The sequence below is a fragment of the Carassius gibelio genome, chromosome A25 (genome assembly GCF_023724105.1).
Source record: "Carassius gibelio isolate Cgi1373 ecotype wild population from Czech Republic chromosome A25, carGib1.2-hapl.c, whole genome shotgun sequence".
In the NCBI taxonomy this organism is placed as follows: domain Eukaryota; kingdom Metazoa; phylum Chordata; class Actinopteri; order Cypriniformes; family Cyprinidae; genus Carassius; species Carassius gibelio.
Genome location: NC_068395.1, coordinates 560,439 through 632,527, shown reverse-complemented (window position 1 = coordinate 632,527; position 72,089 = coordinate 560,439). Strand labels below are relative to the sequence as shown.

Here is a 72,089-nt window from a genome sequence, read left to right as displayed (position 1 = left end):
TTTGAGCAGAAGCTGTAGTGTCTGGCAGAGCACAAGAGATACTTAGATTGATCAAACTACGTGAGAAAACACAGTCCACATCACTGTACAGTTGCAAAAATAACTAGAAAAAAAGTTTGTTGAGACAAACTTCAAGTTGGCTTGAGAAAGCCTGACCAGAAAGTTTGAAGAAGTTTAAAGTAGTTCGAAGTTTAGTTTAAAGCTAGATTGATATATTAGTTGAAAGAAAGAAATATTAGTTCAAAAGAGAGAATGATAGATAGATTCATTCAAAAGAAAGAATGATAGATAGATTAGTTTGAAAGAAAGATAGATAGATAGATTAGTTTGAAAAAAAGAATGAAAGAAAGCAGCATGTCGCTAACATGTTTCTAGCATGATTAGCATGCTGCGAGCGTGTTTATAGCATGATTAGCATGTCACTAGCTTGTTTATAGCATGATTAGCATGTTTCTAGCATATTTCTAGCATGATTCGCTTGTTGCTAGCATGTCGCCTGGCATGTTTCTAGCATGATTACCATGTTTCTGACATGTTGCTAACATGTTTCTAACAAGATTAGCATGTTGGTAGCATGTTGCTAGTATGTTTCTAGCATAATTAGCATTTTGCAAGCATGATTAGCATGTTGCTAGCATGTCAATAACATGTTGATAACATGATTAGCATGTTGTGAGCAAGTTGCTAGCAAGATTAACAAGTCGCTAGCATATTGCTAGCATGATTAACATGTTGCTAGCATGTCGTTAGCATGATTAGCATGTTGCTAGCATGTTTCTAGCATGATTAACATGTTGATAGCATGTCGCTACTATGTTTCTAGCATAATTAGCATTTTGATAACATGATTAGCATGTTATTAGCATGTTGCTAGCATGATTAACATGTTGATAGCATGTCGCTACTATGTTTCTAGCATAATTAGCATTTTGATAACATGATTAGCATGTTATTAGCATGTTGCTAGCATGATTAGCATGTTGCTAGCATGTTTCTAAATTTTGGGTCAGAAGAATAATAATAATAAGAATAATAAGTTTAAATAGGATTTCAGTAAGTTGGCTTTCTTAAACCAACGCAATTATCATTTAGATGTTATAGTGGTGCTACAACAATCATATTACTCAAGTTTACAGCTATTAGAATATAGAATAACTGTGAAATTATGAAATGTGACCACTACTAAAAAACAACAACAACAACAACAAAAAAAAAAACAGTATGTTATTTAATATGACATGATATCAGACACTATCAAATAAACTTTAGTAAAGTTTTTAATTTATTTTTAATAAATATGCATATCAACAATTAAGTGTTCATTTTCCTTGAGAAGAAAATTATTGTAATATTAAATACTAAACTGTACAATATATGCACAAAATGTGATCAGTTTGAACAGAATAAAATGTTATTTTACAGAAAACGTGTTTTTAGAAAATTAGACTTAACTATTGTTTATTTACACACATACTGAGCTAAAAATAAACTACATATAAAATCAATTATTTTGTCACATGGACACTGTAAGGCCTATAATGGTCAAATATAGTCAAAATCACTGCCTGCTTTATAGATTTACTTTAAGCTTCTAATATTTACAAAAAATGTGTATTTCCTATTTAAACTGATTTACATATAATATGTTAAAATAGATTTCCAATCTAAAGCTGTAATGCTGCTGGTGTGCATTTACATACTATACATTATCAACAAAATAAATAATACAAGGCTGTCTAAAGGTACTATAATACGACAAAAATCAAATATAATCAGAACAGTTTTAAAAATCATTAAAAATGTGTTGGACACTGGCATTTTCTCTAGTGTGAATCATTATCTTCTCATTGAGAACTACTGAACGTGTTCTAAAAGATGCTGAAATTAGGACTGATTCGAAATCACAGGAATCTTACAGCTTTTTTAATTAAACGTAACAGGTGCACTCACCTTAAACACACACCAGGAGATCATTTGAGTGTTTGAGATCCGTCCACAGTCTCGAAACCAGTTCCAGGAGACTTCAGGACGTCCTGACGAAGGGTTCTTGTGCTGTGGGACAAAGAGAAAGCCGAATCCCACGGTAAACTCCGTGAACTCATCCGTGTGGTGCGTCTCCGCGCGTCCTCGCGCTTCTGTGATTACGCGCGGTCACGCACGAGACGCCTTGCTTTTCTCCTTTAGATTATTTTTAAAGCAACTTGAGGAGTGTCAAAATCACCGACTGGAACTTGATCATGTGAAGTAAGTTTGTATGCGGAACGATCTGGAACGGGAGACGTTTGGAAGTGGACTTTCGCGCCTGTTTGATCCATCAACGCACACTTCCACGAGCCCATCGAGGAAAATCACAGAGGAAAACATGTTTAAGCGTAGCATGTATACACATTGAGAGGAATGTTGTCGTTGTTGTTTGCAGCAGGGAGTGAGTATAAATAACTTTCTAGAAACTCACCTTCATCTCTCCGACGAAATCCTATTAGCCAGAATCTTTCCCGCGCTGAGTATTGCTCTAACGCTTCAAAAATAAAGACAAATATGTGTATGACGTTTATGAACATGTCAAAATGACATTTCTAATTCTGTCAAAGTACTTATTTTTAAAATGATAAATAACAAATAGGTTAATTATCGAATGCAATGATGCTTATATTCTTAAGTAATATATAATTTATATTATGTTAAAAAACATATATATATATATATATATATATATATATATATATATATATATATATATATATATGACGTGTGTCTTTGTTTTATTTATGTTTTGTCTGAGTTTATGAATGATTCTGAAGCATGTATGATGTATAAAAAATGTTGCTTTAATTTATCACAGTAAATTATATAAATAATAAATGTGTGTGTGTGCATTTTAGATTAGGGTTAGGGTTAGATATATCTAAATAGATATATCTATTTGTGACCCAGGAACACAAAACTTCTGAAAGCTGGATAAATCATCTCTCCACTGATGTGTGGTTTGTTAGGAGGACGATATTTGAATTCACTATTTGAAAATCTGGAATCTGAGGGTGCAAAAAAAACTTAATATTGAGAAAATCATCTTTAAAGTTCTTAGCAATGCATATTACTAATCAAAAATTAAGTGTTGATATATTTACGGTGGGAAATTTACAAAATATCTTAATAGAACCTAGAACTTAATAGAACATTTTTACCCATGCAATGTATTGTTGCTACAAATATACCTGCGCTACTGATGGCAATGTTTGCATTTTTTGCTATAGCCTACAAACCTAATACAACAGTGTTTACTTTGCATGCAAAAAAAAAAAAAAAAATTAAAGTCAAAATGTGGAAACCGGTTATCATTATTATTTTACTTTGGCATAAAGTAATCAGGTTAAATATTAAGTGATGTTAATGAGTTCAATAAAGTTATAGAAAAACTTCCCTCAGCCTGTATTTGAGGTTTTATTTGGTTCCAGTTTTAAGAACTCCGACTCAGACTCTGGCTTTTTTTTTTCATGCATGCACTTATTCATTCCATCTGGATGGTAATTATCATTTGAGTATCATGTTGACCTGACAGCACAGCTGTGTTTCCAGTGGATCACAGTCAGACAGGTGATGCGTCCTGTCTGGCTCTTTGGCTGCTCACCAGGTAATGTGATCAATCAGAGGTACTTCAGAAATCCCTCAGTCGCAGGTGTCCCTCATAAACAAACATGCTGCTCCAGCTCGAGTTCACGGAGGGCGTCTGTCCTCGCGCGCCCCTGGGAGCTTTACCCTGCTCGTGTCTTGCATGGCTCTTGTGTTTGGAGACAAAGAGGGAGGATCAGCCCTGGTGACCCAGAAAGACGCACACGGATGGTCCTAATTAGATCAGTCCAGTGTGACGAACGGGAGATGACGTCATGGCTCTGCTGTCCCAGAAAATACTGTCTGAGGTTAATGCTTAAACTGTGTTTGTGCTCTGATCTGGGATCAGATGAAGACTGAAGTGTTACTCAATCAGAAGTTTCATTAGAAAACCAGGCTAAATTATATGCTATTATTTTTTTGTCTGATTTGTATGTATATATATATATATATATATATATATATATATATATATATATATATATATATATATATATATATATATATATATATATATATAAATGTTATTGTATACTTATTTTATAACGTGTTAATTAAATGAATATAAGTACGTTTAACATTGTATTTTTAACCCTTACATTTATACACATAATTTTCTAATTTAAAAAAAATACATGCACATTTATATTTATTCTCCGTGTGGTCTTCTCACAGATCATCTTCCTCACTATACTCTCTCACTCTTTGTTTCTTCTCTCTAAACGCTGTGCTATCAAGTTTCTCCTTTAATCACACGGTCATCCCAGTATAGATGCAACATCTGTATTTGATTGTCACTGGAGTAATGATAAACACACTCTCACAGCTGATCCAAACCCCACATCGCATGGATGGAGGTGAGTGCTGGATATATTACTGGTGAAACACCTTTGAATGTATTTCTTCAGGCCCTTGACTCGCTCTGCAGGATTAAAGAGGATTTTCAAAGCTAGCAGAGACTCTGCGAATGAAACTCCACTAGATCTGTCTGAAGTCACATGTGTTGAATGAACAGAAGAATCCTGTTGTCCATCCTGATTGGTCAGTGTAGGCCATGTGACACTGAAGTCACAAAATGCTTTGCATGAGGAAGAGATACAAATTTGTAAATTTTCCACTGCAGTCAAATCGCATCCACACAGTTCTTCAATTCATGCTGATGAAAAGTATGTATTTCAGTGCTTTTGCATTTGCTGGCAAAACTTTGCAATTGTCATAACGTTCACCTTGGAGATTTAAAATGTTTCTTTTTTGAGACCCCAGGAGCCCAAATTCGGACCTAGAACAATAAAACCCACAGAAGAGGTGGGAGTTCAAATGAGGAATCTTTATATTACCAAACTGAATCATGAAGCGTGAATCATTTGAATCAGTTTGGGAGTTCATAGCGGGTTCACGAAGCATTTGAGTCAGTTCGGGAGTTCGTGGCGGGTTCGCGAATCATTTGAGTCAGTTCGGGGATCGCGAATCATTTGAATCAGTTCGGGGATCGCGAATCATTTGAGTCAGTTTGTGAGTTCGGAGCGGGTTCGCGGATCATTTAAATCAATTCGAGAGTTCGGAACGGGTTCGCGAATCATTTAAATCAGTTCAAGAGTTCGTAGCATGAATCATTTGAGTAAGTTTGGGAGTTCGGAGCATGAATCATTTGAGTAAGTTTGGCAATTCGGAGCGTAAATCATTTGAATCAGTTCGAGAGTTCGGAGCGGGATCGCGAATCATTTGAGTCAGTTTGGGAGTTCGGAGCATGAATCATTTGAGTAAGTTTGGGAGTTCGGAGCATGAATCATTTGAGTAAGTTTGGCAATTCGGAGCGTAAATCATTTGAATCAGTTCGAGAGTTCGGAGCGGGATCGCGAATCATTTGAGTCATTTTGGGTTCGCTAATCATAGCTGTATATGGATAGGCATTTTAAACTACTTTAGTAGCTAGTTCTAATTACGTTTTCCACGCATGTTTAGGTGTGATATGTGAACTCATATTTTTTTGTTTTAATGATGTGCCTTTTAACAGTATCAAGTATATTCAAAAAACTAAACAATGAATATTAAATGACTTTAAACATTTTAAAAGCGTGGCGCGTGTGCATTTTGAGTGTGTTCTTTCACTGCATTATTCTGTGTATTCAAATGCATTTATGAATGCATGTGAATGATCACAAAATTCAAGATATGGGGGTTAGAAAATGTACATATGTATATAATTTTATGTAGTTAATAAATATCACACGAAGAGTGCCATTTCAGTTTTTCTCCAAAAATCAGCATGATTAAAATGTGATATTAAGTTACTACAAACAATAATTTAATTACAAATACAAAATGTTGCAGAATAATGTAATATATGAATGAATAATAGCCTAAAGAACCTTTGTGCCAAAAGGGTTCTTTCTTGTCATTATAGAACCTTTTTAGCATAAAAGTTTCTTTGGAGTTGAGCAAAGAACCCTATGGTTCTATATAGAACCCCAATGAACCCTTTTTTTTTACAAGAGTGCACTCCCTCAAAAAATGTTGCATTCGCTAACAAAAAAATTCTGAATTCCACTGAAAAACTGTCTTTTATACAGTATGTATATTCTCAATCAAAAATAAAATCATATTTCTGAGAAACTTTGCATTTATAGCAACATTTTTGCGATTCATGAGAAACATTGCGTCAGCTAGCAAAACTTATGCTTCTTTGAAAAACTTTGTATTTACGTGCAACAATTTTGTTTTTGGATCTGCTGGCAAAACTTTTGCATCTCCTGGAGAAATTTGCAATTGCTGGCAAAATGCTGGCATTCTCCGCGTTTACCAGAACTTTTGCGTTGCCCTGAAAAACAATGCATTCGCTGCCAAATCTTTTGAATTTCTCAGATAATCTTTCAGTTCGCTCATAAAATGTACACATACCTTGAGAAACTTGACACTTGCAACGAATGCATGTTTTGCCATATAAAACATTTGCAATAGGACATGAAAGCACTGGATGCATTTTTTTAACCTCAATGGGCTCCAACGTTTTCTGCGTGTCTTGAAATTGATTACAGCTTAAGCCTTGAATACTCATATGCATAAATCAGACTTCAGAGCTTCAATGGCCAACTTTCAAATAATGACTGTTGGGCACAAAGCTATGTGTGTCTTTTAAAAACTTGAAATATAGCGCACAAGTGTTTTAATGGTCTTTCAGGAATACTGTAATCTGAAATGTTGTGTTTCACAGGTTTGGATGGACACCAGGGTGAGTAAATGATGACGCATTTTTATTTAGGCCTTTCATTTCAACCAGCAGGTTCCCGGAGTTCTCTCGTGCACCTTCACCGGTGCGTGCAAACCGAAACCGGGCCATCTAATGACTAATGATGTGCAGGTGTTTGCCACCGACTCAGCCGTGTGACTGCGTTTCATTTAGCCGTGCAGCAGCTGGCGAGCGCTCGGGAAGCTGCTCGTGACTCGGTGTGTTTGGCGTGTGGTTTGCGCTGAATGTAATCTGTCTCTGGGGACGAGGGGCCCCGCAGGAACCTGACACGAGACAGAAAACACCGCTCCATACAGCGCTATAATGTGCGTGAGTGCACAGCGCCACCTGCTGGTGGACAGCCACACTGTCAGTCGATCAGCGCCACCAATTTGAAAATAAAGTGCATGATATAAAATATTTCACCAGATACCTTTTACCCCCAGCAGTTTTTTTTAACAGAAACCTTTTTATATATATATATATATATATATATATATATATATATATATATATATATATATAATATTTTTTTCTAGTTTCTAGGAAGTCTTGATATTATTCTATGGATATTATTAATCAGCCTGTATCAAATTGAATTTTAAAGTAATTTAATATTCATAAATTGCATGCAAATTTATTAAAAGGAACTTTGCACGGTATTTATTTGCGTACTATGGTATGTTTTGCACACTGTAGCTTGCATACTGTATTTAAAAAATCTTTAAAATAGGGAACAATGAATTGCATTATTAATATTGAAGCTATATGAAAGAGCAGGTGTTTTGCATGTATTTTTTTTTTTTTTTTAGGAAGAATCGATTTTTATTATCAAGCTAAATGCAAATGCGTTTGCTCATTCACAGCCTGCTTTTTCAATTACGTGCACAAGAACGTGATAAAAAAAAACAAAAAAAACAACAAGAACAAATGAACTTTGCGCTCTGGCGACGTCTAGCGGCAGCGCTGTGTACTGCATCGTTCCAGTGTGAGGCGTGCAGTGAGGATTTATTTTATTACTCCAACAAGCTTGCTTTTCCACATTAACTTTCAAGACATTATTGTAATAAAACATAGTATACTTCTGAGAATAAATAAAGAATTACCTCTAGCTGTGGTTTCTAAAACTACAACAACAACTTTAGTAGGATGATGCTGAATTAGATATTTTTCCATGCATCTCTCAGATTAATAGCGTTTCTCTGTGATTTAACCCTGGAGATGTGTCTGTAATTCCATATGGTTTCCAGGCCTATTAACGCTAAATGCAATTTAAGTTTATTATCTTTTGCATCCTGGGAGAACTGCACAACTCAATTATTAACCAAACTGTCCGACAATTTATAGCAGGATTTAATCAAGTTACCGTAAGTAAAACCGATGATTTTTACTTTCATTGACGGGAAATCTCTCGATGGTCAGGCCTCTGGTCAACAGAATACTTTTTGCAGTCTTCATCCACGTCCCATTGACGGATTCTGACCAAAAGCAAATAAACTGAGAACATTAGAGCAGAAAGCATAGTAAGACCACCAAATGTATTTTTGGTTTATTGTGCATAAATGTGTGTTTTTGTGCTTGTTAGAGTCTGATAGGATCAGTTTAGCAACATGCGAACAGCAAGACTGCACACTATATTAAGAATCATCATCACTAGAGCTATAACTGGCCTGGCGTGGATGCAACACATTATCTATCATTAGCACACATTTCATTAACCATGTGTATATGCTAAGGCTAATTAGCAAGGCTTCAGCAAGTGCAACCATCCAACAAGCACAGTGCGGAGCTACCTCGTGTCAAACTTTAAAAAAAAAAAAAAAAAACATTACAAATTTAGCTTTTTAGATGATACCTTAATTTTTACTTTATGAACAGCAGCATTTATGTTGTTTATTTATTTATTTTAGTTTAACCACAATTTTCATGTGAAGACTGAAAGACATGGGTGATTAAATAATCAGGACATTTTTATTCTGAAGTACATTATTCCTTTGAGATGCTGTTTTAGAAGTTAGCTTCCTAGTTAGTGAGTGAACAGTGGTTTAACTGGTTTAAATTGATCTTGTTTTGTGATTTAGCTGGTGTTTAGCTATAGCTGGCAAACCAGAAAACTTCACTAAAACCATCAAAACAGACTAGCCTAGCCTACCTTTAAAAAAACTCATTTAGCAGGTTAAATACGATTTCGCCAACAGTGCTGGATAAATAAACATTATATTAGGCTAGGCTAACGCTACAGGCTAGGCTAACTTAAGGCGGGGATTGGCCAGGTGAAATGTCATTATCTGAAGAGAGATCGTGTTATTAAGATAAGAACAACTTGATTGATTGCACGAGTCCTTCATGTGATATTGGAAAAGTCACAAGTGATTATATTTTGTTCAACAAGGAGCGCTAGCTTCGATGTCTGAACCAGATGTGCAGATAATACCATAAAGCCACTGAACACATTGCATCGCTGCTTTTCTCGCCTATATTTACTCATGTGACTTTATGAACCTACGTGATTATCATCTGTCCACAAAGTGTGTGTTATTGTTGGGGCATTTGTATGGAATAATAGGAAAACTGTTGAAGCTGCCATCGTAACAAAGGGTAGAAAGCCGACTAAAACATGACGGAGGAATAAACTCACGTAGCCATCGGGTTTCGTTTGACTGGCGTGCACACTCAGGGGCATCATGCAGTCATTTATTAAATTGCAACACCTGAACAGCATAATGAACGAACCACACCCCTTAGACTCACAGTCATAATAAGAGCACATTCAACGTCACCAATGTTCAACAATAATGTTTGTTTATTATTCGACCATTAAATGGGTCATTATACGAAAACGTGCCATTTCCCACTTTTAATGTTTGATTTTCAAATTTCTGTTTTGAAAATCTTTAAGCCCCTTTTTGGATTAAGTAGATCCTTACCTCTCAGGAAAATGTGCCGTGCCATCTCAGGCTATCTTATTTTTTTCATTTTTTTCATTTAACTAATTTAAATGTGTGTTTTTGGTCAACCCTGTTACCAACATATTAATTACTTTTTGAAAAGGTTTTAAATACATGTATAGAACAAATCTGATATACTGTGGAAGATATACTCCCCCTTGTTACATTAAGAGTGTTTGTGAATTGAGAATATTGAAAGTTTTATTTTTTTAAGGGGATGAATACGTTCATTTCCAAATTACACTCTCCCAGCATCTTCTGTTTTAAGAAAAATGTATGGAAACAAAAATTAAACACCTCAATTCAATTTTGAGTGGATTATTAGCCTCTCTTACTAAACATTTACAATTAATTGATTACATTTTTATTTACATTTTTTAAGTTATATTAGAATATTATACAAGTAACAGGGTTGACACATCAGTTACAGGGTTGACAACAGCTACCGTATTGATTATACTGCTTGTTTGAGTTACAATTATGGTTGTAATGGAGTCTTAATTGGACATTAATAAACCTTTAATTCAACATGACTAATCAGCATATTATGTAGATGGCTCTATTGAGATATTTTAGCATAAAAATGATGAAAAACCGAAACTTATCTGTTTGCATGAACTTTAACTTTAAAATGTTTTAACTGTTGCCCCGCCTTCTACTTCTCAAACCTCATACTTTCTATGATATTGTGCTGAGAAAACACAGATTTACCCATTCTGTGTTGGTAGTGGCGTGTACCACAGTTTGCTTTGCCAATTGAGAAACTTGATTGGTAAACGGTTTGCCAGAATATACCCTGACCCAGATCTATCCCGTTAGTGAAGCATTGGTTTCCACACTGGTTTCATTAAATAAATAAATAAAGGAAATTATTATTTTAAAAGATTCACGAATAAGAATCATCTGTTCACGAATTGGATCGTGAACTTGCATTACCGAGCCAAAGATGATACTGAACATTTCGAATGAATAAAGAAGTTAATCTGTAAACCACATAAAGCTATTGTTTGACTTCATAAACCTTTATTTTATGCATGCTTCGTATGGATCTGTTGACTGAATGCATAGTGTGATTTCGTGTCGTTATGTGCTTGTAACGGGAAAAAATCAGTCGCGGTATTGTTTGAAATCCCCAAACTTAAATATTAAATTAATAAATTACATCAAAATAAAAGTAATCACTGGTAATCTAAAATAGTTTTCAGATGTTACTGTAATCTGATTACCCCTTATTTAAAAAGTAATTTTAACGAAATACAGTTTATCATATTTTGTATTTTACATACGTAACGCTGTATTTCGTTACACCCCAGCCCTGATTATTTATGATTGTGTAGCATACTGTAAATGTAAGTAGTTCACATGCCATCAAATAATCATACAAGTCACACAAGCTTGATTTATCTTTTGACAAGAAAACTTTTTCAAACTATTTGGATGGAGTGCATGTATGGAGAGTATCCCAAATGCAAACTGAAAAGCTTGTTAATTTATTGACTTCTCATAATAAAAAAAATAATGACTTTTGATTTATAAAGCACATTTATAAAACCCAATGCACTTGTGTGTATCAGTATAGATCAGTAACCTCAACATATTGTAGCCTATCTATCAGTAGAATAAATAAAAAAACATGATTTTTAGGGATAAAAACTGTAAAAACATGTATATTATGTATACTATTTGTAAGAAAAGTATGTCTGTTAAAATTCTCAGTCATCCAGGTCATAGTTATCCAAGAAGGGTTGGCTCAGGGGTGACAACCCCACAGAGGTTAAATGCCTGGCACTCCCCATCAGTCATTTAGAAATGAAGAAACCCCTTGGATGAGAGGCAATAGCTTCAAATATGGACGTACCTAGTCCAGTTGCCCTTGATTTAACCCTTCTTGTGTATACAACATGGGTAAGACACACAAAAGCGTACTTGGGTCAACCCTCTTACCCTGGAATGGTTACAGGGTTGACGGTAACAGGGTTGACGAAAAAGGTTATTGCCGGCCATTACTAGCCATGAGGTATAGGTAATGACACTACATTACGTGCCTTAATGAGAGGCTTAAATATTATCATATATGTAAATTTTTAAATATGTACAAAAAACTTTTTAACATATGCTTTTCTGGTAACAGGGCTGACACAATGAGCGTGTCCCTGTCTTTCAGACATTACATAACCTCAAAGAAAATTCATTAAAAAGAAGAGAACACTTACTTGTCTTCTACCATCAACTTCATGAAAGTCAGATAATGTCACTTCCTGGAACTGATGCAACTTTTGAAACAGTTCATTATCTTTAAAGAGGTGTTTTTATAAAAAGTAACAGGGTTGACGAGAACCTAGGGACCCGACTAAATTGTGTGTTTTTTTATTTTATTTGACACGTTAAGAATAAAATCCATTTATGACTAATGAACTGACACTTAAGGCTTTATACAAGTATATGTTTTTTTATGATAGTTTGACTTTTTTGGCCTCGATAGCAAGTAGAAGTAGAAAAATCTTACTGAGGGACAGGCCATTTTCAACATTTCTTCAAGATGCTTTGTACAAAAATGTGATTAAAATCCTTTAAAAACCAAAGAAACAGAAAATAATTTATTCTTATATTATGAGACATTATGGAAACTAAAATATAAAATATTCTATTTCTTTTATGTTTTATTAAGATTTACAGAGCTTTTTTTTCCTGAGGGACACAAAATGGCACGTTTTCGTATAATGACCCAAATATATTTAAAAACAGGAAAATTGGAAAAAAATAAAATTCTGCTAGTGGAGTAAGAAAAAATAAACTTAATTCAAAGAAACTATAATTTTGCTGTTTCATTAATTAATTTATATATTTAATTGACAATCAGAATGTCTTAAGATATTAAGTCTCATCTTCTATAACATGTATGAACATTAAAATGCAAGGCAGAAAACCATTTAAACGTATATTGAAAAAAAAAAAAAAAGCTTTTCAGAAAACATACTTTTGAATAAATTAGTTTTTTTTTTCATTTTATTTGCATTTGAATATGGAAATTAAATAAGCAATCTTTGTTAAACATAAATAAATATTAATATTTTAATAAAAATAATATATAGTATTATTTTATAGTAATATAGTATATAGTATTTTATACAATATATAGTAAAAATATATATTGCATTCTACTGAGTGTAGTAAGAAGGTGACGTATTTATACATTGTTACATCAGAGTCCATAATTTCAGTGATAAAATGTATATATTTAAATAACATATTTATCATGTTCACATTAACAGAAAGCACAACCAGTGTTAATATATGGTGCTTGGCAGTGGTCAAAAATACTTACAAAATTACATTTCAGACTGTAATTAGTGATTCAGATAGCAATTAAATAACCACACAACCTTGCTGTTTTTTTTTCAGGTGGTAGAAAAACAAGACATTCTTGATTTTAATAGCAAGAAAACACAGGCTAGCTCTTGTAAATGTTGAAATTATGTTAAAATCCGGATTGTCAGACCATTAATGCGTATTGCATTCTTAGTGTTGCCACCAGGGGTGCTGTTTTCATTTGAATTCCAACTCTAACACACATTAATACACAATCTCTTGGTGCACTGAGACATAAAGCTGCTGTCTGTTTAAGCTTTAGAAAAAGCGAAGTGTAGTGTGTGTGTATGCATGTTTTGGATTTGTAAATGCATGCCACACCCAACGTTTATTAAACCCACTTATTTCAAGTGATAAAAATAACATTGATTTAGGTTTTAGTTAACTATAATTACTCTTGAAATATCAAGACTTGTGCAACTTTATTTTTATTTTTTACCTTTGTTTCAAAAGATTTTGGTTCTTATATACTGTATTTTTGTCTTGTTTTCTAGTATAAATACCGAAATATTCTTAAACCAAGATGAATGTACCTCAGATGCAAAATGACTAGATATTAAGTCTAGTTTTCTGAAAAAAAGAAGTTTTTGCTTAAAACAAGAAAAATATCTGCCAACGGTCTCAGAAAAATACACTTATGTTCCCTGTGATTTGAGTTTTAGATTTTCTTTTAACATACTGTAGAAATATATTTTCTTCTTGTTTTAAATTCACTTTGATACATTTGTCAGAAGATATTTTGCTTCTGAAATAAATTTACCGTAATTTAAAAATGAAGTTGTTCTTTTTTATCATATCTTATAACAATGTATTATAGTCAGATGATCGCATACATTTTTTTCATGCATATCTTGGCATTTCCATTTAGTGTCTTTTATACGATACCTGAAAATGGTATTGTTAGATTGTTGCTAGTTATTATACTAAACTACCCCCGTCACATTAGTTTTTTCATGTGCATTTGAGAAATGTATTCAGTATGTGTTTCCATCATAGTTATGTGCTTGTTATATCAGAAAAAAAAATACATAATATTTTTAATTTGTGTGCATCTTGGCTTTTCCATTCAGAGTTTTTAATTTTATTTTATTTCATGCAACATCCCTGAATGCACATAAAAATAGGTGGATGGAAACAGGTAATGTAGTCCCCAATCAGAAACAAGGCACAGTTTAGGCTTTTGGAGTGACTTGATGCAAAGTGAACCTCATCTCCAAACTGAAAATGAAGGTTTTTCTACATGAGGGGAACATAACTTCTTAATGTCTTCTCTTGGATTCTTATCCAAGCTCTCAAAATGTGGCGTTCAGGCTTTGGCGTCCAGCAGCACAACCTCAAAAAAGGGCTGTGTTCCTCTCCAGACGTGTCCCAGCATCCAGACGCTCAGTAATCACCTGAGAACAGAAGCCGCTGGATCTGCACATGCTCCTGCTCCACCAGTCTTGGACTGAAAATGCTCATGACTCGGCATTCGTTATTATGAATGGCAGTGCATTGGGGATTTACGTCGGTCTAGGTTGCTGTTTTCATGTAAAAAATTACAAATTACAACAAGTGATGCTTGAATTAGCAAATACCAGTTTTAATATGGTACGATTAAACCGAATGAATCAGTTTTTGGTACAGATGTTCGCAGTACTGCTGTGGAAGATCTGTAGGAGCTTGAGCCATGCACAACTACAGGATGTGTGTGTGTGTGTGTGTGTGTGTGTGAATACAGATCTGGCAAACCCAGAATAAGTAAATCTATTTCCCTGTCTATAGGAAAGGGGCTTCCAGCTCAAACACATCAAACACACGGGTTAGTGTAGAAATGTATGCTTTTATTCATGTATTTCCATTGATCATTGAACATAAACAGAGGCTCAAATGTACTTGATTGACACGCGATGCAACAAAACCTCATTGGTTCTTAAAGAAGCTCAAATGTGCTGCGTAACACACAACAATGCATGCTTGAGCTTCTGTTTGTCATAACTGATGCGTGCATGGATTTATGTTTATATGTGGGAAAAAAAAGCCTAACATGCATCACTGTCTTTATATACATTTTTATTTTGAAAATGTACATTTTTGTGCATCATAGTAAAACATGATGAGATAAAAATCACAATTCGTTAGTTGTTTGCAGTTGTTGGAGATTATTTAAATGGATTCGCAGAGTCATACATTTAAATTTTACTGTCAGATCAGATGGACTTCATCGACAAGTTTATCAAAAATTTGCATTTAAATTGTATCGTGAGATGGACATTTAAGAATCAAAAGAGAAATATCTGAAATTAGTGAGGGTTTGAAGACCGTAAATTTGGCGTAGACTATCAGATGAAGATGAACGAATGTTGCTTTGAAATGACATGAGGGTGAGTAAACGATGATGACATGAGATTTTCATTTTTGGCTGAACTACCTCTTTAAATACCCAGAACTCCAATAATTACATGCTATTTTCAGACCTGCATTGGATTCTTTTTAAATCCCGTTTAACGTTTAAGGAGTTAACTCATTCCCATTCATCCTAATGGTAGATGTTGGGTCTCTGGTGCTAAACGGCCACACATGTATGTCTGAGGCTAACTGGAACATGTTAACCAGCCAAACCCTGACCACATGACAGTCTGGGGTAAATCAGCATCTTTACTCTTCTGGTTTACTGGGGTCAGGTTTTAAGTGGAAGCAACGGTTTGAAGTCAAAAACTGATCGATTTGTTTCTTACAAACACAAACCGCTTTGACGGACTGTGGATAATTGTATGTTTTTATCAGCTGTTTGGACTCTCATTCTGACGGCACCCATTCACATCCATTGGTGAGCGAGTGAGGCAATGCTACATTTCTCCAAATGTGATGAACAAACAAACTCCTCTACATCTTGGATGATGTTTTTATCAGCTGTTTGGACACTCATTCTGACGGCACCCATTCACATCCATTGGCGAGAAAGTGCCACAATGCTACATTTCTCCAAATCTGATGCAGAAACAAACTCATCCTAATCTCGGATGAACTGAGGGTGAGTGAATATTCAGCGAAGTTCGCTCAAATATGCAAAGATCTCCAATTTCAGGTCTGATATCAAGAGTTACTCCTAACCCATGACTGGTTTTAGCATGTTGCAAGGATTACAGGAGATTTTCTAATGAGTATAAAAATGCAACTTTGGAAAAATAAATTAGAATGTGGTTTAAAATGTCAGTAGGTTTTGGAACAGAGACAGTACATCGGAGCATATGCGCAGGCTACGTTTAATATTTTTATTAATTTATATTTTTTACATTTTGATTAAATTAAGGAATAAATGAATATGTCTACTGCAAGTAAATGCAAAAAGGAAGGTGTGTTGAGGAAATAAACTTTGCAGGACACTGGTCGTCCCGAACCGAGTTTGAACTCCCTCGTGCTAAGCTAAGCTAGCCGTTGTTTTCTCATGCAGAAGTAATTTGTTTGCATTTGACCTGTTAGTCTTTACATGACATCATGCTTTTGTCTTTTTTTGAAGTCCTCTTGGAAACACACTGTACACCAGTACAGCAGCAATCCGTCTGTACGCACACCAACATGTGTCATGTCTGTCATGTGGCGTGAAAACACAGTGACTAGTTAATGAAGCTAAATCAAAAAATTACGGCCTTGGTGACACACAAGAGCATCTTTTTATGCAACGCTTCAAACACTGCAATGCTGCAACAATCCCCCCCGAGCAACTTTATATTGAGGCTCAGTCCATCGAGCGTCATCTGGTGCAACACTGAGCTTGATTTGAAGTGCGCTCTGAAAACTGGAAGGGATGTCAAGGAACAAAGCATTTCTGTGGTTTGTTGGGTTTCTCTGTCGACAAATACAGAACAGATGAGTGACATCCTAGTGCTATTAGCAGGAAGTGCTCATTGCTTCAGAAGTGTGTGTGTGTGTCGCACGCTTACATTTGTTAAAAGATCCCTACAGAAGGCTCCAGGATTTCTCTCACTGGGAAGAAAAACCTCAGATCATTTCTTAATATCGCAGTTGTTTCTCCTGGGCAGATTATAGGGAGCAAATGGAGACTTCTACTCAAAATCAGATGCTTCTCATTATATAGCATGAAGCTGGATGGTATGCGTTTGATGTAGATAATTGCAATTTATTTGATGTTTTTTGTCTTAGTTTTTTTGAAATTTTTTTGTTTTTTTTTGTTTTTTTGTAATTTATTTCTGTACAAATCTGTAATGTCTATCTGAATTATGTTTCTGGGCTTTTATATAGACAATTACAGTTAATTTGTATTATAATACAAATATTAATTTTTTATTGTTATACATTTATTTATATATATATATATATATTATTATTTTTATTTTTTTTTTAAATTAATTTGATTGCATTTATACTTTTCTATTTTTAATTAACAAATTTTTTTTATTCAGTTTTTTTATTTTAAAGTCGCTTTTAAGTCTTATTCAATGCTGTACACATATACAATGTCTTTATTTGAGGGCTTTTACATAGACAATTTAAATTAAATTAAAATAAAATTAAAATTTTATAGCATGTTTCTTATTTAATTTATTTAGGTTTTGTTGTTGTAGCATGTTGTTGGTGCTATTTAATTAATCAATGAATTAGTTATTTAGTTAATTTTTGCAAGCTGAAAATGTTCAAGTAATTTTTCTTAGGATGGTGACATCAAAGAAGGCTCAAATGTACTCCATATAATCCAGTGAAATCATGTTTAACAGTGCGGTGTCTTCTCTTCACCACCAGGGGGAGTGCCGTTTCCTCATTAGGCAGAGAGACGAGGTCTCTTTCTGAACCTGCATGAAACAAAATACATTTAAAAATAATTTTTAAACGCATCATTGACTTTTGAAATTTAATTCCAATTGATTGTAATTGTTTATATAAAAGCTCTCAAATAAAGACAAATAAAAAAACATCATAGATGTGTACAGCATTGAAAAAGAGGCTTTAGGTTTTTGCAGTTCACTTATTTGAAATGTTCACTGTTTCAAATAGCTTTGTGCAAATATGCATCTTTTACATCTCTTTTAATCCACCAGCCTCTTATAAGCAGATTTGATGATTTTTTCTCATGAACTTTCTCAGAGGATATACAAATAGTCAGTTACTGTGATAGAGAGCTATGAAGTCTGTGCAGATCATTCAGCTCAAATAATAGTGTTTCTGCCAAACCTGATGAAACATGTTCGGGTTCATGTTGAGTTCTGAAGACTTCTTGATTTTAGGAACATTAATGAGATTTATATTTTGAAGCTTCCCATTTAATCTGAAATAGAAATGATTGAGATATTAAATGTCTTATGGAAGTGCATCCTAAAAACCAAGCACTGTTTCGAATGCATTTCTTAAATCTATTGTTTGCATCCACAAAAAAGATGGCATGCAAATCTGTTAGTTATCAAACCACTGATTAAAATGGATTGCTTCATATATTGTTCTACACACACACACACACACACACACACAATAAATCTGAATATGTCATGCATTGCTGAATAGAATGATTTCACCCACAAAACATGCTTTCATGGTGGCACATTGCATTTTTATCTATTAGTAAACCAACCACAGATTCACATGCATTACTTAATATATTGTTTGGACCCAAAACCAATTTTTTATGTAATGCATTGCTAAATAAGACGTTAAAACCCACAAAACATGTTTTTATGTTGATGCATTGCATCCTAATCTGTAAGTGAAGCAAAAACCGATTCAATTGCATTGCTTTTTATATTGTTTGGACCCCCTTATAAACTTCTGAACCTGTACTGCATTATTGCATTATTAATAACTGCATTATTTTTGCTAAAAATAATGTCTGCATCCAGATAGCATGTTTTTATGGTGGCACATTGCATGCAAATCTGTTACCAGTTACTCCTGTAGTGCAATATCAGCTATGAGACATGCATGCATGGAACGATCACTTAGTTGCATGATTGTGCAATAGACTTACAGCCAATTTCATTATGAAAAGGGAGGGCTGAGCCTCGATGCCTTTCATTTGCGGTCCGTGCAGCCGAAGCACGTGCTTCCGAGTGTAAAAGGCTCTCATCTGTGAGAGTAAAGCTGAAGGGGCGTGGATAAAGGCTTGAGTTACCTGCCCTAGACTTTCACCTGCGGAGGAATGGAAAGAATTTACCAAACCACCACCAGCAGCAGCAGAAGCAAGTCAAGTGAACCTGGAACATAAAACCATCGGCGAGAGAGAGGACGAGGACCTCGACGCACACCTGAAACATTCGCTCCTGCATGAGAACACAGCGTGTGTAAGCCTCAGAGAACGAGACGGAGAGAGAGCTGACCCCTGACCATGGCTCTCCGGGAACCAGAAAGACCCGTGGGAGAGACAGAAGGAGCGTGTTTACCTGTGCAGGTGGAGCGGAGTGACCGATGTGAGCTGCACTGACCGGACACCATGCTCAGACCCCGACGCTTCTGGATCTTTAACGTGCTCCTGTGTTTCGCCATCATTTATTCTCGACTCGGGTAAGCCGAGGATCTACTGTGTGTGCTTTATACACAAAGCATTGGATGTTTACACTTGAGCTGTCATGTATGTGCATTTTAGATAATTTTATAGACCATTTTAATCAATGTTCTGCCTTCACTAGTTCTTATTAAATGCAAATATCCATGTGTCTGATTAGCATGACATCATAAAAGATGCATCAGAAATTAAAAGATACATCATCATTGAAATGCCACATTTGTTGAATAAAATAGCTTTTTTAATTGCATTTGTACCGAGCTTAGGTTGGGCACGTTCTAATCTCAAACACTGCATTGCAGTTATTATGATCTAAATGCATGCAGTTGATCAGTGTGTACTGAAAGTGTTCAGAACCTGCTCACTGATCCTTTACAGCTGGAGGTTAAGGTCTTTACAGCTATGAATTCGCTCCATGCTTTTCTTCGTTAACTAGTTTAAAGGAAGATCCATGCTGTGTTTTCTCTTTCTCTCAGTAATAACAGCATGCAGAGCTGTATTTCCACATTCCTTCGCCCTCCAGTTTTGCAAGACCTCACCTGAATTCTTCAGGGATTTGTTCGTTTTCCAAGAGAGCGTCGCCTGTCATCTAGTCTATTCGGGATTTACTTGTTATATTTAACTCTTTGCTCTCATTTACTTGTTTTTATTCAGTGCATGTGCACTTGAGAAATTATACTCTCAGCAATGCAGAATGGAATTAGGATATCACCTTCATGCACAAACAGATCATAGTTCATCCACCTTCTGAAGTGGAAATGCATTCATGCCGCTGTTATTCATCTGAAACAGGAGATTATACAGCTTAGAGCAACTTATAACAGTAAACCACCTCATTGGTCACTGTTTTCCCTCAGTTTTGGCACGTTTTTCATTATGTGACGGCTCTCAGATTTATTGTGCAATCTTTAGCAGACACATGGTGGCTCACAAGACTTCATACCACTGAAAGCATGCTTTGAGATCTGGAGATAATGTGGGGTCTCGTCAGGTCACCCCTGAGGCTCCAGATCTGTCACTATACCCCTTTCCTCTCTTTCTCTGGGATGCACACAGCACATGCACATACAAGCACTGCATTAATAAACCTGGACTATAGACTGATGGGTTAACACTCGGACCAGAGACCTCATGTTTTTTCTCCTAAAAAACAATTCCTCAAAGTTAAAATAAAAACTGATTGAGACTGACTGATAGTAGTTACCAAAGAGGTACTGATGTCAATACAATCTGTAATATATAGTGTATATAGTGAAAATGGAGAATTAATGGATTCTAAGAGAAAGTGCTCAGCATCTGATGTTGCTATGGAGACTCATGCAACGCGGTTTCTGTTTGCATCTCGCGAGCGTTTATTTAACGCTACGTGAAAACACACAGATTTTGCATTCAACAAGTTAAAGCATTTACCACCGTTTTAAGAAGATCGAGTGACCAGTAAAATCAGGATCATTTTTGGACATTGTCATTATTATCATTATTACATTATTACATTAGTATTGGTTTGCATATCCCAGTAACATTATGTTATGTTCTGAAAGTCTTTTAAATTACGTTTTTGGCGCTAAAATAGATGTCTGCGCTGGACGAATGCAGAAAATACCTTTATAAAGTAGAGCAGGACGCGGCTGTACTGACACGCGCGGATTCAAAGTAAATCAAATGGATGTTTTCGGTGGAATGCATGTGCATGGGACTTCTGTGGCACCCGGTTGCCTCTCCAGCGGGCGCGCGCTTTCAGAGTGGCCCCTTTTTCCGAAAGTGGGCGGATGGTGGTGTGATGGTGCCGTCCTCTGCCCAATGCCCAAAGAGTAGAGAGCCGCTTCTGTTTCCATCCCCAAATCGCCCCAAAACCCATCAGCCCGCTCCGACTGAACGAAGCGCGCGATGACACAGCGCGTCTCCTTCGCGCACGCACGCGCAGCCTGAGAGAAGCTCCGCTCGCGAGCATCATCCTCACGGACGCGCAGCTGGAGCTAAGCGCGCGCGTCTCATTCTCACTCTCATCCCGTCAGAAAAGCGCCCGCATGTCACCATGATCCTCTTCTCCTCGCGCAGTGTGCTGCTGTCTGTCTATTACCCGCAGATCTTCCTCATCCTCACCAGCGGGAGCTACCTGTAAGTGTACAAACCTCCAAATCTGTTGAATTCACGCTCGTGCGATGCAACTCTTTCACGATGACTTCAGCGCGCCTTTATATGAATCGCTTTACAAAACCAATGCATGTTTTGAAATCTATTAGTAGGACCGGTGATGGAAGGACACCTAACACGTGCACGTGTGAAAAACATCCCACATCCTTCACAATATCCCAAAGGAACATGAACAGGATTCCCATTCTAATTTAAGATCCCACTTGATGAATGCATCTATGATTTCTGATGGAATACTGGAGTTTTTAATGTGCACTCTTACTAGGAATCATCATAGCTCTGTTGGGAATTACATTTGAAAAGATCTAGTTTTTGTTTTTATCTTTGGAACTTTAAGGAAAATTCAGGCTTGAATCCTTTAGAATTGCTGGCTTTTATTTATAATTATTATTATTATTTTGTTTTTTTGCACTATGAATTTGGTTGATAGATGTATGAAGTGAGCAGAGCTTGAATCTAGACAAAGAAGAAGCTCAAATATAAGATAGATTTAATTTGCATCACTACATCATTCCCAGACGATGGATTGATAAAACATGAACCTTTAGCATTGATCCAAGGAGATTTCTGCATCTGGACTGGTTTTTCTGAATGAACCTGTTTTATTCTGATTATTTAATATGGCTGAATCATTTTTAGGGGCAGTATAGATAGAAATACCTCTTTAATATAACAACACTTGAATATTTCCACTTGTTCCAGTGTAGAAGAGTGTATTAAAGTGCAAATCTGGTTGAGTTCAGTGTTGAAGCTGAATGAAGAGAATTTAATTTGTCCACTGAGGGGCAGAGAAGCTCAGTAAGATCCATAAATAAAGTGTGTGTTCAATAAGAAGTTACGGTTCCTTGGTTCAACCTTCACCTGCGTTAAACACCGACTTAAAGATGTTTTGCATGCAATGCATTGAATTACAATAATACTAATGAAGTAGGGCACAGTGGGGCTAGTTGTCACGCTGAATATTTCTCATTTAATGTTTATTTCTATGCAGACACAAAGCCTAAAGCAATTGAACATCACCACTGTTATTGCTCAAGGGGAAAAAAAGGTATGGTTAATGCACATTGATCCCTATAGCGGGGTAAGTTGTCACAATGTATGGGACAATCTGTTCCTATAACAGGCCATTTTAAGTCTTTTCAGCATAGTGTAAACAATGAAGAATATAGAAGTTAACATACGTGCATCACATTGAAATTAATTGAAATGGAATAAACTGCATGTGACAACTTGCCCCGACCTATGTATGATTTCATGATACATTTGACAAAAATGTGCATTAAAAAAAAAATGATTAGACAACTTGGTATTTGAAAAAGCATTGTTAGAGAAAACAAGTATTTGTGTGATTTGACCCAAAGTCTTTATGACATCTACTCTGTGTGACAACTAGCCCCAGTCTCCCCTAGATTCACACTCATGCATATTTGTACATTTACAAGTTCAAGTGCATTGTATTTCTTGTTCAACTGAACAGCATGTTTGACTGACAGTGATGCATTTGGTCTCCAAGCTGGTCTGTAATTTTTCTTCTCCCTAATAATTCCGTCTCTTTCTCCAATGACCTCCAGACCGAGGTCCTAATTTAGCAGCTGGTGACCCCAAACTCAGTTTTCTAAATAGATGTGTGTTTTTGCTGGCGTTTCAGTGGGTAAAGCATTGGTTTGCACATCACAGATGACACTAAAATTTATTCTGCACATTGCAAATTTGATACATTATGTGGAATTAATGGATTTTAAAGCAAGGTTAAAAAGGAATCACGTAGTTGGTGCTCTTCTACTAAATAATATTACAGGAGTGTTTGAGTTTTTTAGGAAGTAAGAGGAAACATGCTTTGCTATTCTATAAGAGACATAGTCTTAATAAACTGTAGTTTTAGACATATAAATAGGCCAATGAATGTCACCTGTGCCCTCTTCTGAATGCTTCGAAATGTACAGTCTGAGGTTTGAGAGTTTTCCGGTTCCACTTGGTCCATGTTGGTAGCTTCCAGTTTTTGTAGGATTAGTTTGAAGCAGAATGCACAGGGAACATTCATTTTCTTGTGTTTAAAACTAGAGTGCATTTACTCATCCTGTGGATTATTTATTCCTCATTTACCAGGAAATCCTACTCGTGGATGAAATCTTCCTCATGAGATAGAACAGATTTATTTAGTCATATTTTATGTGGACCACAATTAAACTTACAGTCGGGGCAATTCAAATGTTGGTAAAAACATGGTTATTTTCAGATGGGAAAATAGCATGTGTGTTACTTGCTGAAGGATAAAGATATTCTGTGCTGCCTGTAAACCTGAAGACTAGTTAAGTAGCCGTTAAACATGACACTAGCTGGTCTCAGTTTGTGTTTAAGAACAAACTTAGGTTGATGTGGATCTTTTACTATTGATTTTCTTAAATTATCTTTGTCAATTTGAGTCACAAAATGAGTCAGTAGTTGACAAACTGTAGTGCACGAAGCTGTAAAGTTAATGTGAGGATGTGTATAAGCTCAGATCATTTGGTTTTGGAGAAGAGTTTGACGAGACATATTAAAATCTCTTCTTATTATATATATTTTACATTTATTTATTTATTTGCCAAGGAAAACTTGTCACAATTTTGAGGTGTTTTGAATGTTTTGTAACATGTTTTGTGTGTTGCTATGAAGTTGCTATGATGTTTTGTAGCTTCTGTGGTCGAACCATTTTTAGTGATACATTTTGATATTTAATAACAAAAGATTGAGATCAGATTTTTTTAAAGGTTTTTAATAGAGGTTTCTGCTTCTTACCAAAGATGGATTTATTTGATTAAAAAGTACAGTAAAAATAGTAAAATATAATTTAGTTTTCACCTGTGATATCTGTTCAAATGTAATCTGAAATCTGAAATCACAGCATCATCTTCAGTGTCACATCAATCTTCAGAAATCATTTTAATATACTGATTGATTTGCTGCTTTTCAGATTTTTATGTGCTGTGTTTATATTTTTGCGGAACATTTTTCCAGGGTTCTTTGATGAATAGAAAGTTCAAAAGCTTTTTCTTGAGAAATCTTTTGTAACATTATAAATGTCTTTACTGTCACCTTTGATCCTTTTAATGCATCCTAGAAATGCATTTCTATAAATAAGCATATTTGCAATCAATATTTATCTCACTTTGCATTGTATTCTCGAGCATGCATAGGATGCTGTTTCTAGAATCTTTTTAAAGGTGCCTATGATGCTCTCTAGTTAGGAAGTGCACTAGGTTTGGAGCAGATCTTTGGATTTGGCAGCAAACCTCACAGTCCTCACAGCGGCTCACCTAATGCCCAAACACACTGGTTTGGATGGCTTTGGAGACGCTTCATTGCACTGCTATGTTAACGTGTGGTCGAGTGTTAGTTTGTGTTCACTGAAGGGTTTAAATAAACATACACTTTTAGCTGCTCGCGTCTCCATTATATGCCGAAACAGGAGATGTTTCTTAAACACAGAGCGAGAGAGGGGTCCCTTGACTGCATCCCACATGTGGTTTTGTATTTAAGAGTAATTCTTAAGCCTTTGTGGACATGGAAACACAACCAGAAAAGAAGCAAACCAGCCGTATCTGATTTCCCATGAACATTCTCGTCTTTGGTTCCATGCCGTTTGATCTATTTTGACGGGGAATCCACAAGTGGCAGCTATTCTCCCAGCAGTGACACTTTTGTGCGTGCCAGTTTTTGCTGACACATGCATTGCTTGTTGCAACTCGCAGCCGGTAACGTCACTCTTCAAAGTTGGCATGCATCTTTACAGTCCTCGTCTCTGACATGTTTGAAAGGCACATATCTGAACGGGTTCAATGCTCGTAAACATAGAAGCCCGCTTGTTTAGCCGCGCGGGTTTGTGTAAACACAGAGCACTGAAAATACTCCGTGTGGATATTAAGAGTTCTGTCGAGGGCTGTATCAACACGAGAAGCCGTGTGATGACAGAGATGTGTGCGTTTGGAACATGACCCACTTTGTGTGGTCACAGTTGCATGAAAATATGAGTTGAATCAAAAAAGAGGCATGAAAAATATGATCTTTATAACCAGTAACAGATTGTTCTGTCTTGTCGTGTATTTTGCACTCTTGTTTTCTATTCTGTTCTGTTTTATTCTGTTCAGTCATGTTCAGTGGCGCTGTCCCGTTTTACTTTATTCTGTTATGCTCTATTCCGCTGTGTCGCGTTCAGTGGCACTGTCCCGTTTTACTGTATTCTCTTATGCTCTATTCCGCTGTGTCGCGTTCAGTGGCGCTGTCCCGTTTTACTGTATTCTGTTATGTTCTATTCCGCTGTGTCGCGTTCAGTGGCGCTGTCCCGTTTTACTGTATTCTCTTATGTTCTATTCCGCTGTGTCGCGTTCAGTGGCGCTGTCCCGTTTTACTGTATTCTGTTATGCTCTATTCCGCTGTGTCGCGTTCAGTGGCGCTGTCCCGTTTTACTGTATTCTGTTATGTTCTATTCCGCTGTGTCGCGTTCAGTGGCGCTGTCCCGTTTTACTGTATTCTCTTATGTTCTATTCCGCTGTGTCGCGTTCAGTGGCGCTGTCCCGTTTTACTGTATTCTATTATGCTCTATTCCGCTGTGTCGCGTTCAGTGGCGCTGTCCCGTTTTACTGTATTCTCTTATGTTCTATTCCGCTGTGTCGCGTTCAGTGGCGCTGTCCCGTTTTACTGTATTCTATTATGCTCTATTCCGCTGTGTCGCGTTCAGTGGCGCTGTCCCGTTTTACTGTATTCTATTATGCTCTATTCCGCTGTGTCGCGTTCAGTGGCGCTGTCCCGTTTTACTGTATTCTCTTATGTTCTATTCCGCTGTGTCGCGTTCAGTGGCGCTGTCCCGTTTTACTGTATTCTATTATGCTCTATTCCGCTGTGTCGCGTTCAGTGGCACTGTCCCGTTTTACTGTATTCTATTATGCTCTATTCCGCTGTGTCGCGTTCAGTGGCGCTGTCCCGTTTTACTGTATTCTGTTATGTTCTATTCCGCTGTGTCGCGTTCAGTGGCGCTGTCCCGTTTTACTGTATTCTGTTATGCTCTATTCCGCTGTGTCGCGTTCAGTGGCGCTGTCCCGTTTTACTGTATTCTATCATGCTCTATTCTGCTGTATCACGTTCAGTGGTGGTGTACTGTTTTATTTCCACTTTTCAGTTATACATTGGGCTGTTCAATTCTATTCTGTTCAGTTTTTAACTTTTTATCCTATTCTACTTTACAGATATATCTTGTATTATTATATTCTGTGTTACAGCTGTGTTAATCTATTTACTTTTGTTAAATTCTATTTTATTTTGTTAAATTATATTCCTGGTCACTTTTATTCTATATCTTCTTAGTTATGCTGTTATGGTCCGTTCAGTTCTATACTATTATAATAATTTACATTCCGTTTTTCTTTTTCTATTTGCTTTTGTTCTGTTCTGCTCTATTATATTCTATCCTGTTGATTTCATTTTATAGTAAAGTTTTTTTTTTTTTTTTGGCCTATTCACTTCTGTTCAGTTTTGTTTTGTTCATTATAGTTTACTCACTTTTATATGTCATTTTCAGTAATTCTGTTTTGGTCTATTCATTTCTTTTCTATTTTATTAATTTACATTCAGATATGTTTTTTCGTTCCTATTCAGTTGTTTCCCTTCTGCTCTACATTTGATTATTCTATTCTATATTACAATTATGAGTGGGCCAATTCACTTCAGTTCAGTTCTATATTGTGTTCAATTTGTATTCTGTTTTGTTCCAATATGTCATGTTCATTTATGGTCTATCCAATTCTTTTAAATTTTATTTATTTTTGTTCAGTTATGTTTTTCTTTTCTACTCTACTAGTTTTACGCTCTGTAGTTACAGTATGTCCTGGTCTATTCTATCAATTTGTCCAGTTCTATTCTGCTCATGTTTTATTCTATGACATGTTTAGGAGTGCCTTTTCTATCTTTTCAGTTCTATTCTATTTTATTTTTTCATGTTCAGTCATGTTTGTTTTTGCATTTTTATGCATGGTACATTCCATTTTATCACATGAATGTGTTGGCATATTTACTTATGTTAAATTCTGCTTTGTTCATTTCTATTCTACTCCCCTTTATTCTGTATCTTGTTGAGTTATGCTGTGTTCTGGTTTATTAATTTCTATTCTATTTGATTCATTAGCATTCAGTTATGTTTATAATTTTATTTTCAACTTTTTTCAACTTGGCTTATGTCTTATTTCTATTCTATTCTATTGTCATTACTTCTTTTTAATTCGGTTCTGTTTTTATTAGTTATGTTCTACTCACTTTCATTCTGTGTCATGTTCAGTTATGCTGTTCCGCTGTACGCTGTGATGCAAGTATCTCACGAATGTTCATCCAGTCTTTAGTGTCTGTGTCTCTTCTGTCCCACAGGGCTCTTTCCTCTGTGGTGGCCCTTGGTGCAAACATCATCTGCAATAAGATCCCGGGTCTCGCCCCCCGCCAGCGAGCCATCTGCCAGAGCCGGCCGGACGCCATCATCGTGATCGGAGAGGGGGCACAGCTGGGCATCAACGAATGCCAGTATCAGTTCAGATTCGGCCGCTGGAACTGCTCGGCGCTCGGCGAACGCACCGTCTTCGGACAGGAGCTGCGAGTAGGTCAGTGTTTGGTTTGTTTTCGGGCGCTGTGTGGAACAAGATCTGGATGCAGAAAATATTACCACTGGGTTCTTGATTGAAACCCATACAAATGTCCTTAAGCATCGTCATTCATCTCAGTGCAGTTCTGTGAATCTTTCGATAAATGTCCGGGTAATTCATCTAAAATCAAGAGGAAAAACAATAAATATTAATCCTGTTTTTTTTTTTTTTTTTTTTTTTTTTTTTGACCATTAAGATTAAGATTTTTTTTACATTTTTTTATTCTCATTATTACGTCCAGATGTTTTCTCTTTTCTCTTTTCTATTTTAATAACCATAATACTTTTTTATTATTATTCATATAAAACTAAATTGTGATCTGCAATACTACTAATACTGTTAATAATACTATTCATGTATAATGTTTTTTTGCAATAGTATAATATTTTGGTTAATTTCAACATTTAGTATTGCATCTTATAACATTATGTCATAGATCTGAGACGACGTGAACTAACAATAAAAAGTTGTGTTTTTATTAACTAATGTTAACAAAGATCAGTAAATACTGTAACAAATTAATTGCACATTTTGTCAGTTAATTTTAGTGTTAATTGATTGTTAGTTAATTTTAATATTACTGTTAATTTTATTGTTATTTTATAAAGACCAATAAATGACCAATAAATACAATGTATAAAATAAAAATCTATAGGACAGATAGTTAACAATTAAAATAATGCATCCTTTTTTTAATTGTTACAGTAGTGTTTAGGAAAAGACATTGACATTTTTAATATTAAATAATTATGAAATACATTCCAGACCCAGCCTTTTACTGTGACAAAAGAAAATCTCCGGACTCTTTTCAGAAACGGCCAAATGTGGTGTTATGAAAGAAGGCAGTCTTTGTGCTGTGGGCAAACCCTGCTTACACACACCACGCTGTACGTGCACACACTCGACCCTCAAAGGCTTGCGAAAGCATGTTTGTGCTGGTCTGATTATTAATATAGTGCTGATTAAGTGGAACTGGATTCACCTCGGTTCGTTTGATTACACATTGACCATACACATACACACCAGTTAAAAAAAAAATGCTATCAGCTAACTGCACTAACATTATGTTTGGAACCACATACTAACTATTTCTGCAGTATCTATAGTATATATAGTATGTATAATGTGCTGTTTTACTGAATTCTGTGCATGCACAGGCTAGCAAAGAAAGCTTTATCTCACAATGCAATGTGCTTTCTCTCTCTCTCTCCCTCTCTTGTATTTATACAGTCAAAATGAGCTACAACTGGGCAAGCATTTACATTTTCATGGCTTTTGTGTGAAGAGGCATTCCTGAGTGGGTTGCAGGGTGCTTAGCTCTTTCACACTGTCATTTATATATTTCCTCTCATTTAGAAGTGTTTTGTCGCTGTTAAACTGAGGTCAAACGCTCTGTAAACTCCATCACTTCTGCCCCACTATAGGCATCTCTTTGATATTTGACACTCCTGTGGTGAATCTTTGAACTTTGTTTACTCTCCTCTAAACTACGGATGGATGGAATTCTCATTTTTGTTCATTTATAAACTACTTTTATTGGATTTTGCGTCCTGTTGTCTAAAGCAAAAATGTTAAATTATGTTGGTTGTCCTGAACTGATTTATTTTCCTTATTTTTGTATTTTATTATAATATCTATTTTATTTATTAATTTATTTATTAGCCTTTTTCTATTTTATGGCAATCAGTTCATTTATATTTTTTATTAATATTATATGTTTGGTTTGTAAACAATTTACTTATATGTTTAACATTTATTATAATTATTATGTGATTATTTCAATGTTTTTTTTTTATTTAATCAATTTAATTATTAAATTTAACCTTTTTATTTAATAATCTTGTTTTTCTCTGATATACTGTTGTGACTAACCTATAATAAACAACTTCTCAAGAAGAAAAAAAAAATCCTCAAGAACCATAAAGCAAAACCTTGCACAGAAACTTCTGCAAAAATCTTGTTTTAAGACTGTTGAGCATCTCTCAACTAACATAAGTTTTTTTAAATGCTAGTAACGTTATTCAAATCTGGCTCTATTTCATTATAGTTGACGGTAAGTGAATCTGTCACTTTGGTGATGGTGACAGACATTGAAGTAACTGCAGAAGTCGCCAAAAAACGCAGATACACACAGATCTGAGACAGTCACTGACTCATTCCTGTGTTGTTCTGTACGTGAAGCCTGTGAATTGTCCTTTTGTGTTGCCATCAAAGGAATAATTCAGCCAAAAATGAAGAGGAAAAACTTTTGATGGCTACCTTGATGTTGACTGTGCTCTTGGCTGTGTTTTTGATATCGATATGGATCGTTTTGGCCATCTGAGAGTTGATTTTGTGTGGTCTTGACATTAAAACCCTTTGCTCTTTAGAAGCTGTGTCTGAGGATGAAGTCTGTTCCGGGAATATCTGAGTCCATTCATAATGGACTGCATGAAATGCCTCATGCACAGAGACTCCAGGATTTTTTGGTGATTGTAAATCCTCCAGATTGTAACCACTAAATTGTTCCTGCTCGTAAGGAGCTCGTCTACAGGCGATCGGGGCGGCCGCTTGACTCCGTTGTTTTCGAAGAGATGATGATCAACAGACCGCAGAGTTAATTCTCCTTCTCTCTCTCTCTCTGGTCAGTTTGGATGCGTTCGGCTGTTCTCTGCGGCGCACGTTAATAGCTGGGCTATTGAGTATTTCTGAGTCCCTGAAGAGATGGTTCAAAGACGGATTCAGTTTCAATCCAAAGAAAAGTGGATCCTCAATTTCGGAAACGGTCTGTGAATAAATATCCATAGAAAGGGCATGTCTTAAATCTGGCAGTGCACATACTGAGAGCTGACCTGGTGAGCTGTCTATGTAGGCAACATTAGAAGGCATCACAGCCCAAGGTGAAGGCTGATCCTGTCTGTCTGTCGTCTGTCTGTCTGTTTTCTGTCTGACTGTCTTCTGTCTTCTTTCTTTCTGTCTTCTGTCTGTCTCTCTGTCTGTCTTCTGTCTGTCTCTCTGTCTGTCTTCTGTCTGTCTCTCTGTCTGTCTGACTGTCTGCTGTCTTCTGTCTTCTTTCTGTCTGTCTGTCGGTCTGTCTGTCTTTTGTCTGTGTGTCTGTCTTCAGTCTGTCTGACTGTCTTCTGTCTTCTTTCTTTCTGTCTTCTGTCTGTCTCTTTGTCTGTTTGTCTGTCTCTCTGTCTGTTTGTCTGTCTTCTGTCTTCTTTTTGTCTGTCTGTCTGTCTGTCTCTCTGTCTGTCTTCTGTCTGTCTGTCCATCTGTCTTGTGTTTTTTTTGTCTGACTGTCTTCTTTTTGTCTGTCGGTCTGTCTGTCTTCTGTCTGTCTGTCTGTGTGTCTGTCTGTCTGTCTGTATTCTGTCTTCTTTCTGTCTGTCGGTCTGTCTGTCTTCTGTCTGTCTGTCTGTCTGTCTGTGTGTCTGTCTTCTGTCTGTCTGTCTGTCTTGTGTCTTCTGTCTGTCTGTGTGTCTGTCTGTCTGTCTTCTGTCTGTCTGTCTGTCTGTCTTCTGTCTGTCTGTCTGTCTGTCTGTCTGTCTGTCTGTCTTCTGTCTGTGTATCTGTCTGTCTGTCTTCTGTCTGTGTATCTGTCTTCAGTCTGTCTGACTGTCTTCTGTCTTCTTTCTTTCTGTCTTCTGTCTGTCTGACTGTCTTCTGTCTTTCTGTCTATCTCTGTCTGTTTGTCTGTCTCTCTGTCTGTTTGTCTGTCTTCTGTCTTCTGTCTTCTGTCTGTCTGTCTGTCTGTCTGTCTTCTGTCTGTCTGTCTGTCTGTCTGTGTATCTGTCTTCTGTCTGTCTGTCTGTCTGTCTGTCTGTCTTCTGTCTGTGTATCTGTCTTCAGTCTGTCTGACTGTCTTCTGTCTTCTTTCTTTCTGTCTTCTGTCTGTCTCTTTGTCTGTTTGTCTGTCTCTCTGTCTGTTTGTCTGTCTCTCTGTTTGTCTGTCTTCTGTCTTCTTTTTGTCTGTCTGTCTGTCTGTCTGTCTGTCTCTCTGTCTGTCTTCTGTCTGTCTGTCCATCTGTCTTGTGTCTTCTGTCTGACTGTCTTCTTTTTGTCTGTCGGTCTGTCTGTCTGTGTGTCTGTCTGTCTGTCTGTCTGTCTGTATTCTGTCTTCTTTCTGTCTGTCGGTCTGTCTGTCTTCTGTCTGTCTGTCTGTCTGTCTGTGTGTCTGTCTTCTGTCTGTCTGTCTGTCTTGTGTCTTCTGTCTGTCTTCTGTCTGTCTGTCTGTCTTCTGTCTGTGTATCTGTCTTCAGTCTGTCTGACTGTCTTCTGTCTTCTTTCTTTCTGTCTTCTGTCTGTCTCTTTGTCTGTTTGTCTGTCTCTCTGTCTGTTTGTCTGGCTGTCTGTTTGTCTGTCTCTCTGTTTGTCTGTCTTCTGTCTTCTTTTTGTCTGTCTGTCTGTCTGTCTGTCTCTCTGTCTGTCTTCTGTCTTCTGTCTGTCTGTCCATCTGTCTTGTGTCTTCTGTCTGACTGTCTTCTTTTTGTCTGTCGGTCTGTCTGTCTTCTGTCTGTCTTTCTGTCTGTCTGTCTGTGTGTCTGTCTGTCTTCTGTCTGTCTGTCTTCTGTCTGTCTTGTGTCTTCTGTCTGTCTGCCTTGTGTCTTCTGTCTGTCTGTGTGTCTGTCTGTCTTTCTTGTTTCTTTTGTCTGTTTGTCTGTCTGTCTGTCTGTCTGTCTGTCTGTTTGTCTGTCTGTCTGTCTGTCTTGTGTCTTTTGTCTGTCTGTCTTTATGTCTTATTTCTCCTGTCTTCTGTCTGTGTGTCTGTCTGTCTATGAAATATTTCTAATCAAGCTAAGTACATTCAAACAACTTCCTAGCAACATGTTAATAATGCTTGGAAAATGGTAAAAAAAACTAATCATGTTAAGACATGCTAGCAACATGTTAACATCTCATTAATCATGCTATCAACATGCTAGCAACATGTTAATCATGCTAGCAAGTTAATCCGCAAAATTTACTTATCTAGTTTTTTATTTATTTATTTTTTTTAGATTTTTTTACACTTTTTGTAACGACATGCAGAACAAAATATTTAAATATTACAATATAATACAACACAATACTATATACAATATGGAAAGCAAGAGATGATTTCATTTAGAAAGCCATACAGGTTTGTAATGACATGAGGACAAGTAAATGACAAAATGGTCTTTTTTTGGATGAACTGTTTCTTTAATTGCCTAGTGAAGCTGAATTTATCTAATCTAAGATCACAACAGTTGTCGAAATGGAAAAACTGATACTATCTGTTAGTTTTGAGTGTGATTAAGGGTATGTTGAGTGTGTGTGAGTGTGTGTGTGTGTGTGTGTGTATTTGTGAGTGAAGGTGCTGACAGAATGAAGTGCTCGTCGCTCACACACCTTTTGTGTGTCTTCCAGGTGATTCATGGCACTCATGTTAAAGGAGTTTGTCGCCAGTTTCAGAGAAACATTAGCAGAGTTCAACCTCTCCTGCCCTTTCTCGTTTCACAAAACACTTTGCTGTGGGGCAGGTGAGCCTCTTAACCACATGATGAATTCCCAGTCATTCCCCAAACCGCACTAAAAGCCCCAGATAAGATTAATATGGCTGCCGGAATCCAGAGGGATGGAGTCAGAGCGTGCCGATGATAGCAGGCGATTTACACTCGCTTTTTTCTTCTGTATTCGAGCCGCTGCAGGTCACTCACACAACTAACATTTATTACTCAGAAGTTGCTCTTTATGGAGTTTTCAGTTATGTTTAATTGAAGTACTAATCTTGTCTCAGATGTTTCTCAAAGGCTGAAACTAATGTATATTTTTTTATTTTATTATTTATTTTAAACTGTATGGTTTTGATGAATTTACATTTAGATTAATTGCATAATAATTGAAATTATAATTTCTATTTAATAAAATTTTTAATACACTTATTTAATTGTAAGGGACACAGGTCAATTTAGCTCAAAGGGAATCATTTAATAATTTAAAGGGAATTTGAACAGAATCACTGTTTCACAGCTGATCACTGAGACGCGCCTGCGATTGACTGAACGAGCCGTTTAACATCAAATCTGCGCTGGATATTAACATCCAAACTATAGTGAAACACTATCAATTAGCACAATAACAAGATCAGCAGTTTAAGACATTAACTTGTAAGCACAAAACACAAGATACTTCTCTCTTCAATATGAATAAGGCTTTATTAGATAAATCTAAGACATAGTATAAACTAATCTAACACATAAACGCACGCACTCACACATTCACACAAGTTGCAGGAAGATCAAAAGTTAGGGAAAGATGAGATTAAGAGAATGGAAATATGGAATCCCAAGTTTACAGCAATATGTTAAATTGCATAGACATGAACAACCATCAATCACGTAATTAGCGCTCGCATTGAGTTCCTCAGTGAGGTTAAAATTATATTAGATACACCAGTAAAGGTCACAGTCTGGAGGTAAAGTTACTTGCGTCTCCTGTGTAAAGGGAGTCGGTTTCCCGATGCCGCTGATTGGCTGGAAGTTCAGTAGTCGTTGAAGTGACGTCTTGGGAAGCCCTGGTTGGGTGTTGGATGAAAATGCAGAGTTGTGTGGCTGGTTGAAGTTGAACTCGATTACAAAACTTAACTCAGAACATGAAACTCTCAAACGGAAAAGAAAAAGTAAAGTTTGACGAGACTAGGTGGTGTTCCTTCTCATCGTGCCTAAGTAGCAGCAGGCCGAAGCACGCTGGAGCCGCGCTCAAAGAACAGCTAACAGTGATGACTAACAGCATGGTTAAAAGCTAAAACTAAGAAGCAAAGCTAAAAGCAAACTAAAAGCAAACATGACCAATAGCAGAAGCTAAAAGCAAGATTTTATGGTGTCCTGAGTATTTAAACTGGCCTGGTGGCCACACCTCAAATGTTGTCTTGACCAATCAGATATTGTCTTGGTTTGGGGGTATCATAAATCATATGTTATCTTATCAAGCACGTGGTCCGAATTTTCCCGCTCTTGCAGGGTCTAATTTTGAACATGATTCCTATAACACAAATATGATACATTTGACAAATAACTGATGGTAATGACTGTTTCAAACTAACAGATTCGAACACGTACACACTAAACATGAATATGAATCCTTAAGCTATCCAATAGTTATTAAAATACATACACAATAAGTGATTATAACATGATAGTCAAATGTGTGGGTTACATATAAATGAATATGGAGTAAAGCAATGAACTGATATTCATTTTTAAGTCTTTTTGGGTTCATTTTGGTCCATATATATGTAGAAAAGACAGTTTTCTGTGGCATTATCTGACAAAGATCCTTCATGAGTCACTCCACTCTTCATCGACTATGAAGCCCATATAATAGATGTTTCTCGGGTTGCTTGTTGTTGTTCTTTGCATTAGACCAAAGTTTGGTCTAAGATGAATTAATGTCTTTCTCTCTCTTCATTTGTGGTGAAATCAAATGCTCCTGGAATTCACAGGGCAGAATTTTGCATAATCTGAACCTAATTTCAAATTACTCTCCATTGAAGCCTAACAATATACCGACATGGTTTTATATTCAGAAAACCTTGAGGTCTAATTTTTGACCAAATAATGTTAAGCAACTAGAATATTCTGTAGAATTCAGTTTGTTTTCACACAACAGCATATTAAATATAATGTAGACACTGAGGAGTCATTGTTATATGGAAGCTTTTTTCTGACACAGGATTATAAAATGTCTGAAAAGCAATTGTGACTTTTTAATCTCACAATTTGGATTTTTTTGCCTTCAATTCTGAGTTTATAACTCACAGATCAGACTCAGAATTCTCATAGAACTGTGAGATATAAACTCAGAATTTATGAACTCAGAATCATGAGATATAAACTCGGAATTGTGAGATATAAACTCAGAATTACGAGTTTATATAAAACTCATATTCAAACTCAGAATTGCAAAATACAAACTCAGAATTGCGATGAATTCAGAATTGAAAGATATAAACTCAGAATTAAGAGATATAAACTCAGAATTAAGAGATATAAACACAGAATTGCGAGATATAAACAGAATTGTGAGATATAAACAGAATTGCGAGATATAAACACAGAATTACGAGATATAAACTCAGAATTAAGAGATATAAACACAGAATTACGAGATATAAACACAGAATTGCGAGATATAAACAGAATTGCGAGATATAAACAGAATTGCGAGATATAAACATAGAATTGCGAGATATAAACTCAGAATAGCGAGATATAAACTCAGAATAGCGAGATATAAACTCGAAATTACGAGATATAAACTCGGAATTGCGAGAGATAAACAGAATTACGAGAGAGAAACAGAATTACGAGATATAAACTCAGAATAGCGAGAGATAAACAGAATTACGAGATATAAACAGAATTACGAGATATAAACTCGGAATTGCGAGAGATAAACAGAGAATTATGAGAGATAAACAGAATTATGAGATATAAACTCAGAATTACGAGATATAAACATGGAACTACGAGATATAAACAGAATTGCGAGATATAAACTCAGAATTGCGAGATATAAACTCAGAATTGCGAGATATAAACACAGAATTGCGAGATATAAACTCAGAATTGCGAGATATTAACACAGAATTGCGAGATATAAACACAGAATTGCGAGATATAAACTCAGAATTACGAGATATAAACATGGAACTACGAGATATAAACAGAATTGCGAGATATAAACTCAGAATTGCGAGATATAAACTCAGAATTGCGAGATATAAACACAGAATTGCGAGATATAAACTCAGAATTACGAGATATAAACTCAGAATTACGAGATATAAACACAGAATTGCGAGATATAAACACAGAATTGCGAGATATAAACTCTGAATTGCGAGATGTAAACACAGAATTGAGAGATATAAACACAGAATTGAGAGATATAAACTCAGAATTGCGAGATATAAACAGAATTGCGAGATATAAACACAGAATTGCGAGATATAAACACAGAATTGCGAGATATAAACTCCGAATTGCGAGATATAAACTCCGAATTGCGAGATATAAACTCAGAATTGCGAGATATAAACACAGAATTGCGAGATATAAACACAGAATTGCGAGATATAAACACAGAATTGCGAGATATAAACTCAGAATTACGAGATATAAACTCTGAATTGCGAGATTTTAACTCAGAATTACGAGATATAAACTCAGAATTGATGAACCAGAATCGCAAAAATACAAACTCAGAATTGCGATGAATTCAGAATTGAAAGATAAAAAACTCAGAATTATGAGATATAAATTCAGAATTGTGAGATATAAACTCAGAATTATGATAATTCCAGATTTCTGAAATATAAACTCACTGTTGTATTTACAATTGCGAGATTTAAAAACTGCCAGATAAAAAGTAAAAAATATTCTTTGGCCAAAAATAAATGTAAAAAAAGATTTGCGAATCGCAAAATTGCAAGATGTAAACTAAGACTTCAGAGAAAGAAAGAAAAAAAAACATAATTGAGTGATATAAACTCTCAAAGACCGAATTGTGCAGACAGTTTTTTTTATGCCATGGTACAAGCTTCATCCTGTTGCATCTCAGAACTTTCAGAAATGCTTTGCTTTAGTGCATCAGCACCTCATGATAAAACCGAATGAGCAGGAAGTTTTCTTTAAAGTGACGTTGCATTTATCAGAAGGAAATCTCAAGCGCTTGCATTGAAGCATTAAATCCAGCTCCTGAACGCTTCTTACATGGAATTTAATGACAGGAGCTACTTGGAATAATAAACTTGGATTAAATCATCAAACATGTCTGAGTTGCAGCCAAGCATCTGCATTTTCTTGCATGCAGCGACAGTCAGAGCGCTGTCTGTGCAGGTACTGACGCTTTGAAATTGGTCTGTCTGTCACTGATAAAGTACAGATTAGTTAATCACCCTGCAGCCACAGGAAGCAGATCTGAATCTCCTCTGGAGGTATTCCTGTTCAATCAATCACTGATCTTAAATCCAGTGTGTCCGTTTAGTGCAGGTCAGGGATCAGATGTTCTCATCAGGGATTGAGAACAGAAACAGAACAGAAACTAACTGAAATGGACAGGGAAGAGGTGTGTGTGTGTGTGAATAGGATGATAAAAGCTCTTTCACAATCAGATCATCTCTCCAATCTGAATTGGACAGGTGGACATACTGTAACCCTTATCATGGACACTTTAAATATAAATAGCTGTGCATTTTCATGTCTGAAGAACATATGTGATAAGAGATCTGTTGTGGTTCTTTGATCTCTGATCTTAAAGAGCATTCAAATGTGAGCGCTTCATGAGAGCTTATCTGGATGGAGTCGTGATTAAAGAGCTGCTTGACATAGATCAAGAATGATTGAGTGATGCAGAGATTCACAATGCAGAACTCGCTCAGTGCTGGATTACACAAAGTTTGTCAACTTGTTTTCAATTGCATGTGAAGGAAACGCTTCCCTTCATGTGAGCACAGTTTTTACCGATGGCTTATCGTGCGCTGGTTTGGTTGATGTTTGCATTTGTGCTGCTGCTCATTTCCGGACACACACTCAGCCTTATTTCACAATATTTCACATCTGAATTATTTCATAATGTATTTGCTCTGAAAAGTCTAAGAAAAAAAAAGATTATTATTTAATCAGAGCAAAGGCAATTTCAACAGATCACTATTGCCAAGCAGATTCAAACTAATTTTTTTTAAATAAATAAAATAAATAAATAAAAAATAATTATATATCACATTTACATATATGTGCGTGTAAGTTATACATAGTTACATAGTTACAGAATTTCATTTAAAATGTATTTAATAATATTAACTTTTATTTTTTTATGTATACATATTTTTTATATTAAATATATTTAAACATTAAATACATATTTATATGTATGTGTGTTGATGAAGTGAAAAATTATAATAATAACAATAATAATAAAAATGAAATAAAACATTTTTAACAAAATTAAAAAATGGCACCATATATATATATATATATATATATATATATATATATATACAATTTTCCGTATAACTTAATTGACACTACAGTTTATTTAATGTCTTATTAAATCTTTAACTAAATTCAGATGAGTTTCTGGCTGCTTAGAGACAGTCATGTTTTATTATTGTTGTAAAGCTTAAAGGACACACAGTCTCTTCCTGTAATTTGTGACTCTTGACAGAGTTCTATTTTTTTGTGTGAGCGATCCCTTTAAGATGCTTGACTTGGCAAGCTTCACTAATGAGTGTGCAGTGCAGAGCCAGCGATTGTCCTCTCGCAGAAAAACAAACAAACAGATTTAGCAGCACTTGGCCGTGTTGTCCAGCCTCAAAGTGCCCTCCAGGTGGACGTAGCATCCTTCAAGTGCACTTTATCTGTTCGGCGGCATGAATGGAGCATTTGGAGCTGCCCAGGCTATCATAGGGTTCTGCAGGATTGTTTGTTCTCTCTGAGGTTGTAAATCTCTTCAGCCGTGTCAAACGTGATTTGTTTAGTGGTTGGCTCTCGTCCGCCCGAGCCAAAGCGGTCAGCAGGCATCCTTCTCTACGTAAGGTCATAGGATATATATACGTAAAACAAGGGTAGACCGAGACAGAACGTTACTCTTCCACAGAGATCTTGGATTCTGTCGCAGACACTTGCCACTAAACTCTATTAGACATCTGTTTTAATATTCCTCTCTTCTTCCCTTCCAAGTTCTTTGAGGGTTTTCTGGTCAGTCCAGTTTTCCACTGGCAGGGTTCGAGGCTATCCCAGGGTGCTTCTAGCTGGAGTCGAGTCAGGGCTTTGGGTCTGGCCTCCTCTGATGTGCTTTATTCACTTTGGCGTTTGTGAGTACGGCCCTCTCGTACCGTTAACCCGATGTGGACAGCAGCCTGATTGGGAACCGCCTGCATGGTGGATTGGAAAGATTATGAGGCTGGGGAAGACTGCAATTTTGGAAAATGTTGGAAATTGGAATTGGGATGTTTCATTTGTGAACTTGTATTCATTTTTATTTTTCAGTTTTTGATCTGAAAGTGGTGAAGTGGTGTTTTTTGTCATATTTGAAGCTATGCTGTGCTCTTTGGCTCTTTTGGCTACTTAAACCTTGCCTTTACTTATATGTTTGTTTGTTTATTTAGTTGTTTGTTTGTTTACATATGGCTTCTTTCCTTCCTTCACCTGTATTTATAATTACTATTCTATTTTATTTTATGAGACTATTTTAAACATGAATATTTGTTATTAATATAAACATTATACTATAAATATCTATATTTAAATATTAAAACAATGGAATAATTCTAACATTGAATAATAATATATCACAGTGTTATCCATCTACTGCCAAAATACAGACAACTTGTTAGAAGGGATAAACCAGTGAAAAAGAGAAATTATTTCAGGTTTTATTAGACTTACAGATGATACCAAGTACGTGGAAGCTATAATTTTTACGACCCCTTCTGAAAAAAGTGAGAGCAAAAGATCTAGAGGACTTTCGTCCTGTGGGGTTAACCTCATTACTAGCTAAATGCATGGAAAGAGTAGTTAGTTATAATCTAAAACCATACATATCAGAACAATTATATGTACTGCAATTTGCATATAAATCAGAAGGAGGAACAGAGGATGCAACGCTCACTATGGTCGATACAATTGCTAGCCATTTACAACAAGCGAAAGCTTATGTGTGTGTTCTTTTTATAGATTTTATAGATTCTTTAATACCATGCAGATACATTTACTCTTGGAACGACTCTTGGTTCTAGGTGTAAATGGGGGAATAGTTCATTGGATAAAGAATTTTCTAATAAATCGACCACAGCAAGTTTGTGCTCGGGGGTTCAAATCCGATATTATATTTTTAAACACGGGGGAACCCCAAGGATGCGTCCTGTCACCTATTTTATTTTCTGTTTATACAAGTAGTATAAGAGTGCAGCATGATAATTGCAAACTATATAAATATGCAGATGATATGGCACTTGTGGCACTTTTATGGAAAGACTTGTGTATGACCGAAACGCATGATTTGATGAGAGAGCTTGGCTCCTCTGAGATCATCAAAGGTTGCTATCGTCAGTATGTTTATTTCTCGTGGTTGATGAGTTGAAGTACTGTGGACGTCCTCTTATGTTTGCTCCACATGTCATTTGAAATAAATCTTCAGATATGTGTATGTGTGGAACCTGCCGCAGTATAAGCCCAGATGTACCTCGCTGTGTTTCTTGTGGTGGGTTTGTAAGGTGCTCTGGCAGGAGTATTCAGCACTTTGGACAGCACCTTGGCTTTTCTTTCACACTCTCTGAGAAACGTCTGCGGCTGCTGGTTAACAGAAAGGTATACAGAAGCACTGTTCAACAGCTGGGATGAAACCAGCTCAGCACACTTTTTTCATGTTTGGAAGCTAAGTTCTCATTTGAAATTATTTTTCTAAATCCATGTATTTACATTCCATATATATAGGCCGTTTTCATTTTTAATTACGGTGTAAAGATATCATGTTTTTCTTTAAGATATCGAAAATCTGAAAACATCAACTGATTTTGTTGATCATTCTTTTTTTGTTTAGTTTCTTAGACTGTAGATAAAAGATTCTGCTTTTTAAAGAAAGCATGAGTATTGTTTGCGAGATCATTGCCATGCAGTTTCTAAGGTGTTCTAATTAGAGCCCACTGTTATGTGCTTGCTTTGAAAGAATTGACAATAAAGCAGACTTGACTTGACTAATATGTTTTTAGCAAAGTGTGGTTGGTAGAGGTTTCTGGATGGTTGCTAGCATGCTGCTATGAAGTTGATAAAGTGTTGTAATTAGTTTTTAGCACGTTGTTTGGTTGCTGTGATGTTTTGGATGTCTCTAATGCTGTCCAATATGTGATCTCAACATAACAACATGCTTCTCCTCAACAAAATTTGATGGTGTAATAATATTTGGGGTTGCCTAAATCTCTCTATATATATGCATGTATTTAGCAGATGTTTTTATCCAAAGCAACTTACGGTGCTTTCAGGCTAACATTTTTAGTTTTTTGTTTTACCTAACATGCTCCCTGGGAATCGAACCCACAACCTTGCGCTACTAATGCAATGCTCTACCAATTGAGCTACAGGAACACTTGTATAAGCAACATTAAAAGTGATGCTAGCTCTATGCTGATTTAGCAAGTTTGTGCATGCAAATGTATTGATTTGGAGTCCTGTTTAGCAGATATCACAGCCTCTTCCCTCTTCCCCCAGGCAGCAGGGAGGCGGCATTCACCTACGCCATCACCGCCGCTGGGGTCGCCCACGCAGTGACCGCAGCATGCAGCCAGGGCAATATGAGCCAGTGCGGCTGCGACAGGGAGAAACAGGGCTACTACAACCAGGAGGAGGGCTGGAAATGGGGCGGATGCTCAGCGGACATTAAATACGGCATCGAGTTTTCCCGAAAGTTTGTGGACGCCCGGGAGATTAAAAAAAACGCCCGACGGCTGATGAACCTTCATAACAACGAAGCTGGCCGAAAGGTGAGGGGTTTTTTGTATGCACAAGCTTAAACCATTCAGTTTCGACATTTAACAACGTTGTTTCTGCAAGACTGCAGGATCATCCACACAACGCGTCGTAATCTTACTTCATAAGCTTTTCGAAGAACTTCGAAGCATTGGAAGAGTTTTTGCCTTGAAGAAACAAATACGATCATGTGCGTTCATTTGTTATTTCTCAGGAGCATTTTACCAACACTGGTCGTGGTCGCCTTGCAGAAACATTTATCCATTTTGTTTGACTACACGGTTTGGAGAATCAAGACAATGCAGCTTAAACTGTTTTAGATGTTGGAGACTTTAAAAAGAAGCTTGAAGCTTGGAAGCGGCTTTTAGCCACCGTTTAGTTGAAGAAACATAAGAGCATAAGTTTGGCTCTGCAAAGACATGTGTTGTGGCTTTTCTTGACTTACTAAGTAAAACAGGTGTTTTTCGGACGACATCTAAAAGATTCACCCACCAACCAACCCAAAGCAAGCTTGATCGCTCAACAACAGTCAGCCAGTTTTCAGCAACCCATTTCACTTCAGCCAATTACTGCGTGTTTTCTCGGTTCCCGCCTTGATCCCGGTTCAAGCTTGGTTTGGCCGCTCGCCGCTCTGGCCATGTTTGTTTGTTTGATAGCTGTTAGTCATCCAAGAACACAAAACAACATGCACTGAAACAGCACAACCGCATGCACTCCGGTGACAAATGGATCTAATTAATAACACAGAGCTTTATGGTGTGAGCGAAGCGAGCCTAAGCCGAGCTCCAGGGTCGCGGTTGCCAATTGGAGCCTGTCCAATCCCATCGCGGGCCGCTGCTTGGAATCATCGAGTCTAAAGCCTGTAACAGGATATTATTGCGAATCTTTCTGCAGCACTGCAAACACAGCCCTCGCTCCATTGAGTCAGGCTTTTTTCTCGTCTTTTATAGAGGGCCCACAATGGCAGTCGTGGAGCCGTGGCATCGTAGGGTAAGGGGGAATTGGACGTATGACTCTGGATGGGGGAAGATGGAAGTTGGCGCTCTGGAATTTCAATTGCTATCATCCGTGTATGTGGTTGGAGCGAGCTGGGGCCAGAACTGGTCCACATTAGTGCTGTGGATGTTAGCGTATCCAGGCTAATGTAAACAGTGGGCCTTCGGACGGCTTGTGAAGTAACACATCGTTCATTTGACTCATTGTATGTTGAATCTAAGTTAGTCATAATCATATTTCTCTGCAGAATCAACACTGATGCATTGAAGCCACGTGTTATTTGTATTATTGTATTATTTGTATTATTCAATGTATTTTATTATACTTTTTGTTGTATAGAAAATATAATGTTAAAAGTACTATATAAAATAAAATAAAATATAAATGGAGTAATATGAAAAAGCTATATAAAAGTCTGTATGTTCAATTTCACTTTTACATTTGTGTATTTATGTTTTTAATATTATTATTTTGTCCAAAAAATATAAAATAAATAAGTGTTACATGACTATATATATATATATATATATATATATATATATATATATATATATATATATATATATATATATATATATATATATTTAACTATATAGTTAAACTTTACAGTGTAGGCAGACTTATGCATGAATGTTTGTGTGTGTGTGTCTGTGTGTGTGTGTGTTGCCTTAAAATCGATTTTGCTGCCCAATAGGTTTTGGGACAAGAACACTTAAAATATATATAAAATCTTACAGCAAGAATACATTTATTCTGTTCATTTTTTTTAGCATAATTCAATCAGTGGCCAATTAGGAACTATTTTTTTTTCATTTCAAAAGGAAAACTGGCAGCCTTCATATGAGTCACAGAAAGAGGCCAGGAAGTAGAGAACAATCCTTCCGACCTCTTTTGTTATTGCACAGACTCTGTTGAAATCGAGACGTCCCAGTCGACTTTAACCGTCAATGGCCTCGCGTGGGTCAAGACGGTTTTGTGGGATTGATCAATTAGTTTACATGTGTTTTCCAGGCAAATGATAATTGCTTTTGGTAAGGGATCGAGACAGACAGAGAAAAGGCTCTGGAAAAAGTCTTTCAGCATTTCATAGTGTACTGACATCCAATGATCTAAAAATCTAAAAATAAAACCTCTCGTTCTCTGTGCAATACACTCTACATGTTTGCTTGATGATTCGAACCCTTTCTCCATCTGCGGTGCAGGTTTCTTCCGCTTTATTTCCATTTGCTGATGGTTGTTGGGTAGCTTCGTCGCGGCAAAAGATCTGCATTAAACTGCACGTCTAACTGGGAGTTTCATAGTGTTTGGTTAAAGGAGATATATATTTGTGTTTCCTGCAAATAATCATTTCATTATTTGACTGTCAACCGTACCAGCATAGTGAAAGTACAACAGTGTACTTCTCAAATGTTAGGCAGAATACAGTATATTGTTAGCTAGTATTTTAGGTCACACTTTATTTAAAGGTCTGGTTCTCTCGCTGTTAACAAAGCATTAACTTTGCCTCAATAAACTCCTAATTTGCTGCTTATTAACAGTTAGTAAGATGGTTGTTAAGTTAGGTATTGGTAGTGATGTAGAATATGGTCATGCAGAATATGTGCTTTATAAGCACTTCTAAACTAATTCTAGGCATGCTATAAGCAACTATTTAATAGTGAGAATTGGAATTCCTACACTAAAATGTTACTGTATTTTATAGTGGATATCAAGCGGGGACCAACACAGGACCAGAGATCGTACAATGCAAAAAAAAAAAACCACAGAATAAATTATATATTTTGGATTTGAGACTTTAGCCTTTGCAACTCTACAGATCTTCTTTATGCACCAAGAGCTTGTTACACTCCAAAGAGAAAGGAAAAATGTATCATGAGCCCTTTAATATATTATATTAATTACTAATATATTCACTTTTTTTTGTAAAAGAAAATCTAAATTAAAAATAAATAAAAAACTAAACTTAATAAAATTTATGAATTACTTATAATTATAATTACTTATATTATTAACTGTTTCCCACAGGTCCTGGAAGAGCGGATGAAGCTGGAATGCAAGTGTCATGGCGTCTCGGGCTCCTGCACCACCAAAACCTGCTGGACCACGTTACCCAAGTTCCGCGAGATCGGCTACGTCCTGAAGGACAAGTACAACAAAGCGGTGCACGTGGAGGTGGTCCGTGCCTCTCGCCTGCGACAGCCCACCTTCCTCAAAGTGAAGAAGACACACGGTTATCAAAAGCCTTTAGAAACAGACTTGGTCTACATCGAGCGCTCGCCCAACTACTGCGAAGAGGACGCCAAAACGGGCAGCGTTGGGACGCAGGGGCGGCTGTGCAACCGGACATCATCGCACACGGACGGTTGTGACCTCATGTGCTGTGGGCGGGGCTACAACACGCATCAGTACACCAAAGTGTGGCAATGCAACTGTAAATTCCAGTGGTGCTGTTTTGTGAAATGCAACACCTGTAGCGAGAGGACGGAGGTGTTCACCTGCAAATGAATCGGTTGCACAGCAGAATCTATATTTGCTTTAAGAGTTGAAATACGAGCCCAGAAGTACGTGCACTGACTCGCGCTAAAGGACTGCAGGATGCTCGCCGAGCATGCTGGGATTTGTAGTTTGGGACTCGGCGTCGTCTCAAAACGCCACGGAGGAACTCGTCGAAGGAGCTCAACGCAAATCGAGGATTTTTATTTGTAATGCCAACTGGAATCTGTTAGAGTATGTTAGCTATCCAGTCACACTGGGTCTGTCTGTTTGAACACTGAAAATAAATTATTATATATTATATGTCATAGTCTCCTAAGGAACCGAAGCGCTAACGGGTAGAAATGTGTTTATTTTGTACGAAGTGTAAACCAAGAGAAAGACTTCGTAGAAGCTTGTGATTGAAAACTGAACGTTTGATGGCTAAAGATGAGCTGACTTCCGAAACCACTGTCGTTTTTTTTGTTTTTGGTCAGCTGACGCATGTTAACATCTTTGCTGTAATCTAGCCGTAGTTCTCCGTGAGGAATGCGGTAGACGTTCGGGCCACTTTTCTTTTTCCGACTTTGCTAAACCAGTCTGTATGAGTCAAGATCCTTCCTCAGTTCCTGAAATGTGGAAAGAATATATTTCTAGATATGTTACAGAGTGCTGCACTGATATATTTTCTATTCAGATACGATGAAATTAAAAGTAAAATAAATGAATATCAAGTTGACTGACATCTGGGGTGTTTTTGCAGGAAAAAAAATAACTATTCGGGAATCTGGGGTCTGAAACCCATGTGTTATATAATATATTGGTACAATAATTTAAATAAAATAATATATTATAATAAAACTTTACAAAATTAAGTTATGTAATACATTATTTATACTATACTTTATTACTATAGCAATTTATATGTGTGTGTGCATTTATATTTATAAAATTTATAAAATATAACAGAAAATACAGCCTATGATATTATATTTATATTACTATTTGACATTACAGATCCTATATTTTTATATATGTTTTACATTAGTATTATAAATCTTTATTTTACAATACATGGTATTATATACAATATTCTAATATAATTTTATATAATGCTTATAGAAAATATTTGATAATATTGTATAGAATTTTTTACTGATCTATTAGTATTTTATATTTAACTTTTTTATTATATAATAAACATGTAATATATAATATTGTATAATATTCTATATTAATATTAACAAGTGACAAAAAATTGTTGCATTACAATAACAGAGTTTGGAGATGGAAAGAAATTTCTCTCCTCAGTAAAAAAAAAAAAAAAACACAATTAAATGATTTTTTTTTTTTTTGCATTTACTGTAGCATTGATTTGTCCCTGCTGATTAATTGCTTTATTATTATTATATTATTATTTATGCAAAAGTCCATTGCTGAAAAGGTTAATACTGGGTTTGTTCCCAATCGTTGGTGTTTTCAAGTGCACAGACTCCAGTTTCCTGTATTTAAGAAGCCTGAAAAACCATTAAACACACATCGCCTCTCAACATAATGATCACTAAACCCGAAAAGAATAGATTCGTCGCCATCTCCCCATTATAAATGACAAAATGAATTGTGCTGGTGGCTTTTTATGCCTGTTTCTTGGCCGTGTCAGGAACAGCTTTCCACTTCCATGTCTTCGAAGCCCATTTGGGAATGTTGCCTAAAATGAAGCAGCGATATTCACGTTACTCATATTTGAGGCCGCACTCCCAAAGGACGGAAATTGTGCCCCTATTGCGCCGTTCCAGTCACAATCTTAATAGAGCACGAGTAGGAAACATAGTTAAATCTAGCGAGCAGCTCGCCCATCCAGCCTTTCTTTACGTTTTGAGGAAAACACATGTTTATAATATCTTGTGGTCTGTTCGCTTGATTGTGGCATGTGTAGAGTTATCTTTGGAATTAAAGGGAAAAAAAACAAGAGATTTTAGGTTGATTCGCTCTTGTACTGCAGTGGATATTATGCTTGTCCATACTTCTTCAGTGCATGGAACCTTGTGTCAGATGTTTCTCCTAAAATTCTAATGTATGGAGATCAGAGCTGTAAAATGCATATGGATTTGACGGCTCGAAGCTCCATCTTCTATTTAGTCTCATTAATCTATAGGCTAAACATTCAAAATTAAATAGATTTCATTTTTTTCACTCAACACAAATTCCTAGATTAATCTGGAAAATCTGAATACAATCCACTTTTTAGGGAAATTTGGGAAGTTATTGCAGAGGAATATCGGATCTATCGGTTCACATATATATGAAGCATTGCTCATGTTTTTCTTTTTCACTCTCTTAATTCACTCATACACAAAATTATTTGGAAAATCTGAACGCACTTCTCTTTTTAGGTAATTCTACACACTATTTTAACAAGTTTAACAAACTAGTTTTCTGTGAATGTTGCATTGAATGTGCCAAAATAATGTTAGATTTAAATCCAAAAGTATGTTTGAACTGAAATGTAATGTTAATTGATGGGTACGGCAGTATTTGTGGAGTTCATTCGTGGAGGGAATGCTGTGGGGAGCATCGTGCTGTCGGCTGAAAGGCATGACACACAGGCAGCAAAGCAGAAGTAAGATGTGTTTTGTTAGTCGTCTGAAGCCCTGGGGCCCGGAACCATCTAAGCTCCATCACTATACCCCGGATCGCCCAAAATAAATCCACCTGTTTCTGGCAAACATTTTGTCATTAAAAAATATGAGCGAGAAAAACAGAGTCCGCAGTGTGTGTGCTGTCCTCTAAAGCAGCTTTTGTTCTGGTGTCACCATCATTTGTTCAGTGCGAGCTCTACTCCGGCGGATAATGCCAGCGGATTTATTCACACAGAAACATCCCGATCGGACTGCAATGCACTAGTAACTCACACAGCTCAGAGAGAGAGAGACTGTATTTAATAGATATAACTGCTTAACAACAGAAGGAAGACGATTCCCTTATTTAATTGCTCAAATTTGTCTGAAAAGTTTCTCCAAAAGGAGAATAAAAATTTAACAAATGATTGATGTCAGTAAAGAGCAGTTCAGATCATTCGATGAGAAATGATTATTGACTGCGGATTGTGATTTTTGTAATGTTCGTGTCTATTTGTAATTGCATAATGTCTGTTTCCGAACAGGTTTCCCTGCTTTAAGCACCAGAATTTGGCAGATGATTGATACATTTTTAAAGCACTAAACCATTATCTAATTTTCTAATAAATGTGTGAATTATTCATATTTAAATGCAAAAATGAATGGTGTAGTATTTACTCTAGAAAAATACTACATTGTAAAACATTGAAGTAAGCATGATTTTTTTTTGAAGTAGAAGGACTCACATCTTATTGGTTGTGAAATGATTTTAGCAGGTTGTGATCCTTCTCTGGAAATACTGAGCAACTATAATCTGGTGTTACCATGAAGCATCAGACAGGGAACAGGCGTATACATGTACTCCGGTGTTTAACTTCGCCTGTTTTCCGTTTTTGAACACTGTGGGTGATTTCACTGGACCAACCAGAGACACAAATCTCAGACTAGCGATCTGTTAGCACAGGATGGATAGCATGCAGCTGTGAGTGGGAGAGGATGACAGTCATAAAGAATAAAGTATCTTTCAGAAAACAAGGGGAAGGAATAGAAGGAGGGTGAAGACAAAAGCATAATGCCTTTGACTGATGTTTGAGATCTTCCAGAACGAATGGTTGGAGATTGAACTGCTGTCCAGCACACATCGCCATCAGAGACGACGATGACGTGTAAGAATGATAACATGTTTGCTGTTGTGCAGTGTTGATCAGTAAATGTTATGAAATTAGAGAACTAAGCCAATCGTAGCGCTGGCGGGGTCATTTGATTTGGATGGGAACTTCGGATTGTGAATCATTTGAGTCAGTTCGGGAGTTCGAAGCATGAATCATTTGAGTCAGTTTGGCAGTTCAGAGTGTGAATCATTTGAGTCAGTTTGGCAGTTCGAAGCATGAATCATTTGAGTCAGCTTGGGAGTTCGGAGCAAGAATCATTTTAATCAGTTTGGGAGTTCGGAGCGGGTTTAAGTGAATCATTTGAGTCTGTTCGGGAGTTCGGAGCAAGAATCATTCGAGTCAGTGCGGGAGTTCAAAGCGGTTCGCGAATCATTTGAGTCAGTTCGGGAGTTCGGAGCGCGAATCATTTTAATCAGTTCGGGAGTTCGTGAATCATATTTGTATATGGATAGGCATTTTTAACTAATTTAGTAGCTAGTTCTAATTACGTTTTCCACGCGTGTTTATATGTGATATGTGAACTCGTATTTTTTGTTTTAATGATGTGCCTTTTAACAGTATCAAGTATATTCAAAAACTAAACAAATCGTGCCTAAAAAGTGCAGCATCTAGGCTAATGTAAAGTTACATGATGAAGTCATACTAGTGTGTGTGGCGCGTGTGCATTTTGAGTTTGTTCTTTCACTGCATTATTCGATGTATTCAAATGCATTTATGGATGTGTGTGAATGATCACAAAATTCAAGATATGGGGGTTAGAAAATGTATATATTTATATCATTTTATGTAGTTAATCAATATCACACGAAGAGTGCCATTTCAGTTTTTCTCCAAAAATCAGCATGATTAAAATGTGATATTAAGTTACTACAAACAATAATTTAATTACAAATACAAAATGTTGCAGAATAATGTAATATATGAATGAATAATAGCCTAAAGAACCTTTGTGCCAAAAGGGTTCTTTCTTGTCATTATAGAACCTTTTTAGCATAAAAGGTTCTTTGGAGTTGAGTAAAGAACTCTATGGTTCTATATAGAACCCCAATGAACCCTTATTGTCTAAGAGTGCAGAGTGTTAACAGAACTCCTCCAAACGTTTCTCCGTCTGTATCACTACACTTGCTGTATTTCTCACCCTGAGTGTCATAGTTCAGCCCAAATCCACTGTAATTGTAAAATAATAATAATTATTATAATAATAATTCATAAGTAAATGATAAATAATAATTGGTGACAAAATTAGAGCCAAGCTAAACTATATAATTTTTTTTTAACAGACTATATATTTTAAATATATTAGATTATGGTAATATATTTATATATACAAAAAAAATTATTTTACAGTTTCTAGGATTTTTTTAAAACTAAGACAAAACTATATTTAACTAAAACTAACACAATAAAAACTTTTCCACTATTTCAAATAAAATAAACTTTTACCAAAAAAATAAATAAGTTAAGATAACTTTGTTTTTATTTTAGCTAGTTCCCATTTACTTTAACTTGATGTCGGAAAAAAGAAATACAATTAAAACTGAATTAATAAAAATTATATAGAAATTAAAAAATACTAAAATTAGAATAAAAAAAAATAAAAATGAAGAAAAACGGATGGATGGATGGATGGATGAGAAATATCAAAGTGATACTAAAGTAACACTGGTTGATAAGAAGAGTATATTTAGTTAACTTGAAATTGATAACAAATATTTACATCTTTTTTATTTGTGTAGGTATTTGTGAGGTTAAGGGCAAAGCCTGTTTCTGTTTATGAGCACAGTACTGTCTCTCTGAAGGAGGAAAAGGCTCTCATACTGAATTCGTGAAAACACAGCGTCGTCCAGATGTCAGTGGCCGGATTCACAGTCGTAGTTTTGACGACTTGTCTCATTGAGAGACACTCAGTGTGAGGTTCTCCGTCATCTGGTTGATATTAGTGGTGAGGAACAGACCCCGCTGAGCTCATCTGCTTCTGGGTACGGGACGGCCCGATAAGAAGGACCCCGTCATGAGTCCTGCAGCGACCACACAACACAACACAATGATGAATGCAACCTCAAGAAGAAGAGTCTCGCAAACGCTGGATGCAATGCAAAAAAGATTTTTGTGTCTTGTTTTCCAGAACATGTCTAAATATCCTTTAAAACAAGATCGATTTACTTTGGACGCTAAACTGTATGTGATATTAGCTGTTGATTTTCATGACCCCCTTAGCCAAGTGTTTGCATCAATCTCGCAGAAATTTGCGAGCTTGTTTTTCAAGTGTATTTATGTCATATTAGGGATGTTTTTATATTATCACAGAAATACAAAACAATAAATAAACTGTGCAGTGATAAGTGCGATGGAATGAAACAGAGGTTTCGATGTGTTACTCAAATAATAAATGACTTTTGTCTATTTAAAAAAAAAATAAAAAATTGTTTCAGTCTAAATGACCCAAATCTGATCTGGACTTTACTGTGTTATTTTAATACAACTGAGATACTATTACAGTTTATCAATATTTTTAATTAGTTTTTATTTTCTATTTTCCATAATTTTAGTAAAATGTTTTAGTTTTTTTTTTTTTTGTACCATTTGTTTGTTTTAAATGTTTATATTGACTATGTTTATATCGTTTTTCTTAATTTTATTTCAGTTTTAGTTTGAGTTATTTTAGTGCATCAAGTTTACCTGAGAAACTGTGTATAAATAAATCAATGAGAGAGTATTTTTAGTAAATGTTATTAATGTTATGTTATTTTTTCTATGTATATATAGGTTTTATTTTTATTTCGGTTTATTTTTTTAGTTATTTTAGTACATCAAGTTAAACTAAATGAAGATTAGAGATATTTTGCATCGGCTTAAAAGATTCCTACTAAATAACTTTTTAAATGATTAATAGTATATTTTTACTAAATTGTGTGTTTTACCACGTTTAAATACTTTTAAATATGTGTATTTTTATTCCGTTTTAGTTATTTGAGTACTTCAAGTTAAACTAAATGAAAAAGAAATTTTACTGTGGCAACTATTTTTTCTAAAAAAAAAAAAAAAATTCTCTTATGTAACATAAATTTTGTTTATGGTTTTGATTTAGTTAATTTCTTTTTTTTTCCATAAATTAACTAAAATAACTCTGCAAATGGCAAAAGTAGTACAGGCATTATGGAACTCTTAAACTTGATGACTTGAGAAGACACACAGATGAATTGTGGTTAAACAGAGTGCATCACATAAACCCCTTAATCCAAATCATCTTTACTGCAGAGAATGTCAAAGACGCTTAATAATTCTCATGAAACCCGCTTACATCGTCTCTTTCTGGAGGGGAAGAGCATTTTTTTGCAAACAAGTCCACTAGATAACCATAACCATCCATTTGTGTCCCACTGACTCTGGGAAAGGTTATATTCATGGCACATCTTGCTCCTGCGAGAACGTCTAATAACTGAACTTTAATAAGTTTCTGTTCTGGACAATAAGAGTAAACCGTAAATAACGTCAGATTAACAGATAGTGCCGTGCGTTTGGCCGGCATGTGTGTTTATGTTGGCCGCTGGATGATGGGTGAACAGCACCGCCCTCGAACCTCAGACCGCGAGCACAGCATCAGCAGAGACGGGACGGGTGCGTGTGTCTGGTGCTGATGAACGGGAATCAATGTGATCTGTTTCATCAGAGAGCATCAGATCCGTCTGAAAGTGTCATGCCTTTCTTTTCACAAGTCTGTCGTGCAAGGTTTTACCTTATTATTGTTTTCTATTTTTATTTATATCATTTACAGCTCCCTTTTGTCTTGATTTATTTATCTAAAAAAAATTAAATTCAGATAAATAAATCAATTTAATTAAAAAATATTATATATCAATACTAATAAAAATATATATATATTTTTTCTTCAGATAAATAAATACATTTAATTAAAATATATTATATATCAATTAAAAAAATAAATAAATATTTTTTAATATATAAAAAAAATCATGTTTTTTTTGTTCGCAAAATCGATTGATTGCAAAATCTAAATCTATTTTCTGTTTTTACTGTCATCATTAGACCTATCTCTCTTTTGTGTGAATTCATTTAAATCAATTTTTATTAAATGTATTATGTTTATTTAAAAATTTATTTTTACTTTTTTAATTGTATCATTAAAAACCTCAATAAATTATATCAAATTAAATTGTACTCTTTTACAAAACAAAATCTAACTTTTGTCTGAATTAATTTATTTTTTATTTTCTTATTTTAATAGATGTGATTGTATGTAATTTATATATATGATATTTTTCTATTTAAATTGTATTTACTTTTATTTGTTCTTGTTTTCTGTCTTGCACTGTGTGTATCAAAGCAAAAATTTACATTTATAGTTTTCAAAAATTATTAAAACATTACTTTTATTTGTCTTCATCATCTCCCTTTTGTCTGAATATTTTTATTTATAAATTTGTATTTGTATTTTTTTTTTGTTTCCAACCTGTATGTATCATAGAAAAATCTACATTATATGGCAAAATTTTTTAAATAAAATAAAAATAGTAATAATGAATATGTATAAAACAAGTGATACCATTGCAACGTGCAAACACCAAACTGTACTGAATCAAATGTCAGGTCTAATGACTCATTTGGAGCGGCTGGCGTCTGCTCGTATAACTCATATTTCATACAAAATGACATTTTCTCAGTTTCAACTGCTCACACAAACACGTCTTTGAAGAGAAGTCTGTTTTAAGTCTGACCACATCTTCTGATTTGTATCGTTTATGAAGCTATTTGCACACAAATAGTTTACGGAGCAATAATTTACAGCTCAATACTCGACAGCTGTTTGACTTCCAGGCGCTTTGTTTGCTCAAACTACAGGACGCCTTCATGAGCCGTCTTCAAACACTCCAAACATCTTCTCATTAAGACTGTGTGTCCCGACTCATTCAGAGGCATTGATAAAACACCAATGTGTGGCACAGCTGAGACCACAAAACCCCACACATTTGGAAAATATTTGTATTTTCAACATCTTGGTTAGCTCACACGGCAATCGAGAGTAAGAGAGAGAGAGAGAGAGATTGTTTGGCGAGTGAGAAGGAACATCGTATTTAAGGAATTTAAAGCTGTGGGTTTGTTACAGATGGAGACACAAGGGTTGGTTTGGTTGGATGTTGTTTCTCGTTTTATCACCCAAGAGCTCTCCTCAACAATCTCATTCTGGAGAAACAAATACATCAGGACGACACACCTGCTCACCAATGGAAGTGAATGGGTGCCGTCAGAATGAGAGCTGATAAAAACACCACAGCACTCATCAGTGAACATCTGGAGAAGACAAAAGATGAAACACATCCAGCATTAAGATGATTTTAACTTTGCTTCTGGGTAAAATATGAGTCCGTAATCCATATAAAGTGCTCTGGTCTGAGTCTCGTCACGTTAATTAATGACCTGAATCTTGTCAATTATCTATATTTCCTAATTATAATGAATTTGCACAAATTTAATTTAAACAAGTTTTAAAATGTTCAATATGAAATGACTTTCAAATATGAAAAATAATCATAAAAATAAGATCTAAAAAAGCAACAAAATTGGTATTAAGTTCGAACATACTGACAGTATGTAGTGAAATATGTTATAAAAAGAAAAAAAGAAATTCGTAAAATGAAAAAAAAAGAAACATTTTATAAAATAAAATAAAACAATGTCAATATGAAAATGTAGACTAAACCAAAAATGAAATAAACTAATTATGTCAGTATTAATATCCTTTTATATATATATATATATATATATTACTGCATCCAAACAACTGTCCTGCATTTGTCCCTAAATATTAGTATATTTTTCAAACACTCAAAAGTGCTGTTCATCAAGGAGACAGCAGTCATAGCCGTGTGTGACATGTAGAACAATCTCAACTTAATCTGATCTGGAACTGATTTCAGATCAGTTTTCTGGAGTTATGATTTTCTAATCTAATCCAGGAAGAGTAAATCAGCGACATCTGTCAGACGGTGGTGAACGAGAAGCTGTGTTAGCATCTGATAGATCACACACACACACACACACACACACACACACACACACACACACACACACACACACACACTCCCACATGTTTGTTTTTGTGTAAAGTGTGTTCATCCCATAGGTGTAATGGTTTTTATTCTGTAGAAACTGTATATTCTATGGCCCTTCACCAACCCTACACCTAACCCTAACCCTCACAGGAAACTTTGTGCATTTTTACTTTCTCAAAAAAACTCATTCTGTATGATTTATAAGTGTTTTGAAAAATGGGGACATGGGTTATGTGCTCATAAGTCACCCTCTCCTTGTAATACCTGTGTCATACCCATGACATTATACACACACACACACGCACACACACACACACTGACACACAAACACACACACACACACACACACACACACACACACACACACACTCTTCGAGCTGTTTTCTGAATGTTGTATGCTCTGCTGATGCCTGGTTCTGCATCAGATGCTCTCATGGTTATGAATTAGAGCTGTCACAAAATTCAATTCTGACTGTACAAGATTCAGCTATTAATGCCAAACACGTCTTCAGTTGCAAATATATTTTGTCATTATTATGGAATATATATACTTTAAGTAATATGATAAAGAAAATATTTTATATTCTTACTGAAATGCATTTTGGACAGTATTTTTTGTACCGAGGTGCATCAGAATCCTGCCGAACACGACACAGTTCAGAGCAGATGCCAGATTCACCGTCAGACGATTGATTCCTCCGCGTGCAGAAGCCAAACCAGAGCCGTGCGTTGGCTTGTGATTGTAAAAGTGGTGAGCTTCTCCATAGAAACCAATTTGTGTTTCTGGTCAGAAACAAGTACTCCGATATCTTCTCTAGCTCTGATATGTGGGGCAATTACATTTTAATGTCCTGCAATATTAGAACGGTTGTTAAACACAGGGGCAGTGAGTGACAAATCACGCCAGACAAGAATCTCTGTGAACGACTGAAACAAAGCAATTTCAGCTGTTGTTTGTTTTCTGTTGCGCAAATACAGTCTGTGATTGATTGAAGCTTTGCTTAGAATCAGGCCGAGCAAACGCTTCCCTGAACGAGTGTTCTCAGAGCCTCCCTGATGTCCTGGCGAGGTCCTCAGCACTTCAGTCACACTAATAGAATGTTCAAAGTTCAAAGGTCATAATAATGTTCTCTAAACGTTACATATACATTACTCACCGAATGCTTTGTTCTGAAACTTTTTTAGTTGGATGTTCATTTAAAATTTTGTGAAATGTTGATACTTTAGAACGACCGTAGAACAATAAAAAGTAACATTAAAATGAAATGTTCCAGTGACATTCACATAACCAACATATTTAATAAAAAATAAAACCGGTGTGACGTTGGTTCTTAAACAGGTGCACGGTGAGTGGAAAGTTCCTAATGTTCTTGACCTATAGCTGAAGTTTCCTGTCATCTACAATCAGTGTTAGAGAAAGCAGACACTACTCCAGATGTCCTCGTCTTCTGGATGGCCTTTGATGAGAGACAGAAACCCTTCTGCCAGGTCTCGAATCTCCCTCAACCTGTCACCTTTCATTGCATGCATGTGTTTTGTTGTTAAAGATATGATTCTACATGGATTCTCAGTTTGCCTCTGGGTTTAATCTGGTGCTTGAATAAAGTCGAGACTTAAAATGTGCTGCCAAATCAAAACCTCCTGGTTTGTTTTGAAGTGGTTCCTCGACTCTTCACTCAAGTAATACTTGCGCCATTTGATCAAACAAGTAGGAATTAGCATTTCTAACTAAACATCTGCTTGTGTGGTTTGAGTTGACGGCATTAGATTGTGTTCTGCTAAATCAAGCCGCTTTGCTTTTTTTGATGTGTTATCGACCCTTATCAGCTGAATCAATAACTCTGATGAGATTCAATGATGCACAAAATTAGCCAGAAGATCTAAGATTGTACATAATGCTAGGTTTTGAAAGTCATGTTTCTGATTAGCATTGAGCTCCAGCAGATAATGAAAGTCAGTGTTTATAGTTGTGTCTGTTTTCTGTTGTTTACTGTGTTCTCGCTCACACACACACTGTAAATCACATTTGAAGTGAGATTGATGCATTTCATCAACAGCATCACATACATTTGTTACATACAGTACTGTACATTTGAGATATCCCAGAATGCACTGTGACAGTTATTTTATTTTACGGGTTTAAGTGAATATAATAACCCTGTTGTACATGCAGATTCTGTATTATTGTCATGCATAAGTGGGAATGTCAATATTTTTATTTAAACTTTAAAACGTATATATATGTAGTATTTATACAGTTTTAGTTTTTAGTTGTTTTAATACTACAATTGATTGCTTCTGTTGTCCTCATTTGTAAGTCGCTTTGGATAAAGACGTCTGATAAATGACTAAATATATTATTATTAATTCTGACTCATACAATGTATTGTTGGCTATTGCTACAAATTTACCCAGAGACTCAAGACTTAATTTACGTTATTATTCCCATGTGACGTATCTTTCGAGACTTCGGCGATTGTTATACTAGCTTTTCTTTTCCCATAAGCCCCAGAATCGCTTCTCTGACACAGTTAACCCCGTCTCCAGCCAATCCCAGTCAATGGAGCTCGTCGAGAAGGAATGCCGTTCCAATGGTAATCACCCCTGAGGTTACGGATTCGGGAAGTGACCTGTCGAAACAATGGCACGCAGGTCAATGGATCCCACAGTGCTGAATTCATCTCCCAGTCGTTGCCCGGTCACGCTCGCCCATTTGGGCTCTAAGGATCTGAATGGAGAGAGTCCATCCGTCTCTGAAACAATCGGCGGTGGTTGGAGGTAACCCATGTTGACTCTGATGCCCGTGAGAAGCATCTCTGACGAACCCCCCTCCATCGTCCTGAAACCGCCAGACTCACGGCCAACTCGCATTACTAACCTTTGTCAACAGGACCTCGACAAGTCTATCAACCACTTTGAATACACTCCATTGGCTATTCTGGCCAGCGTGAAGACTTTCTTTTAGGAGAGAGAGAGAGACAGACTCCCGCTGCACTCTTGAATGAATAACGGGGATCACAAAGAAGGGAATTTGCGGGAATTCGGTGGCTGCGAGCGAGCGATGGGATATACTATGACGAATTGTAAAGCATTGGAATTGGAAAAACATTTGGACCGCAGCGTTGGTTTGCGGTTGACGATTGCACCCAGTTTGGTATTTCATTTATGAGGTTAAAGAACACACACACACACACACACACACACACCTATAACCTATTTGTTGATCTCATATTGACGTACAACCCAATGCTAACTCTTAACACCCATCTTTTCGTGTACTCGGTGAAAACCGTCCAATCGCGATGAGACGAGACACATTCAAGGACTCGTTCATGTCTGGAGCACACACAGTTGAAGAGGTTTTACTGTATATTTGAGGATATTTTCAGACATTATGCATCACTCAAGCTCAGCAGAGCAAGATTAGACACAATTAATTGAAATCTAAATCTAAACTTGTGGCCAAAATAAATAAATAAATAAAAATAAAAATCAGTTTATGCAATAATTCATTAAATAAAAAATGAATAACTGTTTTATTTAATTATTAAATAAAGCTATTTTTCTTTAATATATTTAGATTTTTTAAATTTAATTACATTTATTTAATTGATTATAACTTTTTAACTTTTTATGTACTTATACATATATTAAAAAAAATTAAATTATTAATATTTAAATATACACATTTTATTCTTGCATGTTGGGAATACTACAATTGTAAAGTTAAATATCTTTAATATTAAATAAATATTTGTTTTATGGTGGGGTTAATCTAATGTCAAATTTTCGGCTAAAGTTCGGCATGCTTGAATCGAGTCCAAATGAAGATAACATTAGATATTTTTTACATTTGAATTAACATATGTCCGAAATGTTATCTGTATCTGTTGAAGAACACTTTAAACTCGAAGCTGCACAAAGAGCTGCTCTCTGGGCGCAGGGAAACAAATCTTGAACATATTACTGTATTTATTTCTTTGGCTGAAGCTTTTGCGGACGGGTGTTTATTGTTTGGGCTGTTGTTTTTGGGTCTTAATTAATGCTATGTTGACGACCACTGTCACGTTCACCAGCGAGCATCGATCGAGTCTCACGCAATGTGCGGCCAAAGCACTGAGAGGAAGACAGATGTGAAGGAGGAAATACACAAAGCAAGGTTTTCTTTCTTTTGAGATGCACGACTCCTCTCCTGCCTGATTTATTATAGCGCTGCAGATTCACTCTCTCAATCAAGTGAATCACCCAGCGAACAGAAATATGTATGGCTAACGTAACCATTAAAATCTGTGCTTGGAATAATCAAATTCCGTGTTTTAAAAACATTGGTTATGAGAATGTTACTGTAAGTGAACATTCCATTTTATCATTTAGAAAACGTTGTGGAAGTGTTACTTTTGAATGTTTTCTGAACATTGTATATGGAATGCTTTTTCTGAAGTTGGACGTTTAAAAAAATAATAATTCTAAGAACGTTTCGTTTATTTATTTTCAAATGTTCTCAAATATTCTAAACACTGAGTTTTTTCAAGGCTTTATAAAAACTTTCTTGGTTGAACAACCATTAAGAGGACGTTCCATTATCAATTTGCCGACAGGGAATGTTAGGAATGTTACCTAATCAGGTAGTAACATAAAAAAAAATTAAAAAAAATAGCAAGAAAGTCCAGCCAAAATGCTTAAAAAAAAAACAAACAAACAAAAAAAACATTTTAATTCTATTAACGTTACCGGAGGAACTTTGAGTGAACCTTGCCAGAACGTTATCCGAAGTCCTAAGAAGTTTCCCTGTCAGCTGAGTTTTCCCAGCCAAGCGTGGAGATTCTCTCTCTGAGACGTTGACTCACACAGCCTCGTCTCCTGACAGACTCTGAAATACACCGCTGGCGAAACGCTCGTTACAGAACCTTACTTTTGAACTAAGGTCAGGAAATCCCTTCAGGGGCCTTCCATTGTGTCTGAGGCATTGAGGGACCAGCGGCCGCCCCAAAACAGTTCATCCTGCCCAACTCCAGGCAAGCGCGGGACGGCTGACTCTACGTCTCCCAGAACTGTGGTTTGGGTGAAGAGTCATTCAGAGGGTTTCAGATCGGCCAAATAGAACACCTGGACTCCAAATAAGATCCGTTTCCAAAGATGACTGGCAATAGATATTAGGACTTGATTTTTTCTTCTTTTCTTTTTATTTTGACAATATTATCAAAATTAAGTGAGTTTATGCTTGAAACAAAAAAAAAATCTAAATTTTAACTCATCACACCTCAAAGAAAGAAAAAAAAAAAAAAAAAAATATATATATATATATATAAATATATATATATATATAAATATATATATATAATTAAAAATATATATATTTTTTTTTTCTCTGCATTTTTTCTTAATTTGAAGGGGATTTATTTTTTATATTTTGAACCCATTGGCAGATGTATTATTTATGTATACGTGTCTTGATTTAAGAATGTATATATATTTTTTTTTTAAAGGAAGAAAAAATATTTTTTATGTTTTGTCGTGTAATGAGTTGATACTGAGATCTCTGACTTTTGGGAGATTTATGAATAAATGCATGTTGATTTAAGAATGTTTAAATATTTGTACTGGAAAGCAACATAACATTGAGTAAGAAAATCATGCTTTGCAGTGTAATGAGAATAGTTTTAGTTGATCTTGAGAACTCTTGAGAAACTATAAGCCCTTGTAGAAGCATCTGAGAAAGTTGCTGCACAACTCTATGTGTTCTCCATTTAATCTTGTCGTTTTGTATGATAAATTAAGATGTTATAAAGATCATATTTACGATTCCCTCAATATATCATGCTGGTCAGTCATGCATTTCATTTTGCAGTCATTTATTGTGTTTATTTTGCTGTCCTTTCACCTTTGCTGCTAATATTGACAGCTGGCATTTCCATAACTATTGCCTGACACCCTGTTTTTTTTCCTTCCTGTATCATAAATGGGAAAGTTCCTCTCTCTCCATCTCCAAAATCTTTTTTTAACCCCTTGACCACACAGAAACACTTTTTTCCTGATATGAGTATGGGGAGCGTGCGTAAGACAGACCTTTTTTCTTCTGGAAACGCTCAGCAACATGGAGGAAAACCAGCCTGTTCTCAGGAGTGTAAATTAACAAGTCTGAAGTTAACAAGTCTCGAAGCACATCACCTTCTCACAAACAAATGTAGAGGATGCTTTCAATTAGGTACTATGTCACAAGGTTTTCCCTAGTGTTTCCAATAAAACAGATGAAACATCATCCAAGAGAAGATTCGTCTTCGAACATTAAAACCAGAATTTAAAACGTAAACCAACATAATCAAGATGGATTGGTGTTTTTACGTTATTAGTTTATCAGAGGAGTTATTCATCTAAAGCCTTGAGCAAACATTAGACGCTTAACCTCTGACCTGCAGCTCAAAACAATCCTGTTTCATTGCCGCTTTAAAGAAATAAAACATCAGGGTGGAACAATTCAACAATCCAAAAATTAAATTAATTAATTCATGCTTATGAGATAATCTTTAGATTGCCAGTAAACTTTAATAAGGCAATTTAAAGTAAAAGATGCACAGATAAGGCATGTTTACACAAACTATCTCTGGAACATTTTATTTCTCTTAATATTTAGTCTCTGATTGATGGAGGTCATTAGACAGCAAGTCTGATCTGTTAATTGATCCAATTCTTCTTGGGATATTTTTTGGAATTCATCTTTAGAAATATTTAGTTAAACTGTATGCAAACAGTGCTGTATATACTGTAAACAAATTCTAACTTAAATGATAAAAAATAGTTTGGGTTAATTTAATTAAGTCTGGAATTACATAAAATATATTAGAGGAAAACGTAAACATAAAAAAAAAAACAGAAATGATTCATTAGCAACTAAGAGAAATTAAATAAGAAGTAATATTGACAGAGAAATCTAGAAATTAGTGACAGAAAAAAATATATAAAAAAATGTTTGGATGTTTGTGGTGTGATGCCCTAAATAAAACCTCACAGAAACCTACTTTTTTTTTCATGTCAACTTCAAATTTGGAACATAATTTATTTAGACATAAGGCTTTAATTTTATACCAATTTTATAGTAAAGCCTGTTATGTAATATATTTATAATATATAAAAAATGAGTATAGCACATTTTATTTACAGTACATTTAAACTTCTGTAACTTTTTTAAACTTCTTTTTTTTATATTCTACTTTTGCAATAATCTGCTAAATTCATAACTTACAAAAAATGAGTTTGGACTTTGTTTGGATAATGCACTTTAAAACCTTTTTTTTTTTTTAAATGGGGTGTGACAGTTAAGGGGCCAAGTTGAAATAATAAAATTATTATTGTAAAAATGAATTAAAAATTAGGAAATGCTGAGGTAAATAGAAATATAAGCAACAGTAGCATTAATTAAAATCACTAAAATTAAAATGAAAACCCGAAAATCTCAATATACAGTAAATATAATAGATAATATGATTAATGCTTTAAAGGCATTCTTCTATTTTAATTTGCTTTGAATATAAATTGTCTGGTAAATTTGTAAATGTATATATTGTTAAAAGTAATATTATTATTGCACTGTTTAAATGGCCTCTAATATTTTACTTATAATCTGTGTTTACCCTCTCAGTTCTGTTTACTCAGAAAAAAAATCAACTCTTAATTGACAAGGATAGGGAAATATATAAAATGTTTTCATTAATGCAAATTTGACAAAATATATAGTATAACTTGCTTAAAAATACAGTTCTTCTGCGCATACAGATAATCAGCATGCTGTGCACATCTAAGAGTAGTATGCTAGTATGCTATTACAAATTCAGTTTGTGAGTGAGTGAACTGACCTTTGACCTCTGGTTTAATAATCTGTATTGTATTATTTATGAATTAATCTTCTATCAATGTTCAACTCCCTTGCATTCCTGACCACCTCCCTCTGCGTTTAGAAATGAACTCTCCAATCAGAGTTTAAAGAAACACGCCACTATTTCTGACACAATAACATCTGCACTTTTATTATTATACTCAGTTTTTATATTTATTTCAGTTTATTTTTTTTCATTTAATATGGAATGAAAGTTTTAAGGATTTTGAAACAAGTTATTTTTTTATCAGATTTTTAAAATAAAAGGAGCTTTTGTTGTTTTAATGATAATATTAATATTCATTATTTTTATTATAGCTATTATTTAATTATTATTTTGTAAAATCTTTTTTGGATTTTAAAACAACACTTATTTTTATCAGATTGTTTAAACTATTATTTTTTATAACATTTTTATTATTTTAATATTATTATTATTATTACTACTACTACTATTATTTTCAAATGTTAAATATACAATAATAAATTACAATTTTTAGTTCTTTAAGAGTCTGAGACCTCACTGATTATTTCTATTTATTTATTAATTATTTTGTATATGCATGGAAATAATGTTTTTAGGATTTTGATGTTTTTTTTACTTCTATTTTTAATATAATTTTTTATTAATAATAATAATAATAATAATAATAATAATTATTATTATTATTATTATTATTATTATTATTATTATTATTATCATTTTGAAATATTAAATATAACATTATTAAAATGCTTTAATTGTTTAATTCTTAAATGTAATATTTTCTTATTTTCAAGAAAGTAACAGTAGTCTGATTAATATGTCTGTGTGTGTGTGTGTGTGTGTGTGTGTGTGTGTGTGTGTGTGTGTGTGTGTGTGTTTGTGTATGAGGAGACTCTACTATTCTTTCTGAAAACAAGCGCTGAGGAAATATTTGGGTGTGTGCATGTGCATTTGTGTGCTTTTGTCCAAGTGTGAGTACAAAATGTTCACCAAAGCCTTCCAGCACGCAACTGAATTGTTCCACTGGTTAAATATTACCCACTCATGACCCGGGCCTTAACCTTACACACATAAGCAGAACAAAATCAACTTCTCAAACACACAGACACAGAACCAGGCCGGCCAAACAAACATCAAAGAAGAAAACAAGAGGAAATCACACTCTGTAGAAGCACAATATAAAGCTGCAAATGAGCCACACACACTCAAAAAAAAAAAACGATTTAATGAGTTAACCACAAAAATAAATGCATTGTCTCCTGTGGGAAATTAAGTGTGCTAAACCGTACTGCACAATCACTTTTAGTGTACTTCAAATCTTAATTTTGACTAATTAAATTTTTTATATTGTACTTAAAGATAATATAACATTAATGAAATAGGCTAAAAAGCCACTTAAGTGTATTTAAATTTCAGTCTCTCTAAGTAAAAAATAAATTAAAAAATGTTAGTTTCAAAAGTAGCTTGTGCATAAACTGGATGGTTTTTGGAATTTTCTATCCAATTTATACAAAAAAAATGTAACATGCCCTTAAAATGAACATTTTGTCATTAATCACTTAATGTCATTAATCACCAATGTTTTCACAAACATAAGTTTTTCTCAAAATTCTAAGTTTTTATTGTTCACAATTCTACGTTTTTTTCTCAAAATTCTAAGTTTATTGTTCACAATTCTACGTTTTTTTCTCAAAATTCTAAGTTCATTGTTCACAATTCTACGTTTTTTTTCTCAAAATTCTAAGTTTATCGTTCACAATACTACATTTTTTTCTCAAAATTCTAAGTTTATCTTTCACAATTCTACTTTTTTTCACAATTCTAAGTTTATTGTTCACAATTCTGTTTTTTTTTTCACAAAATTCTAAGTTTATTGTTCACAATACTACATTTTTTTCTCAAAATTCTAAGTTTATTGTTCACAATTCTAAGTTTTTTTTCTCAAAATTCTAAGTTTATTGTTCACAATTCTACGTTTTTTTCTCAAAATTCTAAGTTTATTGTTCACAATTCTAAGTTTTTTTTCTCAAAATTCTAAGTTTATTGTTCACAATTCTATGTTTTTTTCTCAAAATTCTAAGTTTATTGTTCACAATTCTATGTTTTTTTCTCAAAATTCTAAGTTTATTGTTCACAATTCTACGTTTTTTTTTCTCAAAATTCTAAGTTTATTGTTCACAATTCTACGTTTTTTTCTCAAAATTCTAAGTTTATTGTTCACAATTCTACGTTTTTTTCACAAAATTGGAAGTTTATTGTTCACAATTCTACGGCTTTTTCTCAAAATTCTAAGTTTATTGTTCACAATTCTACGGCTTTTTCTCAAAATTCTAAGTTTATTGTTCACAATTCTACGTTTTTTTTCACAAAATTCTAAGTTTATTGTTCACAATTCTACGGCTTTTTCTCAAAATTCTAAGTTTATTGTTCACAATTCTAAGTTTTTTTCACAAAATTCTAAGTTTATTGTTCACAATTCTACGGCTTTTTCTCAAAATTCTAAGTTTATTGTTCACAATTCTAAGTTTTTTTCACAAAATTCTAAGTTTATTGTTCACAATTCTACGTATTTTTTCTCAAAATTCTAAGTTTATTGTTCACAATTCTACTTTTTTTCACAATTCTAAGTTTATTGTTCACAATTCTACATTTTTTTCTCAAAATTCTAAGTTTATCGTTCACAATTCTACGTTTTTTTCTCACAATTCTGAGCTTATTGTTCACAATTATTTTTTCTCACAATTTTAAGTTTATATCTGCAATCATGTTTATTTCATGTTCGCAATTTACAATTTTTCCCCACAATTCTGAGTTTTTACCTCACAATTCATAGTTTACAGTATATCTCACAATTCAAGTTTATTTTTCGCAATTCTGAGTTTACATTTGGCAATTCTGACAATTACTAGTTTGTGAAACAAGTCTTTGAATATTATAATAATAATTAATATTATTACTAGATACAAAAGTAGCGATTGCATAAATCGAATGGAATTTGGAATGTTCCAAAAAAATGGAATGTGCCCTTAACATTTGCATAACCAAGAAGAAAATATTTTTATAGCGTTTTAAATAACCGGACATTCAGAAAACATTCAGAAAGGGTTTTCATAACATAGTCAATATTTGTGTTAGCTGGGAATATTCTGACTCGCTGCTTTTGTCCCCCACACGGATCAGAAAAGCTGAATTTGTGATCGCAGTGAAGTCAAAGTCTTCACAGGTTTGAAACGACATCATGCTGAAGTAAATAATGACAAGAAGTTCATTTTACAATCTGGCAGTGATCTAACAACTGTCATATAAATACTAAAACACATTCTTATTGGGTAAATATGGCATCTTTACTACAAAATGTCAGCGTTTATCCTGACGGCAGTCAAGCGTTTTCAAAGCACGCTTGTTTTTCTAATTAAATGTTGGCAAAAGGTGAAGTTCCTGAACTCCTCATCGTCCAAAATAAAAACAGAACAGCTGTGGGCCACCATACAGATGTCTGTGCGCATGACTCAAACCGCAGGACGCTTTTCTCACGGCAAGCCACGCAGGGGTCAGAGGTCACTGTCATAGAGTTTCGTGGTGATTCGGTTCAGCATAAACGTATAGAAAGCTAGAGCGAGGAATGAATCTTTCACCGAGCTGATTTACAGGCACTCCCCGAGGTTTGCATTTGTAATTTATGTGAAAAAGGCAATAAGAGCGCTGTCGTTCTACACAGTAGATCAATATCCTATATTTGCTTTTCTTCCGAGAACAAAACTTCAGGTCATCAAAAGAGCACCAGGATGGTTTCTGGGATATTACGACTCAGTTGAGCTGCCAAGAAAACAGCATTGACTTAATTGCTAATTATATGTTTCAGACAGACGGAGTGAAAGAAAAATAGTTTAGCATGCAAAGCAGGACCACAAACGACAGCAAAAACTTCCTAAACATCTTAAAACGTGCAGGGCACGAGGCCTGAGAACGACAAACAGATCAGAAATGTGTCGTGTGAGTCCTGCAGGGAGTGGAAAGAGGAAAAACATCCTCCAGTGCTGCCAGATCAAACATCACAGCAAGCCCAGGGTCAACATCTCATATTATTTGTGTCAGACCAAACATGCATCAAACAGTGCAGCTAACCACATTTCATACTGCAATGAATCGAATCTGAACACAACACTCTTCACAACCAAAGAATTGTCAAGAGCGTGCAAATCACAAATACTAATGCAAACGCTTTCATTTGAGGCTTTTCTCTCATCAAGTGAGGAGAAACGAGTTTGTTTATTGTGCAAAAAAAAGCTGCATAGAGTTTGTTATGGACTGAACTGGAAGTTGATGTCATTGTCACAAGAAACGGGACATGTTCTCTCTTCTCTTGTAAAAGCAGATGCTTGTTTTTGTTTAGTTTTGGAAGAAATTGAAGCAAGGGCGCATTAATTTGATCAAAAGACATTTATAATGATACAAAGGATTTATTTTTCAAATAACTGCTGTTCTTTTGAGGTTTCTATTTATCAAAGAATCCTGAAAAAAAATGTATAACGGTTTCCACAAAAATATGAAATAATACATTTTAAATATATTCAAATAGAAAACTATGAAAGCCTGTTTCTGCCTCAGAATAATATATATATATATATATATATATATATGTGTGTGTGTGTGTGTTTGTGTATTTATTTATTATTTAGCTCACAATTCATAATTTCTTTTACAATTTTCTCGCAATTCTAAGTTAATTTTTTCTCAAATCCATTTTTTTGTGTGTGTCATTTCTTGCAATTCTGATAAGTTCTAAGCTTATATCTATCTATCTATCTATCTATCTATCTATCTATCTATCTATCTATCTATCTATCTATCATTTATTTTTGAGAATTGTGAGAAAAAGTTTGAATTTTTTTTTCTTCTTTTTTTTATGGCACAAAACAAGCCTCTATGACGTAATTTTAAATTGTATAATATATAAAAAAATATTATTTAATTTTTTTTTTATTACTGCATTTTCGATCAAATAAATCCTTGGTGAGCATAATAAACTAATTTCAAAAACCTTACAGATCATAAACAGCAGTTTGCATGATTAAATGTGTAATTTCATTTCATTGTTAGATTTGAACCTTGTTTTAAAAGCCGTGTAGACCATAGAAGTTATTTCTTTAAGACAGAAAGGGAGCGGATCTTGATGAAAGTCTATAGATGCAGGTGTATCCTGGTTGATCTTGTCCACTTTAACTAAAGGAAGCCATTCGTCTGGACAGCATGTTCTCTAGCGCACATTTAACCCCCGTACACAATCTGTCTAAAACCTTTAAATGCTGCCATCCGTCACGCTCCTTCTTTGTTGTGAAGTAATGAACGCAGGTGATGAATATCTCCAAATCCTCTAAAATAGTGCTATTGTCCACGAGCAGTTGGCTCTCACTATCTCGCACGAAGACATTTATTTGAATGAATGTGCCACGTTTAACTCTCAACCATTTCAGATGTGTTTTCATGCCTTGCATCTGTCTGCATGCATGTGAATAGCAAATAATGCATGAGATCAGAAGCTTTCAAATGCAATTCGGTCCACTTTTAAATGGGATTATAAGTTTATTACAGTATTTGAGAATTATTTTTGGATGTCCAGTCAATGCTTTACATGTGAACACTTCTTCTGTATATCATATATCATTTTTCTATCAAAATATCATTTTGCTTTATGATGCAGATTTTTTATATGTGGCCCAACACAATACTTTGTATTATTTTAGTAGTATGTATGTACTGTACTATTAATTAATCAATTTACGTTATATTAGCTTTTGTTTTTATATTTTTAGTTTTAGTAACTTTATTATTTTTATGTATCTATTTACCTTTTTTCTTTCCTGTTTTAATTTAGTAATTTTAATATTTCAGTTCATTGTCGTATTATTTTTATCTGATATTTATATTTAATTGTATTTTATTTCAGCTTTATTTCAATTATCAAATGTAAAAAAAAAAATACATCTTTACAGTTAAAAAACTAATTATTTGTTTTAAAATATATAAAAACGTTTTTAAATATTCAAAATAATAATTTTTATTGTTTAAAAAATGTTAATATTTTATTTTCAACAAACAGCAAATCATATTGAATTAAATAAGAAAAACTGAAATAGTATTTGCAAGTAAAGCACTCAAATAGTCATTCTCTATTTTATTGTCTTTATTGATGTCAGTAAGCCTTAATTCTCAATTAACGTGTCCATATGGACTTTTGTTGATCATATCTTTCCTTGTAAGTTCCCAAAAGTATAAAATGACATCCCCACCACATTTAACTTCTGTACGTTTTAGCTTTCCTCTGTCACCCAACAGCAAAATCTACAGTAGCATTTCTATGGCTTTGCAAAAGAGGAAAGAAATTGTATTAGAAAACACTCCAGCTTACTGCAAAAAGTATTAAACACAAAGCATTACAAATATAAAGAAAATATAAATAACATTGCTATATTTATGATGCTTCATAACTGTCTGCACCAGGAAGCCCCGCCCATACTCAGAGCTCATTGGACGAAAATCCTGCTCCTTATGAATATTAAACATCAAACTTAGAGTACCAGCACTGATTTGGGTCTAAGCTTCTTTACTTAGACATGTCCTAGAAACCACATAGCAAAAGCTAAATACTGAAAATGAATCAATGTTGAACATGGACACTTATTGAATCAATGTTCAACTGACTTGAGCTGAATAATGACATTAGTGTTTATTGCAATCTTTTCTCTTCTAGTGGACCAGGATGCACCTGGATTACACAGCTCACCCCGCTCAGGTTAGATATTAGCCCTTATCAAACACCCCATTCAAAAGAGACTGAGATCAAAACCTGAATAAGAAGCACACATGCATTGATCTGGCAGATTAAAGACGGGAAGTTACAATGGCAGCTTGTTATGCCGAGTTTGAAGCTCTGCCAGACAGAGTCCGGATCAGTTTAGATGAATACGGTGTCTGCGGAGGGTCATAGAGTCGAGAGGAACTTTACTCTAGTCAAAGCTGTCTCCAGATGCGAAACAACATCCGTCAGATCTCCGTTAGAACTGTGGGAATGTGTTTACGATGGTGCAGATCAGGAGAAAACTATGTGGAGGAACCCACTGTAAACATATTAGAGCGATATGAGTTAAGATGAAAAGCTGTACTAATGTCAAAGCAGTGGTTATATGGCATCATTTGGAATGATGTGGGAAGTGTTTTAAAATAGCAGCTTAATTTTTTTTTTTTTACAGTATAATAAAATTATAGAATTTTTTTGGATTCTTTGTATAATATTTTAGTTTTTTTTTTTTTTGAGAATTTTAATTTTAGTAAATTAAATTTTGTAACATAAATATTTATTTTTCTTAGCATATTTTTTAATGTGTAGAGTAAGGAATCACAACAGCGTTATTTTAATATTATTCATATTATATTGTAGTATATGTTATTATTTTTAATTAGATCATTTGTTTGTATTTTTAGTTTTCATTTTATTTGTATAATTATTTTAGATTTCTATGTAGCCTTCATTTTAATGGCAATTTTAGTTTTATTAATTCCAGTACTTCAACTTAATATTATTTTTCATTTCATTTTTATTAAATTAATATTTTTATTCTAGTTTTTTGTTAGATTTTAGTTTTTAATCTGCTGAATATCTTATTATTATTATTATTATTATTATTATTATTATTATTATTAACTATTACAGTATTTATTAATAGCGTTTATTTTTGTATTTTCAGTTTAATTTTAGTTAAAAAAAATTGTTATTTTGCCATTTATTTATTAATCTATAGATTGTCAGTTTTACTTATTTTTAGTACTGCTACTGTAAATCATTTATTTCATTTAGTGGCAACATTTATAAAATATGTATTTATATATGAAAATATTTTATTTTGTTTATCACAGAAAAAAATAGTATTTTACTATATATTCACATAGAAAACTATTATTTGAAATTTGAATAATATTT

At 35.0% G+C, this 72,089-nt stretch overlaps 1 protein-coding gene and 1 long non-coding RNA gene across 3 annotated transcripts in view; one reads left to right on the top strand and one right to left on the bottom strand.

Moving 5' to 3' along the window:
• Positions 1-2,193, bottom strand: part of LOC127947233 (uncharacterized) — a 14,070-nt gene extending 11,877 nt beyond the window's left edge. Inside the window, exon 1 of the long non-coding RNA XR_008151251.1 lies at positions 1,951-2,193. This is a non-coding gene — a long non-coding RNA (uncharacterized LOC127947233). The remainder of the gene's footprint in view (positions 1-1,950) is intronic.
• Positions 2,194-19,112: 16,919 nt separating this feature from the next.
• Positions 19,113-46,716, top strand: LOC127947227 (protein Wnt-7b-like). Of its 2 annotated transcripts, none has more exons than XM_052544215.1 (4): positions 19,113-19,641; positions 28,190-28,416; positions 42,669-42,940; positions 45,948-46,716. In XM_052544215.1, the coding sequence occupies exons 1-4, from the start codon at positions 19,571-19,573 to the stop codon at positions 46,425-46,427; spliced, it is 1,050 nt and encodes a 349-aa protein (XP_052400175.1). In that variant the 5' UTR covers positions 19,113-19,570; the 3' UTR covers positions 46,428-46,716. The 2 variants fall into 2 exon arrangements, with proteins under 2 accessions (XP_052400175.1, XP_052400174.1); XM_052544214.1 differs by lacking the exon at positions 19,113-19,641 and adding an exon at positions 21,429-21,760.
• Positions 46,717-72,089: the final 25,373 nt, after the last annotated feature.

What these genes read in the sequence shown, in the direction of transcription:
- LOC127947227 (XM_052544214.1), top strand. Translation starts at nt 21,678, where the DNA reads ATGATCCTCTTCTCCTCGCGCAGTGTGCTGCTGTCTGTCTATTACCCG. An exon ending in CTCACCAGCGGGAGCTACCT is followed by an intron (nt 21,761 to 28,189) that starts GTAAGTGTACAA and finishes TCTGTCCCACAG; the next exon opens with GGCTCTTTCCTCTGTGGTGG. An exon ending in ACAACGAAGCTGGCCGAAAG is followed by an intron (nt 42,941 to 45,947) that starts GTGAGGGGTTTT and finishes TGTTTCCCACAG; the next exon opens with GTCCTGGAAGAGCGGATGAA.